Source organism: Lactuca sativa, chromosome 9 (assembly GCF_002870075.4).
Source record: "Lactuca sativa cultivar Salinas chromosome 9, Lsat_Salinas_v11, whole genome shotgun sequence".
NCBI classification, from domain to species: domain Eukaryota; kingdom Viridiplantae; phylum Streptophyta; class Magnoliopsida; order Asterales; family Asteraceae; genus Lactuca; species Lactuca sativa.
In genome coordinates this window covers 15385903-15457991 of record NC_056631.2, presented here as the reverse complement: position 1 = coordinate 15457991, position 72089 = coordinate 15385903, and the positions used below count along the sequence as shown (strand labels likewise).

Below are 72089 nucleotides of genomic sequence, written 5' to 3'. Positions count from 1 at the left end.
CTTGATCAGAAGATGATCGGACAACACTACGACTTGCAGAAGTAGTAATCCTCAGCAGATCTGGAAGATCTTCACAAAAATCGAACTTCTCGCGGGCAGAGCTTCGGCTCGGGAACCGCACTTCTCGGGATCTTCGGGATCTCGGGACTTGCTTCGAGGCTCGGGAATATTACCGGGGCTTCGGGGTACAATCGGCACGCAAAACGAGGCAAAGGACTAGAGAGAAGGAAGAAATTTTGAATGAGAAATGAGCTACCTTCGGATCCCCTTTTATAGTATTGGACCCTCGCACGTACGCGGGGCGTACGAGGCTACGCGGGGCGTACGCCTCGGGGGTCGTCAGCGCTTACGTCATCGGCCCTCATACGTCATTGAATACGACTTCGGAAATGCTCGAGTGCCCTTCGCATTACGCGGCGCGTACTTCGGATAGACCGCCTAACCCTTCTTCGGATAATATCGGAGGATAAATAAATAAAAATAAATATTAAATATTTATTAAACTTTAAAAATTCATATCTTCTTCATACGAACTCCGTTTTCGACGTTCTTTATATCCACGCGAAGGTGAGACTACGCTCTACAACTTTCGTTCAGACTCCGTCGGCTAATTTTGTCTTTATTTTTATTATTTATTTTTAATAGGCCGCGACAGAAAAACTTCGTTATAAATTCATAACTTCTTCATTTGACGTCCGTTCTCGCCTAACTTTTTATCGCTTCGATACCAACAATGAGATCTTCGATTCTCATTTAGATTGCTTCGGCTAAAAACCGCTCGATCTCAAATCGAGTATTTCAGGTTGCACACCGCTAGGTCGAAACTTCGATAAATCATAACTTCCTCATAAGAAGTCAGATTTGGACGTTCTATATATATTCGAAAACCTCGTTTCAACTACTACAACATTAACCAAAGATATTAAGTTTATTTTACACTTAAATTTTGACGCTTATTTTTATTCTTAATTAATCAGACCACATAATTAAGCAATTAAGCAGAAAACACATAATACTCAAATAATACATTCTTATTATTTCAAAACGGGTTACAAAGGTTAACCTAGACTATTACATTGCTAAAAATGGCAAGCCCGGAAACACAGGCATTACAATTCTCTCCACCTTAGAATGATTCCATCCCCGGAATCACACATCAACAAACAAATGCGGATAGCGACCCATCACGTCACTCTTCGTCTCCCATGTGAGATTCGGCCCATTCGTGTGTTTCCATCGGACAAGCACTAACCCAACCATTTTGCGTCGCAACTTCTTAGTCTTTCGGTCAACAATTGCCTCTGGTTCTTCAATCAACCTTTTGTTCTCATCAATTCTTAATTCAGAAATTGGAATTATATCGGGAACTTCCCCCGTGAACTTCCTCAAATAACACACATGAAAAGTGTTGTGAATTCCATTCAGTTCATCGGGTAATTCGAGCTTGTAAGATTGGTTCCCAATCCTCTGAAGAACTTTAAACGGTCCAATAAACCTTGGACTCAACTTTCCCCTTTTACCAAATCTTATAAGTCCCTTCCACGGCGAGACTTTAAGCAAAACCGAATCTCCAACCTCAAAAGTCATCGGTCTTCGCTTCTTGTCAGCATAGCTCTTTTGATGATCTTGAGCTGCTAACATTCTTTCCCTAATTATTTTCAACTTTTCAGTAGTTTGATGAACCATCTCCGGTCCCATAAACTGCTTTTCCCCAGCCTCAAGCCAACAAGACGGCGTACGACACTTCTGTCCATACAAAGCTTGATAAGGTGCCATCTTAATGCTCGAGTGAAAACTATTATTATAGGAAAATTCTACCAACGGTAATTGTTCATCCCAATTACCTAGGAATTCCAAGGTACATGCTCTCAGCATATCTTCAAGTGTTTGTATTGTTCTTTCACTCTGACCATCAGTCTGCGGATGGTAAGCTGTGCTTAAACATAACTTGGTACCCATTTCCTCTTGTAGACTTTTCCAAAACCTTGATGTGAAACGGCTATCACGATCCGATACAATCGTTAACGGAACACCGTGAAGCCTCACAATTTCCCTCACGTAAGAATTCGCAAGCTTTTCCATAGACCATTTCTCCCTGGCCGCTATGAAATGCGCACTCTTAGTGAATCGATCGACGACCACCCAAATCATGTCGTGACCATTCTTTATTCTGGACAGTTTAGTGACAAAATCCATAGCAATGTCTTCCCACTTACCCATAGGCACAGGCAATGGTTCTAAACTCCCGTAAGGTTTCTGATGTTGTGTCTTGACTCTCGCACAAGTCACACACTCGGCCACATACTTTGCAACATCAAGCTTCATCGTCGGCCACCAGTAGTAGGGTTTCAGGTCCTTATACATTTTAGTGCTACCTGGATGAATTGAGTACATGGTTTTGTGAGCTTCTTCCATCAGAAGATCCATAATTCCTCCTGACTTAGGTACCCAAATACGATCTTGGAATACCTTCAGTCCATGACCGTTAGTACCAAACACCAACGTTTTACCCAAACGTTCCTCCTTTCGGTCATTTTTCTCAGAAGCTTCCTCTTGAGCTTTCTTTATACTTTCCACAATAGTCGAGACAACTTCAATTCTCAACGCTCTTGGCCTCTTCCTTTCAAGATTGACTTTCCGACTGAGAGCATCAGCAACAACATTAGCTTTACCGGGGTGGTAAAGTATCTCGCAGTCGTAGTCTTTAAGTAATTCTAGCCAGCGTCGTTGCCTCATATTCAATTCTTTCTGATTAAAGAGATATTGGAGACTCATATGATCAGTAAAAAGTTTGCACTTCGTGCCATAGAGGTAATGCCTCCATATTTTCAGAGCGAAAACTATCGCTGCCAACTCCAAATCATGAGTCGGGTAATTCTTTTCATGCTCCTTCAGCTGTCGAGACGCATATGCTATCACCTTTTCTCTTTGGGTTAAAACACAACCCAATCCAACACCAGACGCATCGCTATAAACAGCGAAGTCTTCAACTCCATCGGGTAGAGAAAGTATCGGTGCCTCGCATAGCTTCTTCTTTAACTTCTCGAATGCTTCTTTATGCTTATCACTCCAAGCATAAGTAGCTCCTTTGTGGGTCAAAGTTGTTAATGGAGTAGCAATCGAATAAAAGCCTTGGATAAACCTGCGGTAATATCCGGCTAATCCCAAAAATCTTCGAATCTCCGTGGGACTTTTCGGTTGTTCCCACTTCATCACAGCTTCAATTTTCGCTGGATCAACCATTATCCCTTCTTGGTTGACCACGTGACTCAAGAATTGGACTTCACGAATCCAAAAATCACATTTGGAGAACTTTGCATAAAGCTTCTCCTTCTTCAAAACTTCTAACACTTCCCGCAAGTGTCTGCCATCCTCCTCCTGGCTTTTCGAGTAAATCAGAATGTCGTCTATGAACACTATCACGGATTTATCAAGGAAAGGATTACAAACCCTATTCATCAAATCCATGAACGTTGCTGGTGCATTGGTTAGTCCAAACGACATAACCAAGAACTCGTAGTATCCATATCTAGTCTGAATGCAGTCTTCTCGACATCTTGCTCTCTTACTTTTAGCTGATGATATCCTGACCTAAGATCGATCTTCGAGAAATAGCTCGAACCTTGCAATTGATCAAACAGGTCATCAATCCTCGGCAACGGATATCTATTCTTTATTGTTGCCTTGTTCAGCTCTCTGTAATCGATGCATATTCTCATACTTCCATCTATCTTCTTCACAAATAACACCGGAGCTCCCCAGGGCGATGAACTAGGTCTAATGAAACCTTTGTCCAATAACTCCTGAAGTTGCATCATCAGCTCCTTCATCTCCGTCAGTGCTAATCGATAAGGTGCTTTTGCTATTGGCATGGTTCCTGGTAACAAGTCTATTCTGAACTCCACTTGTCTATCAGGTGGTAATCTAGGAAGATCTTCGGGAAATACTTCCGGATAATCACACACCGCTGGAATGCTCTGCATCACCTTCTTTTCTTTCTTAGCATCAATCACAAACGCTAAATATGATGTACATCCCTTGGTCAAACACTTTCTGGCTTTCATTAGAGAAATGATCCCAGAATTCACTCGTCGTTTGTCCTCATACACCATAAACGAATCTTCTCCAGGCGGGTTTACTTTAACTATCTTTTTCTTGCATAAAATTTCGGCATCATTGGCACTAAGCCAATCCATTCCCAAGACGATGTCGAAACCATTAAGTTCGATAGGCAATAACGCCTCGTGAAACTTATTCCCATTAAGGTCGATTAAGATGTCTTTCATACGATGGCTAACAGGTACAAACTTGTCACTAGCTACTTCGACTAATAAGGCATTATCTAGTTTATCAACAGGCAAAGCTAGCTTTCTACCAAACTCATGCGAAATAAAGGAGTAGTTGGCTCCAGAATCAAACAATATATGAGCAGGTAATTCGTTTACGAGAAAGGTACCTGAAGCGACATCAGCTTCATCCTTCGCAGCCTCAAGTGTCATCTGGAAGGTCCTCGCCTTCGGCTTTGGTGGAATGTTAGGCTTTGCTGCCTCCTTCTTCTTCGGACAGTCCTTCAAAATGTGCCCCTCTTCATTACACCCAAAACACATCCTTTTGTTGTTTGGACATTCATTGGCAAAATTTCCAACCTTTCCACACTTGTAGCAGGTCACATCCTCGCTACATTTCCCAAAGTGCTTTTTCTTACACTTATCACACCACTTTGCTTCGCCTCCTTTTCCTCCAAACTTTTTCGAATCAAATTTCGAAAATTTTCCTTTCTTACCGGAACCAGATGTTCCCTCAAACTTTCTTTTCTCACCAACATCAACCTTGTCGGTGGTTCTCCCCTTGATCATGTTCTCCACAGACTTGGCAGCCCAGATAGTTGCCTCTAGAGTAAGTGCTTGACGTACTGGCACCTCGTACTCCCATGGAAGTCCCTTCGCATACCGATCCACCTTTGTCAGCTCGTCTGGAACGATACGCAAGGCAAACTCCATCTTATCGGTGAAGTTATTGGTGTATTCATCAACTGACATGCTGCCTTTAGTCAATGTCAGGAACTTGTTCTCCAACTCCAACAGATTTTGAGCCGAGCAGAACTTGCGCTTGAACTACACCAAGAACTCTGCCCATGACAATTGCAGTGGCTCGTTAGGGCTCAAAGTCTTCCCTAGAGTGTTCCACCAATGAACAGCTCCACCTCGAAACTGACGCACTGCATAGATAGTTTGCAACTTACCTCTGCAGCCACACGTCATGAAGGCTAGCTCCATTTCGGAGATCCAATCCATAACCCCAATCGGATCCTCCTTTCCATTGAAGGTCGATGGTTTACAAGTTAGAAAGTCCTTGTACTTGCATCCCATTCCATCATTCCTTCCATCACGGTTATCTTGCCTAACTATCGGTGGGTTGGCTGGACCAACAGAACCACTGAAGTTTCCACCTTCCGAGTGCCCTTCATTCAGTTCAGGCTCTTCCACACGAACTGACAGTTCTTCATGATTCTGTTGAAGCAACCATCTAGTTTCATCCATCTGACGATCCAACATTGTCTGAATCATCAATTGCACACTAGCCATGGTTATTGGCTCAGGTGCTGCTGCTACGACAGGTATTGGCTCAATCACTGGTGGTTGATTCCTGTTTTCGTCAGCATTTCCAACTCCACTTCTTGTTCTCACCATTTTGATCTACACACCAAATAAGGTGAAATTAGATCCTCAATCATGATAGATAACCAAATCATCCTTATCACTCCGAAACGTTTACATGCTAGTTCCAATATCGTAGACGTACGCTTAGAATCCTACACACATAAGGTTTCTAGATCCGGTCGGCAACAGACCATAGATCCGAACAAATAATATCATATATGGCAACATATAACATTTAACACATAAAGCATTTTAGGCAACTTTCCTAAAATAACCTAGTGCTCGTGTCTAAAACACAACAGACACACATCTCAAAATTCCACTTAGCATTCTAAGTTTAAGTCTAGAAATCCTACAAATTCCTAGTTCGCTTAAACTAATGCTCTGATACCAACTGTGACATCCCCAAAATCTCGGCCAGAAAAGACCGATTTTCATTTATGCTTTTAAATATTTTCAGAGTAAATCCTTTTGATTTGAAAGAGTTGCGGAATTTGTTCCCAAAAACAAAACATGATAAAACAATGTTTACCGAAGCATTTCATAAAAAGAAATGTATTTTCATTATAATCAAAACTCAGGGTGTCATGTTCCGATACAGACCAATAAGCATAAACGAATACATTACAAGTCATTTATCAAATATAAACATATGCAGACTTGTAAACAAAACAACTTGATGGTTCATCCATCTCATGCCCTTCCGCTACTTCCTGTAATACAATTTAAAACTGGGAGGGTCAGGCTTGGGAGCCTGGTGAGCATATAGGGTTTTCAACCCACAATAAATATCATATTTAATTTTCACCCACCAACAATAACCCAATTACCCATTCCCGTTATTCTCACTTTAATGTCCCTAAAACAACTAACATAAGGGACCTAGTCTAAGAATATTTCATCGGGGCGACAACACATGCTTCGGGGGTACCTCAGCAATACAAGTCAAATAAGGCAACCATGAGGGGGATGGAGTACAGCGAATGAACACCCAAGTTCATTAACACCTACAGGTGGCGAACCTGCTAATGTTTCCACAAGACTATCTAGAAAAGTATGTGGTCGTCATCTAAACTCCGCTAGATGACTAGATCAACCAACAACGAGGCCTCTCATCTGTTTATTACACACCAACTATCTACCCATGTTCTACCCAACATATTAGTATATAAAAATATACATTTGTATACATAGTTTAAAAAAACCTGTATAGCATTCTTTAATCAACACATATATCACATAACAAATGAGGCACACACACACAACACATATCTCATAGAGAATAAATCATATCTATGAGGTAGAAGAAAGTGAATACACATTCACACACATAACCACAAAATTATACACATAATACGTATTCCGTATAAAATACTTCATAATTATGCGATAGAAGAAAGTAACTACACACTCACTTGATCAGAAGATGATCGGACAATACTACGACTTGCAGAAGTAGTAATCCTTAGCAGATCTGGAAGATCTTCACAAAAATCAAACTTCTCGCGATCAGAGCTTCGGCTCGGGAACCGCACTTCTCGGGATCTTTGGGATCTCGGGACTTGCTTCGGGGCTCGGGAATATTACCGGGGCTTCGGGGTACAATCGGCACGCAAAACGAGACAAAGGACTAGAGAGAAGGAAGAAATTTTGAATGAGAAATGAGTTGCCTTCGGATCCCCTTTTGTAGTGTTGGACCCTCGCACGTACGCGGGGTGTACGAGGCTACGCAGGGCGTACGCCTCGAGGGTCGTCAACGCTTACGTCATCGGCCCTCATACGTCATTGCATACGACTTCGGAAATGCTCGAGTGCCCTTCGCTGTACGCGGCGCGTACTTCGGATAGACCGCCTAACCCTTCTTCAGATAATATCGGAGGATAAATAAATAAAAATAAATATTAAATATTTATTAAACTTTAAAAATTCATATCTTCTTCATACGAACTCCGTTTTCGACGTTCTTTATATCTACGCGAAGGTGAGACTACGCTCTACAACTTTCGTTTAGACTCTGTCGGCTAATTTTGATTTTATTTTTATTATTTATTTTTAATAGGCCGCGACAGAAAAACTTTGTTATAAATTCATAACTTCTTCGTTTGACGTCTGTTCTCGCCTAACTTTTTATCGCTTCGATACCAACAATGAGATCTTCGATTCTCATTTAGATTGCTTCGGCTAAAAACCGATCGATCTCAAATCGAGTATTTCAGGCTGTACACCGCTAGGTCGAAACTTCGATAAATCATAACTTCCTCATACGAAGTCAGATTTGAGCGTTCTATATATATTCGAAAACCTCGTTTCAACTACTACAACATTAACCAAAGATATTAAGTTTATTTTACACTTAAATTTTGACGCTTATTTTTATTCTTAATTAACCAGACCACATAATTAAGCAATTAAGCACAAAACACATAATACTCAAATAATACATTCTTATTATTTCAAAACAGGTTACAAAGGTTAACCTAGACTATTACATTGCTAAAAATGGCAAGCCCGGAAACACAGACGTTACATAGTTAAAGCGTTTCCTCACAATCATTTTCATGAAGGAGAGAAACCTCATGACACTTAGATTTTATGGTGTATGTGTTCCTATCCATGTGAATTGGCCATAACCATAATCGAAAGATAATGTTTGTGACAAATTCAAACTCTTATGGACAGAACTTGTTCATTCTTAATCTCTTGCCATCAAGGGTCCCACCATTGCTTTCAAGTTATTGAGCAGCTCACCCCTACCTATCAATGTACCTTCCATTGATCAAGGTACCTTGCCCCTATGCAACCCACTTGAGAACTCATAGAAATCATATGCATAGTTGACCAAACTGGAATGGCACAGAAACAAAATTATGTCAACACGATAGGTTATAAACCTCAAGTCGTGTGCTAGTGATTATCGATTAGTTTTGTTCTTGGTTTGTTCTTGAACCCTTTTCAAGATCATTTAGACTCCCACTGACCTCTTGACATATAAGATTCTCTTATCAAGAAACATTTCTTGACAAAACAAATACTCAAGAGTTGGTGTGTGTCTTTATCAAGACAAAACTACACGCAATTTGGTACTGGTTGGTCTTTGTCTTATCCAAGACATCATAACTTACCAAAATGTGTAAAAGAACATTTCCACTTAAGATTATGTCACTCAAGTCACAATCTTGGAGTATAACTCTAAGACTTGATTTTGGCATGAAGTACAATTCATCTTATTGACTTAACCACTACAACAATTCATGATTCCTCTACTTAGCCAAACTATTTTACTAAGGTGTCCTTAGAGGATGAATTGTAATATGGTTCTTAAGACAATCATGAAACACGATACAAAAGTACTCTCCATTCTTCTTAGATTGGAGAAACCTTTATCTTTCTGCCTTTATTTATTCTTCTTATTCGTTCTGCCATTTACTGAAACTTTTCAATGATTCAGGATCATACTTAATCTTGTAAGTATAACCATATTTTCCAGAATTTTAGTAAATTATCATGAATAGTGTTATTGTTATTTATGGTGGACTTGACCAGTGTACAACATTGTGAAATCGATCTCCTAGTCCTTCACTTGACTCTTTGTCAAGGAATTAGCCTTAAAATTTCTTAGTACCAAGATTTCCATACATCACATGATTCAAATCATATGATTCCAAGCTTCTTCCAATTGAAACTTGGGCAATGGGAATCTTTCCTTACTTAGAAAATTACAAGACTACCATAAATAACATAACTAAGAATCACATCCACTTAATTTTGTTTATAATGGAAACACAGAAGCATCAATTTTCACAATTGCATTGCAAGGAAATATAAATAAGATAAAATCAAAATTTATTTTATTGTGGAAAAATATATCCTTACAAAGCAAATGAAGAACTATGCCATTACATATTCCTAAGCAATCTATCATAACTCTAAGCAGCAACTCAAAAATCCGATCATCGAATCCATGCGATCGTAATCCATTTCTTCGCGATCAGATTCAGCTCGCTCCTTCCTTTAAGCTTCTTTTCTTTTCTTCGATCCCTCAAAACATCGAAATGTAATCTTATCACATCATGTATTAAGAATCTCCGAATAGAAACTTAGTGAAGTTAGATAGTGGATTGTACCTGAAATAGAGTCACACATCTTGACTCTCCCATCTCTTAGATCTCTCATGTAGTTAGGGCAGTTTTGCAACCAATGCCCCTTCTTTTGACAGTAGAAACATATGGACTCTTCTGGAATGGTACACGGGACTATCTCAAACTTAGCCTTTCTCTTGCGTAGAGAAAACTTTTCTGGACTTCCAATGTTGCCATTTCCCTTAGGATATTGATTTATCAGACAAATTTGCTCGACCAGTGCGTCAAATCATTTATGATTCAGTAGCAATAAGGGTCACGTCGTGGTCCATCATATAGTACTCTCTAACGAACTTACCATATGATTCGGGAAGTGACTGAAGAATCAAGTCCACAATCAACTTCCTTTGTAACCTCATATCCAAGACATGAGCACATACATACTTTCCATCTTTGTGTCTTATTGCCAATAAGGCTTGAGCAACCTTGAACTTTTCAAGTCTTCAAACACGTGGGCCAGAGAGAATTATTGAAGGAGGTGGATGAAGTGAAACATGATTTCCATTTCCACAATCCAATCGTGGAATATCATTTTCACGTGGAAAACCTTTTACAACGGATTTAGGAAGACCATAGTTGTCAGACTTTGACATCTACAAACAGGAGAAAGTTCAAGTTTAATTGATTGAGTCCTTAATAAAACACCCAAATGAGATATCAAGGCTCGGACGCAACACAATATCCTACAAATTTGAAGAGGGATGCTGTAATCCAACTTGCAGAACATTTGAAGGTAGGTAAATGACGATTTACCAATTTCTACAATGAAAAACGAAAAAGAAAGTTAAGTTTTAAATGTATTGAAAACTCCTAGATCTTTTGAGATTCATTGAACTTTTCAATGACATGTTTAAATCTCGATATGCCCCTTGATTTGTGACTGGGATGCCGAGGATCACAAAACAGGGTGTGAATAACCATGCAAATATACATGGTGCTCCCAATGTTACAGTCACCTATTTGATGTGCCAGTTAACCACACACTCTCCACCGAACTATGACAAACATCGAGTCACCCATTGCTACCTTTGCTTAGAACTCAATTAGTGTGTCAGTTAACCACACATGCTCCACTAATGTCTTAGCAAGGGTACAAAGTGAAATTTCATGGAATTGCATCAATTCACTTTTGCCTAAAGTAACTAAGATTGGGAATTTTGTAAAAAAGGTTTAGTTACTTTAAAATTCATTATACTTTTAATGGAAAGTGTTTGCCCTATCCTACCCGTTCAACTAACGACCCTCCACCAATCAAGGAAGCGGTGGGTGAGAGTGGACACCCATTAAACGACCATTTTATAGGCCATAACCTTATACCCCCCTTATAGATCGGCTTCCTGAATGAGGCCTACTAACGGTAAGACTAGCAGTTTAAGTTATACATATATAATATTAGACTTTTAATGTTATATATAGTATAAGGGTGTATTTTACACTTTTAAAATAATAGGTGGTTTAATTTAATAAATTACACTTTTAATTTGATTAAATATAAACCATATGATTATGGATTTATTAACTCTCTTTTAATTATACTTTTAATTAACTTAATAAAACCATAAGGGTGTAATTTGAACTTTTCAAAACTACGGTTTTTAGAATTTAGACTTTCAACATTAAACTTTTTAATCAAACAATTTAAATTCCAAAACTTGAGGCCAAGTTTTGAAACTTTTCAAAACAATTAGGTTCAATTATTCAAATTTCAAAAACACTAGGGTTTTTAATCATATTTAAAATTTTCGAAAATTAAAACCTTTTAATTTAAAATCTTAAATATTAAAACATTGATTTAATAATTATCAAAAATAAAACAATTAATTTGAATTATTAAATCTTGGAGGATTATCTATTAAATTAAACAATTAATTTAACCTAATCCCTTTATCCCTTAAAATTCAAAAAAATTGGGGTGGGATAATTCAAAAAAATCTTTAATTACCATATTTAAACAATTAAGAGATAATTACAAGATTTGACGTTATCCAAATCCCTAAAATTTGGGATCTTATCTTAGGGAAGGAGGCAATATCAAAATTCAAGGGTTGGATAACCCTAGAATTCGAAATCTTGGAGGCTAAGGAAAGGATTTGGGAAACCCTAACCAAATTTCGAAATTTAGGTTTTATGAACCCTAATTTCGAAAATCATGCCTTTAGGGTTTAGTGGCTATAAACCCTAATATGTCAAATTCATACTTTTGTATAAAGAACTAATTGAAAACAAAAACCAATGGCTCTGATACTACTGATAGGTTTTATACAAACAATCCTATGTGTGCATGCAACACTAGAGTTGGATCTATGTTTTCACTATTAGTTATACAACTCTGTGAACACCAAAAGAAACCTGGCATGCTCCTACTATTTTCGAAATCCACATAGGAGAATAGAATACATACCTTTTGTTGTTATATAGTAATAACAACTAGTTCCTTGAATCTCCTTAGTTTTTGAAAGCAAGTAACACAAGTGTAGTACCTCTAATGGCTCACAAACACGCTTGGGTCAAAGGATTGATATGAGCGAGAGGAGGAAGGGTACTAAGCTCCAAAATTCGGCTATGGAAGGGTTTTCCCAAGGGTTGGCCGAATTCCTAAGCCTAAGGGGCTATTTATACTTGAGGCTAGCTAGGGTTTCAAGACGGAAACCCTAATCCCTTAGCTTAATAACTAAGCAAGTCCATGGACTCCTTTCCTTAAGCCCTTGGACGAAAACTCCTAGATCGTTCTAGGATTTTTGTTTAAGCCTTAATAAAGGTGATCCAATGGCCCAAAGTCTTAACTATCAAATAATTACAAAACAACCCCTGTACTTTTAATTAATTCATTTAATCCCAAAATTAATTCCTAATTAATTTCTGATTAAATACTAATTAATAATATGATTCCTAATTAATATATTATTCTTATAATATATTAACAAATCATATTTATACCCCAATCTATCATTCTTAACAATAAATCAACCTCTCTCCTCAATGGTCATCCTGTACAGTCACCAGTGTAAAGACAACCCAAAAGGACTATGCTACAACCGGGCCAAGTACATAACAAATATAGTTATGGACTTAGACACTAATCCAACAGATACATCCAATGGGACCGCTGGAGGCAGTCAACACCCCAGTCATCTCACTCCCCGGAGAGCAACCGCCAATCATCGAAGCACCATCGTCATCCGGGGACCCATCGCCAAACCTTAACGGCTACGCCACGAGATTCATCCTTAACTCCTATCACTACCATTACACATACCACTTTACCCCAAAACCAGCAAATATTCACCACATTGCTTCCATTCTTCAACACCAAAACAACCGTCACACCACCCCCGAATAACCTATACGCACACAGCACTGTGTTTAACACGAGCGTTGCGTCACAACCACGAAACCACCAGTTCCTAACATCATGCACACAATGCCATCTCCTTTTTACCAGCAAATACCCACATCCCAACAGCCAATACCCATGGCCCAAAAACAAATACCTATAGCCCAACAATCAATACCAATGGTCCATCAGCAAACACCCATAACCAAACAATCAATACCTATAGCTCAATAACAGACGCCCTTAACCCAGCAACAAATTCCCATCACATATAATCTACCAACTCTGAACCATTCACTTAACTAGTGCGGCCTATCGATACCAGATCTAACTGCCTACAACAACATGGTCGTACAACCATTCCTGGCAATGTAACAGCCAGGATACCACTTCAACCAGCAAATCCCAACCCAAGACTTCTCGTCACGAAGCTTCATGTCACCGTTCGTCAAGGAACTCTTGGAATACGAAATCCCCAACACTACTAAACTACCCCACCTTAAGACATATGAGGACACTACTGACCCAAATAGTCATATCGACATGTACGAGTGGACCATGATGTATCTCAATCTAGATGAGAGATTCTGGTGTACGTACTTCCCGACCACCTTGGACGGTAACGCAGTAACATGGTTCAAAACGCTACGACCGGGCAACATCAGCAACTTCAGCCAGTTGAAATACCTGTTCCTAACGAACTTCATGCAACTCCGGAAATACAAGGGCGATTGTCATTCAATCATTGGGTGCAAACAAAATATCAAATTGTTGAACAAGAGTTTCAAAATTTGTTTCACTATTAATATCACTTTTATGACAAATAATATATATATATATATATATATATATATATATATATATATATATATATATATATATATATATATATATATATATAGGGAATGGTTATTTGGAAAACAAAAAAACCCTAAAAATGCATAAAAATGCATAAAAAAAATACCAAGACATCACAAAACTTTTTTTTGAATTTTTTTATCAAAAAATCGCTACATTTTTTACAATTTCGTTGAAAAAAATTAGAAAAATCAATTTTTTGTTAAAATAATTTTTTTTCAGCGATTTTGACCTAAAAGTTATGATTTTTTGATAAAAAAAAGTTTTGTGATCTCTAAGTATTTTTTTTTATGGATTTTAATGATTTTTAGGGTTTTTTTGTTTTCCATAGAACCTAAACATATATATATATATATATATATATATATATATATATATATATATATATATATATATATATATATATATGTATATATAGGGAAATGATCAAATGAGAACACCTAAAAAGTTGAGAACGCGAGAACAGGTATATTCAGGTGATTTCATGTATTCATTTGTGGAGAAATGATAATTTTTTACGCGCAATCAACATGAATATACTTTTTCTCTTCAATTGAAATTAAAGGCGTAAAAATTTATCATTTCTCTACAAATTAATATACTTTGTTCTCGCGTTCTCAATCTTTTTGGTGTTCTCATTTGATCCTACTCCTATATATATATATATATATATATATATATATATATATATATATATATATATATATATATATATGTTTATTTGAAAACATAAATATTTTGCGAATATGCGAGAACAAATTTTATCTTATAAAAATTAAACACGTGTACTTTAAAAATTAAATTTATTAACAATAAATTAAAGATAATAAGTTTATATGAGAGGGTGTTATGGTAATATAGATTTAAAAGTGGTTTTAACAACTATTTTTTTCACATCCTTAACCACTTTTAAATTCAACTTTTCATAATAAAAAAGTCTCAACACATGTTTTGCTAATATGAAATAATTTTTCATGTATCACAATGTAGTTCAAAGTTTGGATAGATTTTTGTCTAAAATTTAAGGTTGAGGTGACATAATCTCAAATGTTTTCGTGTTTTTACAAATTATTTGCATTTTCGTATAAGCCTTCCTATATATATATATATATATATATATATATATATATATATATATATATATATATATATATATATATATATATATAATGATACTTGTCACTTATTTAAAATAAATAGGGGATAGTATGAACAAAAATTAGAAAGATATTTAATTGAGATTTTTTAACATGTTCTTAAAGGCATACATAGAAACTATTAATTATAAGGCATATTATCATAATTAAATATGAAATTTATTAATTATTAATAATTAATGGCTTAGTTAATGCTTTTTATTAGAAAATCCTTATTATTTTTACAAGAATCTAATCGGGCGTAAGGGTCGAAATGTACTGAACAGTGAACACACTCTTTTTCTAACCGGGTAGATTTGTTTGGCAACCAAAATACCAATGACCCGAAACTCTATAAATAAAAACAGTGGTATCATCAGTTTCCAAATTGTGCCGAATACAAACGCAAAAAATCCAACCACCTTGTTCGGCTTCCTCCGCCGTTGATCCTCGTCTCTGTCATCATCCTCCTCCTCCTGCTGCTAGAAATTTAGAGGGAGGAGAAGGAGCTAGTTATCGTGGCCGTGACATCGACTCATTGATTATCTAATTCTAATCGATCATGGGTCGGAGAAGAGGTTCGGCTGTGAACAAGCTGTTCGCTTGGGTTCGTAGGCAGTCGATGAAGGTGAAGATCTTTTTAGCCGTTACATCTCTTATATCTTCCCTCGTCGCTCTTAGACTTCTAGTGAAAGACACCAATCAGTTTTTCCTTGCATCGGAATCTGTTCACGCCGCCGGTATCGTCGTTCTCATATACAAGTTAACCACTCAAAAAACTTGCTCTGGTATGTATATATCATCCATACCCTTCATGAGTGTGTTTCAAATTCTCAATTATTACACGCTATTGTATAATTCGATATATTTATATAATTGCTACTCCTAGATCGCATGCAGAGTAACCGTCCAATTCTATGTTGTTCCGATTAGGGGTTTCTTAGTTTTCTGGTGTTATAATTAGGGTTTATGATTTTAAGTTCTGAACGCACCTGGCGATTGATTTTACATTCATATTTCGCCAAAACGAAGTTCCCTCATTCTGTATTATTTAAAATTGCGATTGCTAGGAAAAATTAACACATTATGAAATCCATACAATTTAATTGGATGCATTCTTCCATTCGCAGGCCTTTCGTTGCAGACACAAGAGCTCACAGCTATGTTTCTAGCAGTAAGATTGTTTTGTAGCTTTATGATGGAACATGACATTCACACTGTTCTTGATTTTGCTACATTGGTGTCTACTCTTTGGGTCATTTACATGATCCGATTCAAGCTTAAAGCAACATACAATTCAGATCTAGACAGCATGCCTAAATATTATCTGGTAAACACTAAACACAAATACACAATTACACGACCCCTAATTTGCATCATAAAAATATGAGTCGTTTTTTCAATTATTTTATTTTATCTTTTTATTGATCGCAGATTGTGCCATGTGCTATTCTTGCTCTGTTTATTTACCCACACACTTTTCATTCTCATTTGAGCAAAGTTCTGTGGGCTTTCTGTGTCTACTTGGAAGCAATTGCAGTGCTTCCTCAGCTTATTATGATGCAAAAAACAAAGGTTTGGACTTTGGGTTTGTAAATAAATAATTAAATTATTAAAAATCTGTAATTTTTTTTTTTGCAACATTTAGATGATCGAACCATCAACTGCGCACTATGTGTTTGCACTCGGAGTTGCAAGATTCTTGGGATGTGCGCATTGGATCATCCAGGTCCAGTTTCCACCTTTGTCCAATCAACATCAGTGTCGATACATATCAAATACAGTATAACCTGTTCTGTTCTGTTTTGTCATGTCATGTCTGACACATTGTGTGTGTTAACGATCAGGTGTATGAATCTGCTGGAGCGTATCTGTTCTTGCTGGGAAGCGGCTACTTTTGGTTGCCGATGGTGTTGGTAGCGGAGGCGGTTCAAACACTGATTTTGGCAGACTTTTGTTATTATTATGTTAAGAGGTAATCTAATGTTTTTTTTTTTTTTTTAATTAAATTGTTAGATTAGATATAATATATAGTTTATTAATGTTATGGTTTTGTGTATTATATTGCAGTGTTGTGAACGGTCGACTTTTAGTCAGTTTGCCACCTGTCTAAGTTTGGTTGGTGAAACGTGTATATGATGTTTACAAGTTTTTGATGGATGGTGGTAAACTAAAGTTTCCGGGTCTTTTTTTATCTTCTCATTCTAGTGAGATGTAGCAATGAACTCACGGAAATGTATCATCTAAACTTGTTTTTTTTTTTTTTTTACTTTGAATGCTTTTTTTTTTTAAAAGAAAAATTAGGGTGGGTGACTTTTGGAAAGAATGAGAGTCGTATGCTAAATTTTGGATTTGCTGTCAACTTGAACTGAAAGTTTATTGGTTGATATCGGTTCACCAATATTTCTTTTGTTTAATTTTGCCATTTGTGGAATAGTTAATACATTAAATGTGATTAACAAATCATGATCTTTTTTGATAAAAATTATTTCGAAGACAAGCCCTCTGTCCACGAATATTTCAACGTGTTTTCCTTTATTTTTGTTCTTTTCTTGTAATTATGAAACAAATTCTTGCAAGTTGACCTTTTTGCCTATTACACTAATATGATGCAATTCGTTTCACTTTATTAAACCTTCAAATATACATATATATTTAACATTTACAATGCAAATATTTATAGGGATTAAAATTTGAGAGGTAACAATTGTGTTTGGTGATAAGCCAATTTATTTTTTGAATTTGAATTTTTTTAAGTTGCCATGCTTGGTAAGTTAAAAATAGTTCACGAGCTAACTTTCTAAAAAACTATTTAAACTAGTTTTTTTTTAGAGATTTAAAAAAATTCAAAAATACCTCAAAGAATTATAAAAAAACATATTTTTTTAAATGTCATTTATTTTATTTTATATTCACTTAGTTTATCGATTAATTTTACCGAATATTATTTTTTTATCAATTACCATTTTAGTATCACTTAGTTTTTCATATAACAACTAACTTCTTAGTTATCAGCCAATTTTTCTGCTAGTATGTTAAATATAATTTTAGATTAAAAAATGTTAAAAAAAAGTTAGCACTGTTTGTTTATTCATAAGGTTGAACGGTATCGTAGCATTTTTTACATCGACAAACCGATATGGCATGTTTTACAGCTGGTGAACATAGGCTAATTCTCTCTCTCTCTCACACACACACATACACACACCGTTTAAATTGTGCATCTCCTTTTTGTTTTGCCGGTGATAAACCTAAACACCACAACTCACCACTTTTTAAAAATGGTACAAATGGCAAACATGTCTCTATCATCTTATGTGGCAAATACTACGGATGGTTTGACACCTTTTACTCTAAGAAAAAATAAAGGAACTCATATAAGTATATTAACTAATATGTCCATGTCAACTAGCGATATACCTTTTTTGGTGACGGATATTCAAACAAACGTATTTTTCTTTGTTTATATTTTTTGACCGGATGCAAAAATAAGGCAAGTTAGATTCTTTTTTCACGTTAAATAGCAACATATTTTTTTGTGACCTCATGCAGAAAGGGAAACCTAGTTTCTATTCAAATTGTATGGCTTATGAATAGCTATTATATATAGTTCTTGATTTTTCCTTTTTGTTCTTGAATTGTTGAAATAGCCTGTTCAAACGGCTTGGCCAAATCATTGTCACTAAAATTCTATTCATAAAGGTACATCAAAGTTCAAACGACTTGGCCAAATCATTGTCACTAAAATTCTATTCATAAAGGTACATCAAAGACAAATTCTGAATATTACAAGAAAGAACACCCTTCAAAACCTCCAAATGTATTTCCCTTTCTTGTTGAACTTTACTGATAAATTTAATATATGAGATCATGTGTTTTCCTTTATTTATGTTGGCCTAAGAAAACCTTGCAATCTCGGAATCAAACTGTTGACAGTAAAATTTGGCTTTTTGCTATTGCAGGAGGGAATGATGAAAATGAAGCCATAGAAAACCAAATTTCTTAAATTCGAAAGATATGAAATTTGGTAGTGGGATGCAAATCATGGATAAATGTATGCATATTTATAATAGAAACCAAATTTTTTAAAGATGTTACAAATATCGCCCTGTTAAATATGACTCGAGCATTTGGATCATGTTCATGGAGCCTTTGGAGCACTTGGAACTAAATGCAGCACTTGGGGTTCATGGAGCATGTGACAAAGGAACGGATCATTTGAGAAATGAATGGATCGTCTGACAAAGGAACAGATCGTACAGAAGGGGGTTTGGAGCAACTGGAAGAGGTTTGGAGCACTTGGAAGTGATATGGAGCAACAAGAGAACCTTGTTGTGCCATATGTTGAAGGGATGGGCCAAGAAGGATGCTGTTGTGCCAAGGGCATTCCTTCTTGCGCCATTATTTTCCCTCTTGTTCCATGATGGGTTCCTCTTGCGCTATGAGGATCCCTCTTGCGCCATGAGGTATTCTTGTCGAGCCATGGAGTATGCTCTTGTGTCATGCATGGCCTTGTTGTGCCATGTATATTCCTGTTGCGCCAAGGTGGTGTTGTTGCTCCAGTCTTGATGTTCACGTGCCACACTTGAAGCCTGTTGTGCCATCCATACACTTGTTGTGCCATCATGGTGCAAGTTGGATCATCTTGGTCTTTGATAAGCCAAGTAGGCTATGAAGTACTTTATGATGCTCAAGAATGTTCCAAAAGATGTTGCATGTCAGAATATGATTGGTTGCCTCCATTCATAGGCCTATGGACCAATGAGCTTGGCACATTAGGGTTTTAGGTATGATCCCTTAAGTATAAATAGGGTGCATGCAAGGTCATTTCGTATCTTGAATTCTAGAGTGATAGGAGAATCTCTATGTAATTTTACTTGTAACCTCTGTTTGAGAGTTCTGAAATAAAGAATACTCCCCTCATGCCTGTAGACGTAGGTCACCTTGATTGAACCACGTAAATATTGTGTCTTGTGTGCTTATGGTTTTGCTAGTTATCCGCTTTACTTTCTAACAAGTGGTATCAGAGTTGCAGTTTGTATTCCTGTGATTGAAGATGTCTACTCACAAGTTTGATTTGGAGAAGTTCAATGGCTAAAATGACTTCACTTTGTGGAAGGTGAAGATGAGGGCTCTTCTGGTTCAACAAGGATGTGCGGCAGCACTGGAAGGAGAGGCAAAACTACCAAAGGACATGGCAGCTTAGAAAAAGGTGGACATTATGACGAAGGCACATAGTGTCATTCTATTAACGTTGAAAGATGAAGTACTAAGGGAGGTCGTGGATCAAACAACTGCTTCTAGGCTCTGGGATAAACTTTTTGACAAGTACAATAACAACTCTCTGACGAACAGGTTGTATCAGAAGTAAAGGTTGTACACTCTCAGAATGTCTGAAAGTACCCAAGTGAAAGATCATTTGGATAACTTCAGTCGCATCATCTTGGATCTACAAGGTGTTGACGTGAAGATTGAAGATGAAGATCGGGCATTCATTCTCTTATGTTCTCTTCATAACTTATATGAAAATTGCATTGATAACATGCTTTATGGTAGGAAAACGATCACTATGAATGATGTGAAGGACTCTCTAATGTCCAAGGAACTGAAAAGAAAAATTTCAGTTGGAGAGGAGGTGTCTAGTTCCGGTTTGTTTGTAGGGAGAGGAAGGACATAAGAGATGAAAGGGGGAAACAGAGGGAGATCACATTCTAAATCGTAGTCTAAAGGCTCATCGAATGCCAATTGTTATAACTATAAGGAGAGAGGGTACTTCAAGCGAAATTGTCCACAACTGAAGAATGGGAAATCCAAGAGTGAATCACGTAGCAATAACATTGTTTTGTGGTTAAGGAAAGTTCTGATGAAGGGGACGATGGTGATGTACTGACTATATGTACATAAAGTTTTGTTGGTGCTTGGGTCTTGGATTATGAAGTATCCTATCACATTACATATAATCATGACTGGTTCGACTCCTTCAAAGAGTTGTATGACACAGTCAAGATGGGTGATGATTGGGTGAGCAGTATCAAAGGTAGTGACACAGTGCAGATCCAGATGCACGATGGCATGGTCAGGAAGTTAGATTGCTTGTATGTTCCAGAACTTCGTAAGAATCTAATTTCTCTTGGCACATTGGCTAAGAATGGGATGAGGTATGCTAGTGAAGGTGACTGGGTCAAAGTGACCAAAGTCTCTCTGGTTATAATGAAAGGGAATATGAATTGTGGAGGGATCTATATCCTAGAAGGCAGTACGGTTATGGGAATGGTGACAATATCCCAATCCTTGAATGAAGGTGATGACAAGACAGAGTTGTGGCATTGTAGGTTGGGGCACATGAGTGAGAAGGGCATGTCTGTTTTAGGTAAACAAGGACTGCTTGGTGGAGAGGATATTGGAAGGATAAAGTTTTGTGAAACTTGCGTTAAGGGAAAGCATCGCAAAGTGAATTTCGGTAACAGTCAACACACAAGCAAAGAAATCCTGGAGTATGTTCACTCAAATTTGTGGGGTCCTGCACTAGTGAAGTCTCTATGAGGATGTTCATACTTTGTGACGTTCATTGATGACTATTCAAGGAAGGTTTGGTTGTACTTTCTGAAGACCAAAGATGAGGTGTTTAGGAAGTCCAAGGAGTGGAAGACCATGGTTGAGAAAAGGACTGGAAAAAGTCAAGACTCTGAGGACTGACAATGGGTTAGAGTTTTGTAATGATCCATTTGATAATTTCTGCAAGGCAGAAGGTATAGTGAGGCACCGCACTATACGACACACACCACAACAAAATAGAGTGGCAAAACGGATGAACCAAACACTCATGCAGCATGCAAGGTGCATGCGGATATTTGCTAACATATCCAAGCACTTCTATGCGGATGCAATTGACACTGATTTCTATATGATGAACAGATCACCATCAACTGCTATTTACTTGAAGACTCCTCAAGAGGTATGGTCAAGGGAACCCTCTAACTATTATGGTGTATGTATATTTGGATACCCTATAAATGTTCATGTGAATGATGGTAAACTTAAGGCAAGGGCAATGAAGTGCATATTTCTAGGATATGCGATAGGAGTAAAAGGTTATCGACTATGGTGTATAGAAGAAGGAAGAACTCCTAAATTTATCATGAGCAGAGATGCGACCTTTGATAAATCTGCCACGGGTAACTAGGGAGGAGGTGATACAAGTCAAAAAGGAAACAAAGATCAGGGTGCTAGCCAGAAGGTGGAGTTTGCAACTCAAACTCCAGGCAGAGTTATGGTAAGTGACAAAGAGTAAGGCAACAGTTAACAACCTGGACAAGATGCAACCCAAGAGCAACCAATGGGATCTTCGTCGAGTGGTGCTGATGTCGGGAAGGATGATAGGTCTGAATCTATAGCAAAGAGAAGATTGAAGAAGGTCATCCGACAACCTAATAGATATGTGGGATGTGTGAATTCAGGTGAACTTGACTCCATTTCTTTTGCTTTAGCAACTGGAGAAGATATTGACACTGAGGAGCCTCACTCATATAAACAGGTTGTGGCGAGTAAAGAAGCAAATGATTAGTTAATGGCCATGAATGAAGAAATGAAATCTTTAGAGAAGAATGAAACATGGGATATTGTTCCATTACCAAAAGGAGCAAAGACAGTGGTGTTGGATTAGTGTCTAAGTCCATAACTATTTTGGTATGTACTTGACCCGATGGTGCATGGTCCTTTTGGGTTGCCTTCACCAAAGCAACTTGATAGGATGAATTATGGAGAGAAAGGATTAAATATGATTTATTAATATATTATGGGAATAATATATTAAAGGAGAAATCATATTGTTTAATTAATATTAGTCAAGAATTAATTAGTAATTAGTTTTGCGACTAAAAGAGATTAATTAAACTTAAGGGACTGGAATTGTAATTATAAGATAATGGCAATTTGGGCCATGGATTTCCTTTTATTATAAGGTGGACGAATTCTATGGGGGAAGCCCATATGAAGTCGTCCAAGGCTTTAAGAAAGGGCTCCATGGGTTGCTTAGGGCTTAAGCAACCAAATTAGGGTTTCCTTGTTAGATAACCCTAATAGCCTTACTATATATAAGACCCTTATGACTCAAAAACGTGGGGAACCTCTTTTCTAGGGTTAGAACACGTTTTGGGCAGCCTCCATCCTCTCTCCTCTTCATCCTCTTGCTTATGGTGTTTGTGAACCATTAGAGGAGTGACACTTGTGACTCTAAGCCTTCCAAAGTCAATTCAAGGAGGAATTGGGATTGTTATTGCTACATAACAATCAAGGTAACATCTTAAACCTAATTATATGTTAATATTGATTTCCATATGCTAGAATTAGGGTTTATAGTCTTGGATTTAAAGCATGTACAATAGAGAAACCTAGATCCAAGCATTAGGGTTTGTATGAGCACATAGGATGTCTTTTGACCAAAACCCATCAGTGGTATCAGAGCCTAGATTGGTTTCTATTGTATTGATGCTTGATATAACTGGAAAATTCGATTTTTTGGATTCTGGAGGCTGGACTCGCCGAGTCCATGGCTGAACTCGCCGAGTCCATGTAGACTCGACGAGTCCAAGGCTGACTCGACGAGTCAACTCGTCAGATAGGCGGATTTTCGGGATTTTTACCTATTATGACTTAGGATAATTGCCATAATTGTTTAAACTTAATAAAATTCGAATTTTGTTAATCCCTTATGATTATCCTTGTCAAAATAAAAGATTTTGGTCATCTAATTAGATAATTGTTACCTTATTTGATATATGTTAACTTATGGAAATTATTTGATCATTATCTTGCAAGAATTTGAACTAGATCTAATTAGATAACCACAAATTATAGTTAATTGCCTTATTTGAATTATGTGATCTAGAATATTCTTGACAAAGTTTGGAATAGTTTCAAATTAATCCCTTTAGGTTTTATATTTTAAATTTGAACCCAAGAGTTTTGTTGTTTTGAAATTTAAATAGTTAAAACCCTAATGTTTTGAAAAAGGTTTCAAAATTTGCCCTCAAGTTTTGGAATTTAAATTTTGATTAATTGTTTAATTTTGATGTATATTTAAATTCTAAACCCTAATGTGTTGAAATGTTTCATAACTTGCCCTCAAGTTTTGGAATTTAAAAGTTGATTAAAAGTTTAATTAGGAATGTTAAATTCTAAAACTAGTATAGTTTTGAAAAAGTTCAAATCACACCCTTATGGTTTTATTAATTAATTAAGATGTATAATTAAAAGAGGTTTAATAAATCCATAAAAGTTTAGGTATACAATTTAATTGAATTAAAAGTATAATTGTTAAATTAGACCACCTAATATTTTAAAAGTATATAATACACCCTATACTATATATATGACATTAAAAGTCTAACATTATATATATATATATATATATATATATATATATATATATGTATGTATGAGTAAAAGTCAGTCTTACCGTTAGTAGGCCTCATTCACGAAGCTAGTCTATAAGGGGTGTTTAAGGAAATTGCTTATAAAATGGCGATTGAATGGGTATCCACTCTTACCCACCGCACTCTTGACTAGTGGAGGGTCGTTAGCCGAACGGGTAGGATAGGACGAAACCTTCCATTATAAGTATAATGAATTACTAAAGTAACTAAATGTTTTTCGAAATTCCCAATCTTAGTTTCTTAGGCAAAAGTGAATTGATGCAATTCCATGAAATTACACTTTGTGCCCTTGCGAAGACGTTAGTAGAGCGTGTGTGGTTAACCGGCACACTAAATGGGTCTAAGCAAAGGTAGCAAAGGGTGACTCAATGTTTGTCATAGTTCGGTGGAGCGCGTGTGGTTTACCGGCACATCGAATAGGTGACTGTAACATGTGAGGACACCATGTAGTTTGCATGGTTATTCACACCCGCTTTGTGATCCTCGGCATCCCAGTCACAAACAAGAGGGGCATATCGAGATATAAACATGCCATTGAAAGTTCAATGTATCTCAAAGGATCTAGGAGTTTTCATAGATTTAAAACTTAAATTTCTTTTTCGTTTTTCATGGTGGAAATTAGTGATTCGTCATTCACTTACCTTCAAATATTCTGCACTAGATTATGGCATCCCTTTTCTAGGTTGTAGCGTATTGTGTTGGGTCTTAGCCTTGGAATTTCATTTGGGTGATCTACCAAGGACTCAATCTATCAACTAACTTGAATTCATTTTTCTCCCGTTTTGTAGATGTCAAAGTTCGACAACTATGGTCTTCTCAAATCCCGTGGAACAAGCATTCCACATGAAGATGATATTCCACGATTCGATCGAGGAACAAGAGATCATGCTTCACTTCCTCCTCCTCCTCCAATTATTCTCCCTAACCCACAAGTTCAAAGGCTTGAAAAGTTCAAGATCACTCAAGCCCTTTTGGCAAGTAAACATAAAGAAGGAAAGTCCGTGTGTGCACACGTCCTAGGGATGAAGTCACACATTGATAAGTTAAGAATGTTGGGATCCGTTGTCTGTGAGGAAATGGCTGTTGATTGGGTTCTTCAGTCACTTCCCAACTCATATAGTGAGTTCGTAAGAGAGTACTATATGATGAACTACGACGTGACCCTTATAGATCTCACCTATATGCTTATTGCTGCTGAATCTGCAATGATTTGGCGCAATAGAAAAGCAAAGTTGATTGGTGAATTTGCCTTCGAGACCTCTATGGATATAGACAATGGCAACGAAAGACATGCTATGATCGAAAATTTTGATCATACGAGAAAGGCGATGTCTGAAGTAGTTGCATGTCCTGTTCCAAAAGAGTCGATTTGCTTTTATTGCCAAGAGAAGGGGCATTGGAGACGAAGCTGCCCCATTTACCTAAGAGATCTAAGAGATGGGAGAGTCGAAACGTATGGCTCTAATATAGGTAAAATCCATTTACTAACTCTTTTAAGCTTCTATTCGAGATTCTTAATACATAATGTAATAAGATTACAATTGATGTTTTGTAGGATCGAAGAAAAGAAAGGGAGCTTAAGGGAAGAAGTGAGCAAAATCTAACCGTAAAGGAATGGATTTCGATCGCATTTCTCGAAGATTAGATTTTTGAGCTACTACTTAAAGTTAGAATTAGATTGCTAAGAAAGATGTATTAGCATAAGTTTTCAAATGAGTTGCATTGTAAGGACAAAATTTTTCCGCAATAAAATAAATTTTGATTTTAAATTTTATTTATCCTTACAATGGCGTGTATGAAAAATTGATGTTAAAATGGTTCTATTATTAGCAATAATGGATTTGGTTCTTATTATGTTATTTATGGAAAGTCGAGAATTTACCAAATAGGGAGAGTTTCTCATTGCCCAAGTTTCAATTGGACAGAAACTTGGAATCATGCAACGTGGATGCACGATGAATGAGAAATTTCGTATTTGGAAATTAGACTAATTCATTGACAAAGTGTCAAGTGAAGGACTAGGAGATCGAGTACACAAAGTTGTGTGATTAAAGTCCACCATAAGAGTAACGAGATATTCGTCATGATTTACTAAAGGTTTAGTAAATATGATTATACTTATAAGATTAAGTGTAATTCTGAATTGATTGAAAAGGTTTAAATCAATAGTAGAACGAATAACAAGAATTAAGTAGGCAGAAAGATAAAAGTTTCTCCATTCTAAGAAGAAGGGAGAGTACCTTTTATGCTTTATGATAGGTCTTAATTGTGACATCCCCAAAATCACGGCCAGAAAAGACCGGTTTGTTTATGCTTTGTTTAAAAATCAGAGTTACATTTTAAATGAAAGTGTTGCGGAATTTGTCCCAAAACAAAATATGATAAAGATTTATCAAAAGCATTTCCGAAGCGAGATCTGAGACTTCATCGGACGGCCCACAACGTGCCACGTCACCAGTTTCGCATCAGATTTCGCAAATTGCATGCTCATCTTTAAAAATTCATAACTTTCGCGTACGACCTCCGTTTTCGACGTTCTTTATATCCACGCGAAGGTGGGAACGTACTCTACAACTTTCGTTTAGACTTCGTCGGCTAATTTTGGCTCGATTTTAAATTTTATATTATTAACGAGCCGGGACATGATTGGTCCGTTAAATCCTCATAACTTCTTCATCCGACATCCGTTTTCGCCCATCTTTTTCTCGTTACGCTACCCTTAACGAGATCTTCGATTCTCGTTCAGGTCGTGTCGGCCAAAAACCGCTCGATCTAATATTCGAATTTCGGGCTGTACACTGCTATTCCGAAACTTCGAAAAATCATAACTTCTTCATACGAAGTCAGATTTGGGCGTTCTTTTTATCGATGTTCTTAGTTTAACATATTCTACGACTTTCGTTTAGATCGCTAAGGCTAAATCTCGCTCTATCGTAAATTCACTATTTACGCTTCCCGGTGCCGTGCCGGTTTTGCCGAAAAACTTCGACGGGTCATAACTTCTTCGTTATAACTCGGATTGCGGCGCTCTTTATATGTACGGCAACCTTGAGACATATTCTACAACTTTATGTAGAGATATCGGGTTTATCTCACACTTAAATTTTGACGCTTATTTTTATTATTTATTAATTATACATTTATAATTAAATTATAAGCACATAAATACACATAATTTACATAATACTCAAATATTTCATCTTTATTACTTCAAAAAGAGTTACAAGAGTTGACCTAGACTATTACATTGACAAAAATGCTTAGCCCTGAAACCCGGGCGTTACAATTCTCTCCCTCTTAGGATGATTCCGTCCCGGAATCATGCATCAACAAACAGATGTGGATAGCGACTCATCATGTCATCCTCTGTTTCCCAAGTGAGATTCGGCCCATTCGAATGTTTCCATCGGACTAGCACTAAGTCGACCATCTTGCGTCGTAATTTCTTAGTCTTACGGTCAACAATTGCCTCAGGCTCTTCGATCAGCCTTTTATTGTCATCCATCCTTAACTCTGAGATTGGAATTATGTCGGGAACATCTCCCGTGAATTTCCTCAAATAACACACATGGAAAGTGTTATGAATACCATTGAGTTCTTCGGGCAATTCCAACTTGTAAGCTTGGTTCCCAATCTTCTGAAGAACTTTGAACGGTCCAATAAACCTTGGACTCAACTTTCCTCGTTTCCCAAATCGTATAAGTCCCTTCCATGGTGAGACTTTAAGCAGAACGGAATCCCCAACCTCGAAGGTTATCGGTTGTCTTTTCTTGTCAGCATAGCTCTTCTGACGATCCTGAGCTGCTAACATTCTTTCCCTAATCACCTTCAACTTCTCAGCAGTGTCATGGACTATCTCGGGGCCCATAAACTGCTTCTCTCCGGCTTCAAGCCAACAAGACGGCGTACGACACTTTTGTCCATACAAGGCTTGGTAAGGTGCCATCTTGATGCTCGAGTGAAAACTATTGTTGTAGGAAAATTCTACCAGAGGTAAGTGCTCGTCCCAATTCCCTTGGAATTCCAGGGTACATGCTCTCAGCATATCTTCCAGCATCTGAATCGTTCTTTCGCTCTGACCATCAGTTTGCGGATGATAAGCAGTACTCAAACACAACTTTGTACCTAACTCCTCTTGTAGACTCCTCCAAAACCTTGACGTGAAACGACTATCACGATCTGATACAATCGTAAGAGGGACACCGTGAAGTCTTAAAATTTCCTTCACGTAAGCATTTGCGAGCTTATCCATAGACCACTTCTCGTTGGTTGCTATGAAGTGTGCACTCTTGGTGAAACGATCCACGACTACCCAAATCATGTCGTGACCGTTCTTCGTCCTGGGCAGTTTAGTCACAAAATCCATGGTGATGTCTTCCCATTTACCCATGGGTACAGGTAAAGGTTCTAAACTCCCATACGGTTTCTGATGTTGTGCCTTAACCCTCGCACATGTTACGCACTCGGCCACATACTTCGCAACATCGAGCTTCATCGTCGGCCACCAGTAGTAGGGTTTTAGGTCCCTATACATTTTAGTGCTACCGGGATGAATCGAGTACATGGTCTTGTGTGCTTCTTCCATCAGAAGATCTCTTATTCCTCCCGTCTTAGGTACCCAAATTCGATCTTGGAATACCTTCAGTCCTCGACTGTTTGTACCGAACACTAACGTTTTTCCCAAACGTTCTTCCTTTCGGTCATTTTTCTCTAATGCTTCTTCTTGAGCTTTCCTGATACTTTCGACAATCGTTGAAACGACTTCAATTCTTAACGCCCTTGGCCTTTTCCTTTCCAGATTGACTTTCCGACTGAGAGCATCAGCAACAATATTTGCTTTACCTGGGTGGTAAAGTATCTCACAGTCGTAGTCCTTGAGAAGTTCTAGCCAGCGTCGTTGCCTCATGTTCAACTCCTTCTGATTAAAGAGGTACTGGAGACTCTTATGATCAGTGAAGAGCTTGCACTTCGTGCCGTAGAGGTAATGCCTCCATATCTTTAAGGCAAAAACTACCGCTGCCAACTCCAGATCATGAGTGGGGTAGTTCTTTTCGTGTTCTTTCAATTGTCGAGATGCGTATGCTATCACCTTTTCTCTTTGGGTCAGAACACAACCCAACCCGACTCCAGAAGCGTCACTATAAACCGCGAAATCTTCGACTCCATCGGGTAGAGAAAGTATCGGTGCTTCACATAACTTCTTCTTTAGTTTCTCGAATGCCTCATCGTGTTTCTCACTCCACGTATATGTAGCTCCTTTATGAGTCAAAGCTGTTAATGGAGCAGCTATCGAAGAAAAGCCTTGGATAAATCGTCGATAATATCCGGCTAATCCTAGAAAGCTTCGAATCTCCGTGGGACTCTTTGGACGTTCCCACTTCATTACAGCCTCGATCTTTGCGGGGTCAACCATTATTCCCTCCTGGTTAACAACATGACCCAAGAATTGGACTTCCCGTATCCAAAAGTCGCATTTGGAGAACTTTGCAAAAAGCTTCTCCTTCTTCAATACTTCTAATACTTCCCGTAGATGCTTGCCATGCTCCTCTTGGCTTTTCGAGTAGATGAGAATGTCGTCGATGAACACTATCACGGATTCATCGAGGAATGGTTTACAAACCCTATTCATCAAATCCATGAATGCTGCAGGAGCATTGGTTAGTCCAAATGACATAACCAAGAACTCGTAGTGTCCATATCTTGTTCTGAATGCAGTCTTTTCAATATCCTGCTCTCTCACCTTCAGCTGATGATATCCTGACCTAAGATCGATCTTTGAGAAGTAGCTCGAACCTTGCAGCTGATCAAATAGGTCGTCAATCCTCGGCAATGGATACTTGTTTTTCACCGTTGCCTTATTCAGCTCTCGATAGTCTATACACATCCTCATACTTCCGTCCTTCTTCTTTACGAATAACACCGGAGCTCCCCAGGGTGATGAACTAGGTCGAATAAAACCGTTGTCCAACAGCTCCTGAAGTTGCGTCATGAGCTCCTTCATCTCCGTCGGTGCTAATCGGTAAGGTGCCTTTGCTATCGGTGTTGTTCCTGGTAACAAGTCTATACGAAACTCCACTTGTCTATCAGGTGGTAATCCGGGAAGATCTTCGGGAAAGACTTCCGGATAATCGCACACAACCGGTATATTCTGCACCTCTTTCTTCTCCTTCTTGGCATCGATTACGAATGCCAAGTATGACGCACATCCCTTTGACAAACATTTCCTGGCTTTCATCAGGGAGATGATTCCTGAATTCACTCTGCGTTTGTCCCCGTACACCATAAATGATTCTTTTCCGGGTGGGTTTACCTTTACTATCTTCTTTCGGCATTGAATCTCAGCATCGTTGGCGCTAAGCCAATCCATACCCAAAACGATGTCGAAACCGTTTAACTCTATGGGTAATAGCTCTTCGTGGAATTCGTTTCCGTTTAGGTCAATGACGATGTTCCTAATACGATTACTAACAGGTACGAATTTGCCACTGGCAACTTCTACAATCAGGGCATTATCTAGTTTTTCTACAGGCAATGCTAATTTCCCACCAAATTTATGCGACACAAAGGAGTAGTTGGCTCCGGAATCAAATAGTATATTTGCAGGCAAACCATTTACAAGAAAGGTACCTGAAGCGACGTCTGCTGCCTCCTTTGCAGCCTCGAGCGTCATCTGGAAGGCTCTTGCCTTCGGCTTCGGTGGTATGTTGGGTCTTCCTGTCTCCTTCTTCTTCAGGCAGTCCTTCAAAATGTGCCCTTCTTCATTGCACCCATAACAGGCTTTCTGGTTGAGGGTGCATTCATTGGCGTAGTGCCCAGGCTTTCCGCACTTGTAACAAGTGATCCCTCCGTCACACTTCCCAAAGTGCTTCTTCTTGCACTTGTCACACCATTTTGCTTCTGATCCTCCTCCCCTCGAACCAGACTTCGAGAATCTACTCTTCTTGTTGGACTTCGAGGATCCATTGAACTTCCGTTTCTCACCAACCTCAGCCCTCTCCAGACATCTTTCCTTTTGTTGGGTCTCCACATTCTTAGCTGCTCGAACAGCTGATTTCAGAGTGGTTGCCATCTTGACTGTTGGGCCAAAGTCAGCCGGCAGTCCGTTTGCGAATTTCTCAATTTTGGAAAGTTCGGTTGGCACTAGGTATGGAAACAACTTCATCTTTTCCGTAAATGCAGCAGCATAGTCATCGATGCTCATTCTCCCTTTCTTCAAATTTTGGAACTCATTGTTCAGATCAATCAGGTCTATCTCTGAACAGTATTGCGCCTTCAGTTGTTCCAAGAACTCATCCCATGACATTTTCAGAGCTTCTCCCCGTGGCATTGTATCTGCCAATAGCTTCCACCAGCTCAAGACTCCAGTTTTCAATTGTCTCACAGCGAAGACAGTCTTCTGCTTCTCGCTGCAGTCGCAGCTCTCAAACACCATCTCCATCTCGGAGATCCAGTCCATAATCTCAACAGGCTTTGGGCTTCCTGAGAGACTTGGTGGTTTCGCACCCAAGAAATTTTTGTACATCCGCCCATCCTTGTTGTTCCTCCCTTCTGGGCCATCCTTTTGCTCACCTTGAGTCCCTACTTGACTCACTTGGCGGCTATAGTTCCCTTCCTCAGATGGCTCGGGAACTGGCTCCGTCGGTTCAACATGTATGGTAGGTTCGTCCCTATTTTCGTGGAGCATTCGTCTCATTTCTTCCCTTTGTTCAGCTAGCATAGCCTGAATCAAGGCTTGAACTCCATCCATGGTGACTGGCTCAGGTGCAACTTCTTCTACAACAGGTATTTGTTGAACCACTGGGGGTTGGTTCCTATCTCCATTCGCGTTCACGTTTCCACTACGGGTCCTTGCCATCTTGATCTATACACCGAATAAGGTGAATTTAGATCTTTATTTAGGATAGACGTCTAAATCGTCCTTATCACTCCGAAACGTTTACATGCTAGTTCTAATATCGTAGTCGTACGTTTAGAATCCTAAACACATAAGGTTTCCAGATCCGGTCGGCAATAGACCATAGATCCGAAGAAATAACAGCATATCATGCACAAAGCATTTAGCACATAAAAGCATTTTAGGCACAATTCCTAAAATAAGCTAGTGCTCACACCTCACAATCATCGCTTAGCATTCTAAGTTTAAGTCTAGAAATCCTACAAATTCCTAGTTCGCTTAAACTAATGCTCTGATATCAACTGTGACATCCCCAAAATCACGGCCAGAAAAGACCGGTTTGTTTATGCTTTGTTTAAAAATCAGAGTTACATTTTAAATGAAAGTGTTGCGGAATTTGTCCCAAAACAAAATATGATAAAGATTTATCAAAAGCATTTCCGTAGAAATGTATTTCATTAAAAGACTTGGGATGTCATGTTCGTACAGATCAAAAGCATAAACAGTACAATATAAGCCTTACTACATTATTTCATTATCTACAGGCCTATATCCGTAATCCCTCGTCCAAAACATCACATCTATGCTCATGCGCCACTACCTGTAATACATAAAACTGAGTGGGTCAGGCTTGGGAGCCTGGTGAGCACATAGGGTTTTCAACCCACAATAAATAAGTTTATTAATTTCATCAATCAACAATAACCCGATTACCCGTTCCCGTTATCCTCACTTTACGTCCCTAAACACCTATCATAAGGGACCTAGCCTAAGGATCATCATCGGGACAGACACTACTGCTAAGGGGATTCCTTAGCAATAAATGTCCTAAAGGCAACCATGTGGGGGATGGAGTACACCGGTGAACACATCGTTCACAAACACCTACAGGTTGCGAGCCTGCTAGTGTTCCACTGGACTGTCTAGAAGAGTCCGTGGTCGTCATCCATACTCCGCTAGATGACAGAAACAACAACATCAACATCGAGGCCTCTCATCATTTTATCACACATCAGCTATTCCATCTACCCATGTTTTACCCCAACATTTTCGTAGATATAAAATACATATACAGTTTAAATCATTGAAAACATGTATAACAATGTTCATCTAGCATAGATAGCAAGTATTCAGATAATATGCACATATAGCACGTAATTTATATAAAATACTTCATATCTATGTGTAAGCTGAAAGTAACTATGCACTCACCTGATTAGGTGGCGACTCAGCACTCGGACAGCGCTTCGATACTCTCAAAACGATATTCCTTCGATAAAACCTAGTATCGATACCACTAGGGTTTAGTTTAACGATAACCGCGACAAATTAATTAGTCCGAGTATTATTAAGCGTTAATAATACTCGATATAACTCATAATAATAGCCCAAATAATTATTTTAAGGACCTAATAACATTCCTATAATTATTTGAAAGCTATATTAAAAATTGCGTAAGCGTAGCATACTTACAGCGAATTTTATCGAAAACCGGGACTTAATTGGAGCAGCGTTTCGAAACCGAAAAACTCCTTTTTCTCGGGACTCCGGGAGCCTCGGGGCTTCCCTAGGGTGCTAAGGGTTTAACTAGGGCTTAGGGGACTCCAAAAGGGTTAGAGAGAGAAAGTAGTTTAGAGAGAGAAGTGAAAATGTGTGAAAAATCCGGAAGAATTCGCATGGTATTTATAGGGACCGAAGCTCGGAATTACGCTGGGCGTACCGAGGGTACGCTGGGCGTACTCCTCGGATAAGATCACCAGCTCGGACCCAGCTGTCTCGCATTCGTCGGATGGATCAGACCGAGGTTACGCGGGGCGTTCCGGATCTCGTACGCGGGGCGTAGGGCGAGGCTTCGTGGCATGATCCGAAGCGAGATCTGAGACTTCATCGGACGGCCCACAACGTGCCACGTCACCAGTTTCGCATCAGATTTCGCAAATTGCATGCTCATCTTTAAAAATTCATAACTTTCGCGTACGACCTCCGTTTTCGACGTTCTTTATATCCACGCGAAGGTGGGAACGTACTCTACAACTTTCGTTTAGACTTCGTCGGCTAATTTTGGCTCGATTTTAAATTTTATATTATTAACGAGCCGGGACATGATTGGTCCGTTAAATCCTCATAACTTCTTCATCCGACATCCGTTTTCGCCCATCTTTTTCTCGTTACGCTACCCTTAACGAGATCTTCGATTCTCGTTCAGGTCGTGTCGGCCAAAAACCGCTCGATCTAATATTCGAATTTCGGGCTGTACACTGCTATTCCGAAACTTCGAAAAATCATAACTTCTTCATACGAAGTCAGATTTGGGCGTTCTTTTTATCGATGTTCTTAGTTTAACATATTCTACGACTTTCGTTTAGATCGCTAAGGCTAAATCTCGCTCTATCGTAAATTCACTATTTACGCTTCCCGGTGCCGTGCCGGTTTTGCCGAAAAACTTCGACGGGTCATAACTTCTTCGTTATAACTCGGATTTCGGCGCTCTTTATATGTACGGCAACCTTGAGACATATTCTACAACTTTATGTAGAGATATCGGGTTTATCTCACACTTAAATTTTGACGCTTATTTTTATTATTTATTAATTATACATTTATAATTAAATTATAAGCACATAAATACACATAATTTACATAATACTCAAATATTTCATCTTTATTACTTCAAAAAGAGTTACAAGAGTTGACCTAGACTATTACATTGACAAAAATGCTTAGCCCTGAAACCCGGGCGTTACATTAATGATTAAGAACCATATCTCAATTGATCCTCTAAGTGAGTCTTGGTATAATTGTATGTCCAAGAAGAGGAATAAAAGATTGAAGAAATGGTCAAATCAAAAGTCAATCATACTTCGTTCCAAAACAAGTCTTAGAGTTAAGATTGTGACAATGAGTGAAAAGTATTAAGAAGGTTTAAAACATTCATTAAATGTGGTAAGTTGTGATGTCTTAGATAAGACAAAGATCAACTAGGACCAATTTATGAGGAGTTTTGATAAAAACTACACTAACGCTTGAATATTTGTTTGTCAAGAAATGGTTATTGACAAGAGAACCTTATATGTCAAGGAGTCAGTGGGAGTCTTAATGCTCTTGAAAGGTCTCAAGAACAAATCAAATAAACCTTATCGATCATCACTAGCACACGAGTTAAGGTTTACAACCTATCGTGATGACATTATTTTGATTTTGTGTCAATCCAATCGAGTTAATTATGCATGAGATATGAGTTCTCATTTTGAACGCATAAAAGGCAAAGCACCTTAATCAATGAAAGGTACATTGATAAGAAAAGGTGAGCTGCTTAACTACTTGGAAGACATGGTGGGCAGCTGTGCTACCATAAGGCAAGAAATCAAGATTAAGAAAGTTCGGTCCATATGAGTTTGAATTTGTCGTAAACTTTAGTTTTAACAAATTCACATGGATAGGAACACATACACCGCTCAAATCTAAGTGTCATAAGATTTCCTCCTTCATGAAAATGATTGTGAAGAAATACTTTCACTAAGAGAGGTTTAAGAAGATAGTGATTGTAAAATTGCATTCTCAAATTCAATCATGGTTACGACATCCCTTTCCATAATTTGAATTGTGAGGTTTGACAATTAGTCTTAATTGTTTAGACACACATATGAACTATTGAAGGCAAAGGTGTATAAGTTCAAGAAGCATTGATAAAGGATTATCAAAGCACTAAGTATTAGAAACATGAACTTAAGAAATTCAATAAGTATTGTCTTTCTGGAAGTTGAGATGTTTATGAATACATGTCGAAGCTAGTGGGAGCATAAGTGTTATGTTTTATAATAATCATCATGATAGTGGGAGCATAAAAGTTATGATTGTATGATTATTAAGAAAAGTATTGCAAGGTTAGCAATATTAATTATAGAAAACAAGAGTCATACTTTGCAAAGTTGTAAGAGTTGAAAGGTTGTTTTGCTATAATTAAGGGAGAGAATATTATGCTTCATTCCAAATCTAAAGGATTAGGTTGAGAAATGTTAATAAATTTAGTCAAAGGTACATAGTGTGTTCTTAAAATTTCAATTATGATTACGGCACCCCTCTTCACAATTCGAATTTTGAGAATATAGCAAATAAAACATTATGCGTCGTGTCCCATACGCTTCGGGTATAGGATCGATTGCAAATGCTTTAATGTTTGACCATTCTAAAATTTCCCAAATGTCGAGCGCATTTAGAGGGAAAAGGGACTAGAATTGGTTTTGACTAAAACAATTAAACAACTATCAAAGGACAACCCAAAGTTCGACGAGGATTAGTCGCTTGTGAGTAGTTGGAAGTATAGTATTGGAAAATATAGAAATGTTTCCATATTGGATGGACCGTATCGACATCATTACGAATAGATAAGATTCTATTAAGAATGAGTTGTCATATGGAACATATGGAAGTGTGTCCATATTGGGAATTGAATATTGAGAAATCTATGACTAGATTAGAAACTTCTATGCAAAAGGATGTTCAAAGAATGTACTTTGAGTGAGAGACATCACGTCTATGGAATTGTCTTGTAACAATCTCCGATAGAGGACTTTGTAATATCATTGGCAATAGTCTTTGTGACTTTGGTGCAGTGACATTACGAAAGGATAGTTGCATAGAATGTTAGAATCTAGCATATTCTATAAGTAGCAAGAATTTGATATTCTTTGACTTATGAAAAACGGATTTGGAGTTGTGAAATGAGAAGGATTGGAAATGTGTTCAATGTGATCTATTTCACAAAGTAAGAACCATAGGTAAACATTGTGTGCATGCTAGGAGCATGGGACAAGTGTTGGAATTCAAGTAAGAAGTTGATTAACCGAAACGACAAATAATGAGTAATCGATATGATGATAAATAAAAGGTGTTTTATTTATACTCAAAGGTTTGAGGCCATATGGGATTAGTATTATTCTTGTGTTTCACTTTGCATGTTTTGACTTCCAGAATAATTGAGTTTATTAAGAATAATCGAATTATTCGAACGGGCCGCAGTCGTTCATATGTTGGAAGTAGATATGAATGAAGACTGTCGTGAATTGGTGTGTGGATTGTCTAAAGAGCATTAGACATAAGCAAATGTTTGCTGCAACGTTCATGAGTGCTTATGAATATGATTTGAGCATTGGATTAAACCCACGCTCACTTGGATCACTCCATGAAATTGTATCACGAGTGATTGGTGAGACGATAACATCTTATATTCTTGAAACCGAGATGTGTGAGTTGTATCTTGCGAATCGGTTGCACATTGATAATATGTAAACGCACTAGTAACTTGGTGTTATAAAACATATTATTGTGTGTGATTCGGTGCGTGAGTGCAAGCGAGCATTGTATCAAAGTTTATCCATTCCTTTTATTCAAAGTAGGATAAAAGCGATATCTTTTGGGCCCCTCGATGGTTTAGTGATGACAAACGTAAATGCTCGGCCGGGCTAGGGCTAATTTGATTTGTTCAATTAGTCTGTCATCATAAATCAGAAATCGAGAAGTAGTACAAAGAGAATGATTTGAAATCATATCTCATATGATATCTAGAATGGAGGAATATATGATCCCTTATCTAAGGACACGCGTATCTGATAGGATCAGAGTTGACAGCGGCTTTGGAAAGCTACGATTGCAGATCGGGATCCGAAGTCATACGCAGAATAGTTGTTAGACTTATCCAAGTGGGAGACTGTTGGATTAGTGTCTAAGTCCATAACTATTTTGGTATGTACTTGACCCGATGGTGCATGATCCTTTTGGGTTGCCTTCACCAAAGCAACTTGATAGGATGAATTATGGAGAGAAAGGATTAAATATGATTTATTAATATATTATGGGAATAATATATTAAAGGAGAAATCATATTGTTTAATTAATATTAGTCAAGAATTAATTAGTAATTAGTTTTGTGACTAAAAGAGATTAATTAAACTTAAGGGACAGGAATTGTAATTATAAGATAATTGCAATTTGGGCCATGGATTGCCTTTTATTATAAGGTGGACGAATTCTATGGGGGAAGCCCATATGAAGTCGTCCAAGGCTTTAAGAAAAGGCTCCATGGGTTGCTTAGGGCTTAAGCAACCAAATTAGGGTTTCCTTGTTAGATAACCCTAATAGCCTTACTATATATAAGACCCTTATGACTCAAAAACGTGGGGAACCTCTTTTCTAGGGTTAGAACACGTTTTGGACAGCCTCCATCCTCTCTCCTCTTCATCCTCTTGCTTATGGTGTTTGTGAACCATTAGAGGAGTGACACTTGTGACTCTAAGCCTTCCAAAGTCAATTCAAGGAGGAATTGGGATTGTTATTGCTACATAACAATCAAGGTAACATCTTAAACCTAATTATATGTTAATATTGATTTCCATATGCTAGAATTAGGGTTTATAGTCTTGGATTCAAAGCATGTACAATAGAGAAACCTAGATCCAAGCATTAGGGTTTGTATGATTACATAGGATGTCTTTTGACCAAAACCCATCAAGTGGGATGAAAATGGATCTTTAAGAAGAAGGAAGGAATACCAGGAGTTGAACCAGCTAGGTTCAATACAAGGTTGGCGGCGAAAGGCTTTTCTCAGAAAGAAGGAATTGAGTATCACGAGGTGTTCTCACCGATCGTGAAGCACAAGACAATTCGGGTTCCTTTGGCCATTGTGAGTGCATTTGATCTGGAGCTTGAACAAATTGATATGAAAACCACAATTCTTCATGTGAACTTAGAAGAGAAGATTTATATGTCCTAGCTAGAAGGGTTCCTTGATTCTAAAAAGGATAATGTATGTTTACTGAAGAAATCCCTGTATGGTTTGAAGCAGTCTCCAAGACAATGGTACAAGAGATTTGATTCATTCATGATCTCGAATGGCTATGCTTAGAACCCATTTGATAATTGTTTCTACTTAAAGGAATTGTCACAAGATTCCTACATATATCTGTTGCTATATGTTGATGATATGCTTATCACAGCCAAATACATGGCTAGAATAAATGAATTGAAGGCGACCCTGAAGAATGAGTTCGAAATGAAGGATTTGGGAGCAGCAAAGAAGATACTTGGAATGGAGATACTAAGGGACAGAAAAGCAGGGTGGTTGTGTATTTCTCAACAGAATTACATTGAGAAAGTTCTGCAATCCTGCAATTGTGATCAGTCCAAGCCAGTTGGAACTCCTTTGGCGGCTCAGTTTAAACTTGGTCCAAATATTATACCCACTACTAATGAAGAAAGGAAGTACATCAGCAGGGTTCCATAATCAAGTGTCGTTGGAAGTCTCATGTATGCTTTGGTTTTGTACCATACTTGATTTGGCTCATGCAGTTAGTGTGGTTAGTAGGTTTATGAGTAATCCAGGGAAGACTCACTGGGAATCTATAAACTGGATCTTGCGATACTTGAAGGGAACGACAGATGTTTTCTTGGTGTATGGAGCAAATACGAAGAGTGACTTGGAGGGATATGCTAACTCTGATTATGGTGGTAACTTGTTGAAGCGCAGGTCACGAACACGCTACATATTCACTTTATTCGTATGTGCAATCAGTTGGAAGTTAACGTTACAAGATACCGTTGCTTTGTCCATACTTAATCCGAGTACTTGTCCATGGCAGAAGGAACAAAGGATGAGATATGGTTGCAAGGGATTATTCAGAGTCTTGGTCTGAAGGTGGTGAAGCATGTCTTGTATTGTGATAGTCAAAGTACTTTGAGTCTTGAAAGGAGAACTAAACACTTCTTATAAGGGGTGTGGATACCTTCCTTTTCACAACGCGTTTTAAAGCCGTGAGGGCAGCAGATCCCATAAGAACTCTGCAGTTAAGCGTGCTCGGGCGGGAGTAGTATCGGGTTGGGTGACCCCCTGGGAAGTCCTCGTGTCGAGTGGCCCAAAGCGGACAATATTGTGATACGTGCCAGAGGGGGATGTTACAAATGGTATCAGAGCTAGGGCACGGGTCGATGTGTTCGACGGGGACGTCGAACCCTATAATGGGGGGTGAAAGTGGGTTAGATATGATCCCACATCGGCTTGGAAGGAGAACTAAACACTTTTTATAAGGGGTGTGGATACCTTCCTTGTCACAACGCGTTTTAAAGCCGTGAGGGCAGCAGATCCCATAAGAACTCTGCAGTTAAGCGTGCTCGGGCGGGAGTAGTACCGGGATGGGTGACCCCCTGGGAAGTCCTCGTGCCGAGTGGCCCAAAGCAGACAATATTGTGATACGTGCCAGAAGGGGATGTTACACTCAAATTGCAAACCCCCTGGGAAGTCCTCGTGCCGAGTGGCTCAAAACGGACAATATTGTGATACGTGCCAGAGGGGGATGTTACACTCAAATTGCAAAGAAATATAACCGGTAATCTATCGGGTCGAAAATGTAATCAAATTTCTATCCATTATCTAGACGATGGCTGACGGTGAGAAGGCAGAGGCAGAGACGATAAAAGTGTAGTTCCGGTCTGCAGACATCAAGGAAGAATCCCTAAGAGAACCCAATGCCGAAAGTGTGGTTGAATAAAAATACAGTTATTAGGTAAATAATTTTAAAATCACAAGTAGCTGGTAAATATTTTTTTAATGTTAATACATTTAAGTTTTCTTACAACTTATTCTCAGATGCATATTAAATGGTGATGATAAATGAATTAAAATATTATTAATTTCATTAAACGTGACACATGTCAAAATTTTGACACAGATAAATAGGAAAAATATACAGAATGATATTTAATTTCCGATAAGTTAAAAACTCATAATTTTCCATACCTGAAATGTTTTTATGTTCTTGATTCCTAAGTAATTGAGGCGTAAATTCAACTAACATTTACTTCCAATTTTCCAGATGTATCATCACATAGAAGTTTTTGTCAACAAAAATCATCTCGAGTCAACATATGTTAACGGGTCAAAAAACGACCTATTTGACCTTTACTTGGTTTTACACGAGAAGTTGTAAATTTTCAAAGAATTTAATTATTACATCCTTGATTCGTTTATGATATTTGTGCTTAAGGATATCATACAATAATCTCAAATAAACTCCTAAACTTTAATTGTTCTTAATTTACCATGTCTCGAGACTATTACATTACACGTACTTACCTTAAAGTAGAGGTGACAAAAATTGACACGACACGAAATAAACGGGTTGACACGACACGATACGAAAATTAAATGGGTAATGTTAGGATTGAGAATTTCAACTTGAATATGACTCGAAAAATACCCGTTTATTTATATGCATGTTTTTTGAATTATTTAAGTAAACTAGAAAGATATAAACCAAAACCATAAGTAAAAGAAAACCTTCGAATTGAATTGTTTTGTAATGTTGAAATGACTTAGCCGTCTAGATCAAGACTTAATTTCAGATTTTCTAATCTCTCCCAAACTACCCGATCTCTTTCACCACTCTCACATCCTCATGACCTTATCATCCGCCTCCCCAACTCCTACTCTTTTAATTTTGTCATATGAAATTGCTATGACTTTATCTATTCTGCCTACAAACTATTAGTTATTCATTTCCACCTATCGAACTCCTATTCTTTCAACATGCTTCATATTTTAATCTCACATGACATGACATATTTCAAGGTAGAGCCCTAACCCGAAACCCGACACGAAAATAAATAGGTTAACACGACACGACACGTTAATTAAATGGGTCGGGTTATGGTCAAGCACTTTCAACCCGTTTAATGTTTCGATACGACACGAACCCGACACGACACATCACGATTGCCACCTCTACCTTAAAGTGGCAAATCTAAAACTAATTATTGAAAATAATGCAGCTTTTTATTTTTTTCAATACTAAAAGATAGGTCTAAAAAAATTCTGTATAATTTCTAAAAAATATTAAAATTTAGATTCCCCCTCCTTACCTCAAGTTTACTTAATTTTACAATAACATGCAGTTGATCCCTTTAAAATTTGCTAAGCACATAAACAATTATTTATTAAATACAATCAATTTTAAAGTTAATATCAAAAGTTGATTTATTTGTACCATATATGTGCCAATTTAAATGTTCCAACGTGAGCTATTCAAACAATGAATTTTATTAAGGAAATATTTGGGTTTTAATGAATATTTAATAAATGAATTAACTAATTAAACAACGGTTAGTATAAACTTCGAGAGAAGCCATGAGATGCAATAATCAATGATAATAATAATCACAAATAAAATTGAGATTCAGAGATTTGTTCAAATGTAAATGATAGAAATTATTATTTATGATTTATTTATTTTAATTAACTATATTATGTATTTATCTTATAATATTAAATTATTTTTTAAAACCATTTTATGTCCTCAAATAGCTAGTTTATCATTTAATTTTATCAAACACCTTTTTAATATATTAACGACTATCTTTTCAACTTAGGAGTAATTTTTCAATTAGTATTTGAAACATGACATAAAAATTAACTCAATCATGTAAGAAGTATTTTAAGCTTGTTACATGTTAGGCTTAATAAAGATGTACAAATTTAGTTGTTGATAATTTTGTTACCTAAAATGAAAAGAAAAATCAAATATAAATAACTTCATGTAATTTGTTGGGTGAATATTAAATTTCTAATAAAACATTTTCTGAACACCGTATTGCAAGCACACCATGCATGGCAACCACGTGCGTGGTTACTTTACCAGAAAGCAACATCGAGACGTCTAGTCATCCACCTGTAATCCAGCATGTACACTTTTTTCAGACTATATGACACGTGTCACAGTCACAATACAGGATTGCTAAGGTAGGTTTCGCGTGTCATCAGCATTCAGGACCCGCAACAACCAACGGCCAAGATTACATCGAAAAAGCATCATAAAGATATCCACCATCCTGAAACGAATCGCCACGTTTCGACCATGCAGTCATCCAGAAATCTCATTTCCCTCGTTACTCGCCACGTGTCGACATGTACTATCATCGGACGCCATACTCCGCCATTAACGCGTCGCAGAATTTAACAAATCTTACGTGTCGTTTTCCTTTCCCTCCATGTTTTTCCAATCGCTTTAAACAGATTTCCCTCCTCTTCAAATCCCCCTTTTTCAAATGAGAAAAAACCCTAGTTTAATCTGAATTTTCGATAAAAAAAAAAACTGAAGTGTTATAATGGCGAATGATTCCAGAATGTTGGAGACGAAAAGCGTCGGAATTGTTGATGAAGACAGAGAGGAAAACGAGCTAATGTTGGAGCTGTCGATTGGGGGGATTTTTGCGAAATCAAAGAAAACGATTCGGAATGCGAGTGAATCGAGGGAAAAGGATAAACAAGAGGAGGGGGATTTGAATGTTCATTCCAAGCGTGAGATTCAAGCTATCCGGCGACGGGAACTACGGAGGAAGAGAGAAGAAAAACCGAAGAAATCGGTCGGTTTTGGTTCATGTGGTTCAGTTAGTGGTCCGCTTCTGGAGAACAAGGAGTGGTTAGAGAAGCAAATCGTAGGACAAAATGACGAAAATTTTGAGAATGAACCTACTCGTAAAAAAGAGAGGATCAGAAATTCACCGGAAAACGTCACTTCGATTCCTGCAGCACCGATCACAAACGGATTTTTACATCCTAACGTGATGCCCATCTGCGGTGGTGGTGAAGTTGTTCCACGAATTGAAGACGATTTAAATACAAAGAATTCTGTTTTCCGGGCGACGGCATGCCGGAGTTTCAAGCCATATCAAGGGAATACAAATCTAAAACCTATTGAAGACGAGACAGACGGCGGCGGACGACGGTATTCTAATGTGAATTCAAACGGCTCCGCTGGATACGCTTCCTCCGCCGTGTCAGATAGTCAATGCTCCTCTCGCCAGGGTAAAAAAAACTTTTAACATTTTAATTCAAATACACAATAATAGCTTTGGATTCATGTTAACGATATAGAATGAGTTTTTTTTTTTTTTTTTTTTTTGATGTTCTTGACTTGTTTCTGATTGTAGGCGGTGGTACGGATGAAAGCAGAAGCAACTCAAGCAACTCACAAGTAGACCACCAACCGGAAAGTACTTCAGCCGCAAGTGAACCATTTGACCCATCCGGGTCCGATCAACCCATCGGTTCATCTAAGCCAACCGGCCCTGCAGTGAACCCAAATGACCGGTTCAGGCCACCGGAGTCGGGTGTCCCAAACCCAATTAACCCAACTCCGAAGCTTGAGACGAGTAGTAGCCAAAACCAACAACAGGCTTCTATTCTAGCCCGAATGCCGTGTGTTTCCACAACTGGAAACGGGCCAAATGGGAAGACAGTTAGCGGGTTTCTTTACAGATATACAAAGAACGAGGTAAGCATCGTGTGTGTATGTCATGGTCAATCATTCTCTCCGGCTGGTTTTGTGGAGCATGCAGGCGGCGTTGGTATCACTCATCCCTTGAAACACATCACCATACTTCCGACTGCTTTTGCATCTTGAATAATTCCGGTAGTGAGTTTACATTTTTTCGCTTGTGGTTTTTTGAATTGGTTTTCAACTCGTTAGTAATATCCTCCTGATGGATCCGATTAATTTTGCATGTTGATCATGGGTAATATGTTTGAACATGCAAAAGTGTGGGCCTTTCGGTTTTGGTCAAGTGTAAATATGAAATTTTGATGATCGATTGGAAAACATTACTGTGGTTTTGCGTGGTGCTAATTTGCTATAGGCAACGTTTTCTTCGTGAGAGCCATGAAATTCCAGATGTCTTGTCGGTGCATGTAGACATATGTCCATCCGAAAAAGAATGTTTGTAACTTGGCACGTGTGATGAGTTCATGATGATATAAAAATTCAATGACATGACATAATACCTTAATTTGCTTAATTTTAGATGTTAATGGTTATATATGGCAACTATCATGCCCTAAGCCTAGTAGCCACACTGCGGTTGGTGATTTGGCGCCATATCCTAAGGCGAACACAACACCCAACCCCACCATTGGAGCGCGGTGAGGATGCCGTAGGAAGTAAATACACTGCACCTTATACTTCACATTTCTTACCGTTGAGCCTTCAATGACTATTTCCCATTTCGTTTAATTTTTTTAAAACTATAAATATAACCATTCGCTTTTCATTTTACAACACAGAAAAACACCAAAACACTATATACAACCTTCTTTTTTGTTTAAAAACGTATTCATCTTTGTCATCCGCTTCATCGGATACATTGTTGTTGCGGGTAGCGGATTTTATTGGAGACGTTATGCAAACAACCTTGACATATCTACAAGAAAAATGAAGTCGAACGTTCGCAACCAAAACTTAGTAATCCTTCTTTACGGAGAAATCATGAAGCCGGTCACAACCAACTTGTTAATGACTATTTTTTCGACGATGCAGTATATGCTATAAAATTCAGACATCAGTTTCGGATGAACAAGGAATTATTTTTACGCATTGTTGACGACATCAAAAATTGATTTCCAAATTTTCAGCAGTTGGTTAATGGAAAAGGTCGATTAGTTTTTTTTCAATTCAAAAATGTATCATTGCAGTCGTCAACTAGCATTCATGAGACCGGACTCATTGGATGGGTATTTGAGGATGTTAGAGCGAACAACGAGAGAATGTATTTACAAGTTTGCTAGAGTTGTGATTATTCTTTATCGTGAACGCTATTTATGCAAGCCTAAAATAAGTAACATCCACCAACTATATACAACACATGAAAACAAGTACGGGTTTTCTAGAATGTTTGGTAGTATTGATTGTATGCATTGAGGATGGTCAATGTGCTCTAATGTGTGGTGCAGTCAATTTACGCGAGGTGATCAAAAAATGCCAACAATAATTTTAGAAGCAGTGGATATGACATGCATTTTTTGGTACATCGGGTTCCTACAACGACATCAACATTTTGGACCAATCACCGATTTTCAACGACATCTACCTTGGGAAATCATATGATGTGCCATTTCATATGGGATATCGTACAAGCGTGAATATTACCTTACTGATGGGATATATCTCGGGTTAAACTACGTTTGTGAAATAATTCTCATGTCCAAATGATGAAAAGCGAATAAAGTTTAAGTCGCCCCAAGAATCTGCTAGGCAGGATATCGAATGAACATTTGGTGTCTTAAAGAGACATTGGCAGATACTAGCAGCACCGACACGATCTATGGAGTGAAAACGAATAAGTAGTCTTATGTATGCATGTATTATATTGCATAATATGATTCTAGAAGATAAGGGGAAAACGATTTGCCACTACAATGAAAATGAGGATTTACCAAATGTAGAAAGAGTTGGTATTGGTACGCATGCGTATAGGGCGAACAGAGCGGAGGTATACGACCGAGTCGGACACCACAACCCTCGTACGGATTTGGTGGAACACGCCTTCAATGCTCAAGTGAATCCCAATGTAGACGATTTTGATGAAGACGAGTTGTTCGACTCTATTGATGACGAGTCGTAAATGTTTCAATGAGATTCGGGCGAGGATTATGATGACATGACTAGTGACGATGATGAGATCATGTTTTTTTTCAATGTTTTTTTATTTATGTTTTTAATATAGTGTGTAATTTTTTTAATTAATTAGGTATTTCATTTTTATTAATTTTGTATAATTATAAATTATTAAACATATTTTATTCACCTAAAAAATGTGGTAAGGCACCCACTAGTTTTGTGGGATGAGTGGAAAAGTGATGTGGCGATGATGTGGCAATGCAGTATTGTGGTGAGTGTCGTATGGCACCCTTAGGCCTAAGGTTAAGGGGAGTGGTGTCGGTATAACGAAGCTCCACTAGACTAGTTTTTGCCACTAGAAGGGAGTGATTGTTGAGTGTAAGAGAAAAGAGGGAGGAAAGACATGGGCAATGTGCGGAAAAGAGAAGGTGGATAGAGACTCAACATCTCCTGCCGAGTTCAGATGCCGACCTTGGCATACCGAGAAGACGACCCGGTGTTTGCCGAGCAATGAAGGCATTGCCGAAGAGGATGTCTAACCCACCCCGGCGAGACTAACCATCTCGCCAACCTATCATTTGATGCACCATATATTATCGATCCAAGAACTTAATCATTAGGGATGGATCCGTTTTTCCTATAGATTCCTTCTTCATCTCTACTCCACATCTTTTGGCTATAGGGAGTACGTGCACCAAGCCTATTTGCTAAGCTTGTTAGCACACGCCAACACCATGTAACATCTCTATTTTTACGGTCATTTTAAAATTTTTATTTATGCGTATTTAAAAAAGGGTTTATTTATAAATGCGGAATTTGTCCCATAAAAGTATTTTCGAGGAAATGTTTTTCATTAATTATTAAAAACGTTGGGATGTTATAATTGATACAAGAAACATAAGCATAAACATGCCTTACAGTATCTTAGACTAACAGTCTACATCTCCTTGAATCTTTCATCATTCATGTACTTTTGTACCATTACCTATGATACAGAGAAGCTGAGTGAGTCAGGATGGAAAACCTAGTGAGTACATAGGGTTTTCAACCCATAATAATATAGTTAATAACTTAATATGTTTAATTATCAAACAATTAACCTAATTATCCATCTCCATTTTCTTCTATATTTACTTTTGTGGAACTATTCTAAAAATCCTTGCCAACATCGCATTTTATTATATATTCATCGCTAAGGACTTCTCATAGGGTTCATCGCCTAACATCGCATTTTATATTTTCGTCGCTAAGGATTTCTCCTAATGTTCATCGCTAACATCGCATTGATAGCTCGGTTTGTGCTTAAGGTTTTCAGTTTATGTTTCAAGTACTTCGATTTTCAAATGGAAAAGTTTGGGATGATTGCAGAGCACACACCACATGTTTTCGCATTCAGCGATTTACTCTGGTAACAATGATGTATTAATAAAGCTTTGATTACCTTGGTTATGAAAAATGAGATGATGTACTATTTTAGTAATTTAAAAATGAAAAGTTTTTGACTCTTATTTTTAGGATGTTTCACACAGGTTATAAACTAGTTGTATACTATGTTTCTATATAACTTAATTTTCGTAGTACCTTAGCTTATTTAATTATGTTTATGTGGATTTTTGATTAAAGTTTATTGATCCAATGGATATGTGTCCGCATGAACTAAAATTAATTTTGCATTCGTATCAAGTGAACTTGTAACTAAAGACTAGTAGCACATGGCCATGTCTCCATATCGTTTATATTCATCTTTCCATACATAGAGTCATAGATGCATCATTTCTAGGAAAACGTGAAAGAAATCTATGATTTAATGATTCTTGATTGATTCCTAAATCAACTATGATGAACACCAAATTCTAATCAAATATGATAAATAGCATTGTAAATAAATAAAGTGATTATGTTTCTAATTATCTATTAATAATAGTGCTATAGTGGTTCAGAAAAGTGGTATATATATATATATATATATATATATATATATATATATATATATATATATATATTGCAATTTATGATTCTTAGCTGATAACTGTTGAACATGAATGGTTTATATTTTTAATATTGCTTATGTTAGTAGTGGTTTATTGATGTTGTTTTATTTTGAGATTGTTTATTAATGCCTTTTAGTTGTATTTCAGTGATTGTTTAGATGTGCCAACGAGCTTAATCGGTAACTGTGTGTTAATGTTAACTGATCATGTTTTAATGATGCTTAGATAAACTCGATATTCAACTATATACATGCATTCACACAAGTTTTGATGTTTGCACACAACTTCTTTAATTTGCTAATTTGCTTTCTGCAATTAATGAACCTTGTTTCATTGAGGCGTGTGTAGCCATAATACATTTGGTATTGCAATGTGCAACTAGACCTGGGATTCACTTTATTACTCTTTTTGTGTATTATTATCAGTTTAAATTCGGTTTAATATGTTTTTGTACTTGAGTTCCTTTTTACTTTAAGCACTTCAAATGTAGCAATACTTAGGTTATTTTTTTCTCATTTGTAGAATGTACAAAATGAGCTATTGATTATATATAGCACTCGAGTGCTTGAGAAAGAGTATTCTCAATGCGGCTCCTTGCTTATAGATGATAAATTGTTTGATTTCACACCAAGGATCGTGACATGATTTTTAGGATGTGTTAGTAAGTTATCCATATCAATTGATACCAGTTGGATGATCTCATGTGGATGTTTAGACTTTTCATAAGAGTTGTCTAAGGATTGGGTCCTGTTTTAGGATTATTGCTTGATGCTACCCTAGCATGTTTTTCACAAGAGTGCAAATGAAAATCATGCAAGGGTGAATCTGATCCTCTCAAATTTGAAGCAACAAATTGGTGATTCCTCTACCAAAGTTTTGTTTTCTTGAGGCTTTCCAGCATATTGATTTATGCTCAATTTGATCTATTATGTTAATTTCTACTTCCAGTAACAGATTTGGCATTGCTATTGGCAAAGGAAAATCAGTCCCTTCATCAACATGAATATACAATTATCTAAAAATAATCTGTTTGTCAAATGCCAATCATGGAATGTACTTAACTTTCACTGTTCTTACTACTGGTATCTGGCCTACCTACAGAAATGGTATGTCTTCTTTTTAAAAGCTTATTTTTAGAGGTTGAAGTTCCTACCCATTTACCAAAATGGGTCCATATTGGGTCATATTTTATCTTCAACAGGTCATATGGGTCGAAAGTTGATGAAAGTGTATTTAATTGCTTAGAATTTAGAACCTTCCAAATTTTTTCATCAGAAAACCAAATTGTTATTTTAGTAGTATAACTTTTATAGTTATATCTAGGGTTGAGGTCATTTTTGGTCACTTGACTTTTGGTTTTGTGCTCATTTGGTCACTTAAATTTTAGATTTGTGTTCATTTAGTCACGTAACTTTTAAAGTTGTGCTCATTTAGTCACTAAACTTTTAAATTTTTTTAAGAGTTTAGTGAATAAATGAGCACAATTTTAAAACTTAGGTGACTAAATGTGACCAAACCAAAAGTTAAGTGACTAAATGAGCATAAAGCCAAAAGTTTGATGACCATTTAAAACTTAAAAAGAGTTAAGTGAGAAAATTAGCACAAAACCAAAAGTTAAGTAACCAAAAATAACCTTAACCCTTATATCTAATACGTTTCTTATACATAAATTACAAAAAATAGCCAAAGAAAATGTTAGTGGGCCAACCCAATGTGAATAGCTGAAGTGTAAAATTTTTATTACTAAGTGGTAAAATAGGTTGGTTGGGTAACTGTCAAAAAGGATATCTTTTTTATTCAGAACATGCTGGTTCATAAATAACTTAAGTGTTATAATTTTTTTACAGAAATCTGTTAAACTAGTAATCTACATTTTTTAGCATGGCATGGCTTTGTCAAGTTTGCGGAATGATTTTTCATCAGTTGAGTTAGCTCAAGATTTTTGCTTTCATAATCTGATAGAACCCAAGGGAAGACGGGATATTGGATAAGATCACTGTACCCATAACCCGACCCGACCCGTGAGTGTGTTGAGATGCATCAAGTACACTGGAAATTACTAATTTCTCCATTTTGCAGAAAATTTTTCCAATAATCTTGAAAGCACTTTCTTGTTTTGCTACTCCTGATATCGTTATGTCCATCAACAAGTAAACAAATGTTATCAATGATTGTAAAAAAGATGATAAAAAAACAAGAGAGATCTTACATGCTTCATTGCTGACTAATTTTTATAAAATTCTTCACTTTCCTTTTTATGAAAAACCAGAAGATCATTACATCCATCCATGCAAAATATCTCAACAGCAACAGGACGAATCTGGTAGATTTCATCAACACTATTAAGCTTCCACATTCCCGTCGTTTGTCGCTTTCTCCTTTCCCCATGCTCCACCATTGTAGGCCCATGCCCTGCCCACAGTATTCAGCGGATCCTGAACCAAAACCAACAGGGGGCCAAAATATATAAAGGAAAAATATAATAAAAATTAATAAAAGAATATGATCTTTTTTAGTTTTTTTTTAAGTAAGAATGGGTGCCAAAGAAAACTTAACTGGGGCTAATTGTTCAATTACATACCAAATACTTTTTTTTTGCTAAAATTTCCATGGGATCAATTTTTAAGTAGGGCCATACACCCCAGCACTAAATTCGCCACTCGCTGCTTTAACAACCCAATACAAAGAGAAATACTTTGTTACACACGCACCTAAAGTCTAATCAATAACCAAAAGCTCATCTTCACATTCTTTCTCACAGATGCAACCTGTAGAAATTCTCTATCACATACAAACAAAGTTCCCCAATAATAAAGATCCATCATGTTTATCAAGACCCGCAACCCTTTCACAATTGTATCATGTTATTTTTTCTGTGTGTCCAGATAGATACTCCCCGTTGTTACTGGATTATTTATCTTCCGTTCCTTTAACCACATCAATTTTCATTGAAGCAAAGTTTTTAGGAGAAGTCACAACCGATTTTTCTTGAATACTCTCTGATAACGCTACGGTTGCTGGGCTGGACTTCATGCTAAATTCAGCAGTAGAATGTAGAATGAAGACTTCCATCATTATTGCTACAATCCTGATCGTTATTCCATCCAGTTACCCTAATCGGATTCTCATCTTTTCCACCCTCTGATTCCTTAAAATCCGAATCTTCATACATTTCGTCACTACAAGATTCCTGTTTTCCATCATTAAATAAAAGATTAGAGAAAGGACTGGAATCGGAATCGGAATCGCCAATGTCGTTTCCGGTTATCTGTTTAGACGGCTCTTCAAATTCAAACTTCCTGTTTAAAATGCTTTGCACAGTATCATATTTCAGCTTGCAACGATCCAATATCTTTGGCGTTCTATACTGCCATTCGGGTTCATTGTTTGAAAAGGATTTGGGCATTGAGAATATATCCCTTGTTGGTGCATAATTTTTTGAAGATGTGTTTGCCACTCACTTTTAGCATGGAGCACCCATCCATACTTATCTTGTCCAACAGTAGACAAAGAAGATAGACAACTAGTTTTTCAAGTACATGAACCTCAACATCGCCTCTTTGGAGAGCTACAAGCAGATGTTGAACAAGGTTTATTCTACGCAAAATGGTGAGATTATGGTTCCTGTGCCAATGCATAGAAGCAAGATTTTCAAGAAATCTGTGTTGGAACTGATGGGTTTTAGCCATAAGAACATCTTATGTGCTCATACAAACCCTAATGCTTGGATCTAGGTTTCTCTATTGTACATGCAATTCATCCAAGACTTTAAACCCTAGATCTAGCATACAATTAATCAAATTAACTTATGAATGGGGTTTAGATCTTACCTTGATTGTTATGTAGCAATAACAATCCCAAATCCTCCTTGTAATGACTTTAGAAAGCTTAGAGTCACAAATGTCACTCCTCTAATGGTTCACAAACACCAAGAGCAAGAGGATGAAGAATAAGGAGAGTGGAGGCTGCCAAAAACGTGTGGAAACCCTAAGGATTCAGTTTCCCACGTTTTTGGTGCCCAAGGGTTCCTTAAATAGTGAGGCTATTAGGGTTATCTAACAAGGAAACCCTAATTTGGATGCTTAAGCCCTAAGCAACCCATGGACTCCCTCCTTAGAGGCCTAGGACGATTTCTAATGGGTTTCCCCATATAATTCGTCCACCCCTCTAATATGGAGTCCATTAGCCCAATATTCAACTATCACACAATTGACAGTTCTAGTCTCTTAAGTTTAATTAATGTCTTTTAGCCACAAATTTAATTCTTATTAATTCTTGACTAATATTAATTAAACAATATGATTTCTCCTTTAATATATTATTCTCATAATATATTAATAAACCATAATTAATCCTTTCTCTCCATAATTCATCCTATCAAGTTGCTTTGGTGAAGTCAACCCAAAAGGACCATGCACCATCGAGTCAAGTACATACCAAAATAGTTATGGACTTAGACACTAATCCAACAGTCTCCCACTTGGATAAGTCTAATAACTATTCTGCGTATGACTTCAGATCCTGATATGCATTCATAGTTTTCAAAAGCCGCTGTCAACTCTGATCTTATCAGATACGCGTGTCCTTTGGATAAGGGATCATATATTCCTCCATTCTTGATATTGTATAGATATGAGACATGAACTTAATCATTCTCTCTATACTATTTCCCGACTTCCGATTTATGACGACTCACAACAGACTATAATTGATCACATCAAATTAGTCCCGGCTTGGCCAAGCGCTTAGGTGCCATCACTAAATCATCGAGGGGCCCAAAGATATCGCTATTATCTTACTTTGGATAAAAGGAACGGATAAACTTTGACTCAATGCTTGCTTGCACTCACTTACCGAATCACACATAACAATATGTTTTATAACACCAAGTTACTAGTGCGTTTACATATTATCAATGTGCAACCGATTCACAAGATACAACTCACACATCTCGGTTTCAAGAATATAAGATGTTATCGTCTCACCAATCACTCATGATAAAATCCATGAAGTGATCCAAGTGAGCGTGAGTTTAATCCAATGCTCAAATCATATTCATAAGCACTCATGAACGTTGCAGCAAACATTTGTTTATGTCTAATACACTTTAGACAATCCACACACCAATTCACGACAATCTTTATTCATACCTACTTCCAACATATGAACGACTGTGGCCCGTTCGAATAATTTGACTGTTCTGAACCAATTAAATTATTCAGGAAGTCAAAACATGCAAAGTGAAACACAAGAATAATACTAACCCCATATGGCGTCAAACCTTTGAGTATAAATAAAACACCTTTTATGTATCACCATATCGATTACTAATTATTTGTTGTTTCAGGTAACCAACTTCTTACTTGAATTATTACTACACTTGTCCCATGCTCTTAGCATGCACACAATGCTTACCTACGGTTCTTACTTTGTGAAACAGATCAAATGAACACATTTCCAATCATACTCATTTCACAACTCCCAATTCTTTTCACAAGTGAAAGAATATCAAATTCTTACCACTTATAGAATATGCTAGATTCTAACATTTTATGCAATGATCCTTTCGTAATGCCATAGCACAAAAGTCACAATGACTATTGCCAATGAAAATACAAAGTCCTCTATTTGAAATTGTTACAATACAATTCCATAGACATGATGTCTCTCAATCAAAGTACATTCCTTTGAACATCCTTTTGCATAAAATTTCTAATCTAGACATAGATTTTCAATATCCAACTCCCAATATGGAAACATTTCCATATTTTCCATATGACAATTCATTCTTAATAGAATCTTATCTATTCATAATAATGTCGATATGGTCCATCCAATATCATACTTTCAACTACTCACAAGAGACCAATCCTCAACGAGCTTTGGATTGTCCTTTGATAGTTGTTTATTTATCTTAGTCAAAACCGATTCTTGTCCTTTTTCCCTCTAAATGCGCTAGACATTTGGAAAATTTTAGAATGATCAAATATTATAGCATTTGCAATCGATCCTTTACCCGAAGCGTATGGGACACGATGCATAATGTTCTTACATAAAGATACAATACTTTATCAATCTTTTTCCATAATATTTTATGTGTCACGTTCTCATAATTCGAACTATGAAGAGGGATGCCATAATCATAATTGAAAATTGAGAACGCACTATGTATCCTTGACTAAATTTATTAACATTCCACAACCTAAGCCTTTAGATTTGAAATGAAGCATAATATTCTCTCCCTTAATTATAGCAAAACAACTATTCAATCCTTACAACTTTGCAAAGTATAACTCTTGTTTTCTATAATTAATATTGCTAACTTGCAATACTTACCATAATAATCATACAAGCACATCATTTATGCTCCCACTATGATGATTATTATCACATAAGCATAACTCGTATGCTCCCACTAGCTTTGACATGTATTTAGAAACAGCTTAACTTCCAGAAAACAATTCCTATTGAATTTCTTAAGTTCATATTTCTAATGCTTTTATAATCCTTTATCTAAGCTTCTCAAAATTATACACCTTTGCCTTAAATAGTTCATATGTGTGTCTAAACAATTAAGACTAATTGCCAAATATCACAATTCTAATTATGGAAAGGGATACCGTAACCATCATCAAATTCGAGAATACAATTTTCACAATTACTATCTTCTTAATCTCTTTTAGTGAAAGCATTTCCTCACAGTCATCTTCATGAAGGAGGGAATCTTATGACACTTATATTTTAATGGTGTATTTGTTCCTATCCATGCAAATTTGTCCAAAACCAAAGTTTGCGACAAATCCAAACTCATATGGACCGAACTTTCTCAATCTTGATCTCTTGCCTTATGGTAACACGGCTGCCACCATGTCTTCCAAGTAGTTAAGCAGCTCACCCTTTCCTATCAATGTACTTTTCATTGATCAAGGTCCTTGCCTTTTATGCATTCAAATGAGAACTCATAGGACTCACATACATAATTAACTCAATTTGAACCGCACATAAACAAGATAGTGTCAACACGATAGGTTGTAAACCTCAACTCATGTGCTAGTGATGATCGATAAGGTTTATTCTTGATTTGTTCTTGAAACCTTTCAAGACCATTGAGACTCCCACTGACTCCTCTACATATAAGATTCTTTTGTCAATAACATTTCTTGACAAACAAATATTCAAGAGTTAGTGTAGCTTTTATCAAAACAAAACACTTCATAAAATTTGTTCTAGTTGGTATTTGTCTTATCCAAGACATCACAACTTTCCACATTTGATGAATGTTATAAACCTTCTTAATACTTGTCACTCAATGTCACAATCTTAACTCTAAGACTTGTTTTGGAACGAACAATGATCGCCCTTTTGATTTAACCATTTCTTCAATTCTTGATTCCTCTTCTCAGACATACAATTGTACTAAGACTCACTTAGAGGATCAATTGAGATATGGTTCTTAATCATTAAGATCTATCTCCCTTCTTCTTAGAATAGAGAAACTTTTATCTTTCTGCCTACTTGATTCTTCTTATTCGTTCTGCTATTGATTTAAACTCTTTTAATCAATTCAAAATTATACTTAATCTTATAAGTATAATCATATCCACTAAACCTTTAGTAAATCATGACGAATATATTTGTCACTTTTGTTGTGGACTTGATCAACACACAACCTTTGTGTACTTGATCTCCTAGTCCTTCACTTGACACTTTGTCAACAAATTAGTCTAATTTCCAAATATGAAACTTCTCATTCATCATGCAATACTTGTTGTATGATTCCAAGTTTCTATCCAATTGAATCTTGGGCGATGATAAACTTTCCTTATTTGGTAAACTCTTGACCTTTCCACAAATAACATAATTAAGAATCAAATCCATTATTGCTAAAATAGAAACTTACAAACATCAATTTTTCGTACACGCCATTGCAAGGATAAATAAATAATATAAAATCAAATTTTATTTTATTGCGGAAAAATTTGTCCTTACAATGCAATTCAATCGAAAAACTATGTTAATATATATTTCTTAGCAATCTATTCTAACTCTAAGTAGTAGCTCAAGATTCTAATCTTTAAGTAATGTGATCGAAATCCCTTTCTTCACGATTAGATTCCGCTCACTTCTTCCCTTAAGTTTCCTCTCTTTTCTTTGATCCTACAAAACATCGAAATGTAATCTTATCACATCATGTATTAAGAATCTAGAATAGGAACTTAAAAGAGTTAGTTAATGGAGTTTACCTAAAGTAGAGCCATACATTTTGACTCTCCCATCTCTTAGATCTCTTAGGTAAATATGACAGCTTCGTCTCCAATGCCCCTTCTCTTGGCAATAAAAGTAGATTGACTTCTTTGGAACAGCACACGGAACTACTTCTGACTTTTCCTCTCTCTTATGATCAAACTTTTCGATCATGGCATGCCTTTCGTTGCCATTGCCTATATCCATAGAGGTCTGGAAGGCCGATCCACCAATCAACTTTGTTTTTCCAGTGCGCCAAATCATCGCTGATTCAGCAGCAATAAGCATGTAGGTGAGATCTATAAGGTTCACGTCGTGGTTCGTCACATAGTACTCTCTTACGAACTCACTATATGAGTTCGGAAGTGACTGAAGAACCCAGTCAATAGCCAGCTCTTCACAGACAACGGATCCCAACATTCTTAACCTATCAATGTGTGACTTCATCTCTAGGACGTGTGCACACACCAACTTTCCTTCTTCATGTTGACTTGCCAAAAGGGCTTGAGTGAGGTTGAACCTTTCAAGCCTTCGAACTTTTGGGTTAGGGAGAATAATTGGAGGAGGTGGAGGAAGTGAAGCATGATCTCTTGTTCCTCGATCGAATCGTGGAATATCGTCTTCATGTGGAAAGCTTGTTCCACGGGATTTGGGAATACCATAGTTGTCATACTTTGACATCTACAAAATGGGAGAAAACAAATTCAAGTTAGTTGATTGACTGAGTCCTTAATAAATCACCCATATGAGATACTAAGGATAGGACCCAACACAATATTCCACAACTTGGGAGAGGGATACCGTAACCCAAATTGCAGAACATTTGAAGGTAAGTGAATGACGGTTCACTAATTTTCCACCATGAAAAACGAAAAACAAATTAAGTTTTAAATGCATTGAAAACTCCTAGTTCCTTTGAGATTCATTGAACTTTTCAATGGCATGTTTAAATCTCGATATGCCCCTCGATTTGTGACTGGGATGCCGAGGATCACAAAACAAGGTGTGAATAACCATGCAAACTTACATGGTGCCCCCACATGTTACAGTCACCTATTCGATGTGTCAGTTAACCACACACGCTCCACCGAACTATGACAAACATTGAGTCACCCTTTGCTACCTTTGCTTAGACCCATTTAGTGTGTCGGTTAACCACACACGCTCCACTAATGTCTTCGCAAGTGTAGAAAGTGTAATTTCATGGAATTGCATCAATTCACTTTTGCCTAGAGTAACTAAGATTGGGAATTTGTAAAAAATGTAGTTACTTTTGTACTTCATTATACTTATAATGGAAGGTTTATGTCCTATCCTACCCGTTCGGCTAACGACCCTCCACTAGTCAAGAGTGCGGTGGATAAGAGTGGATACCCATTCAATTGCCATTTTATAGGCAATTTCCTTAAACACCCCTTATAGACTAGCTTCGTGAATGAGGCCTACTAACGGTAAGACTTGACACTTTACTCATACATATATAATATTAGACTTTTAATGATATATATAGTATAGGGTGTATTTTACACTTTTAAAATACTAGGTGGTCTAATTTAATAATTATACACTTTATTTAATTAATAAACCATAAGGGTGTGATATGAACTTTTCAAAACAATACTAGGGTTTTAGAATTTAACATTTCCAAATTAAACTTTTAATCAACTTTTAAATTCCAAAACTTGAGGGCAAGTTTTGAAACATTTCAAAACATTAGGGTTTCAACTATTTAAATTTCAAAACAAAACCTTTAAGTTCAAATTTAAACCATAAAACATACATGGTCACAATTGAAACTTTTTCACAACACAAGGATCAAATAACAAATAATAGAAATTAAACAATTAATTTAGTCATTATCTATATTTGATCTAATTTCAATTTCTTGCAAGATAAGTTACCCAATTAATACAAATAATCAATCTTTAATCATATAAGGAAGTTATTATCTAATCAATTGGTAAATATCTTTTGTTTAATTAAGGATATACTCAAATTTAGGATAAAATTTGAATATTAAAGACCCAAAACAATTAAGGCAAGTATCCTTAAGCAAAACAGCAAGAAATTCCGAAACTGCCTCCTTCTGACGCTCAAACTCGCCAAGTTGGAGCAACTCGCCGAGTCGACATTTGAACTCGCCGAGTTCATCAGGCAGGGAACCAAAAAACGATTTTTGCAACAAGAATGAATATGCTAGGCATCAATACAATAGAAACCAATTAAGGCTCTGATACCACTGATGAGTTTTAGCCATAAGAACATCCTATATGCTCATACAAACCCTAATGCTTGGATCTAGGTTTCTCTATTGTACATGCAATTCATCCAAGACTTTAAACCCTAGATCTAGCATACAATTAATCAAATTAACTTATGAATGGGGTTTAGATCTTACCTTGATTGTTATGTAGCAATAACAATCCCAAATACTCCATGTAATGACTTTAGAAAGCTTAGAGTCACAAATGTTACTCCTCTAATGGTTCACAAACACCAAGAGCAAGAGGATGAAGAATAAGGAGAGTGGAGGCTGCCCAAAACGTGTGGAAACCCTAAGGATTCAATTGCCCACGTTTTTGGTGCCCAAGGGTTCCTTAAATAGTGAGGTTATTAGGGTTATCTAACAAGGAAACCCTAATTTGGATGCTTAAGCCCTAAGCAACCCATGGACTCCCTCCTTAGAGGCCTAGGACGATTTCTAATGGGTTTCCCCATAGAATTCGTCCACCCCTCTAATATGGAGTCCACTAGCCCAATATTCAACTATCACACAATTGACAGTTCTAGTCCCTTAAGTTTAATTAATGTCTTTTAGCCACAAACTTAATTCTTATTAATTCTTGACTACTATTAATTAAACAATATGATTTCTCCTTTAATATATTATTCTCATAATATATTAATAAATCATAATTAATCCTTTCTCTCCATAATTCATCCTATCAAGTTGCTTTGGTGAAGGCAACCCAAAAGGACCATGCACCATCGGGTTAAGTACATACCAAAATAGTTATGGACTTAGACACTAATCCAACAGGAACTTCAGCTGAACTATCTTTTTGTAAAGAAAAATCATCCAGATCCTCATGAGAACTAGCTGAAGAAACTTGGATGATGATAGATTAAGGTCATCGAATTCATTCAGGGTTGCTGAAGGTGACAGATTATTCTGAGTTTCTTCCAACCTTTTGGGTTCAGGAAAAGAAGCCTCACAAGCAGCAATTTGGAAAAAGAGACATCCTGGAATGTAAAAAGAGAGCTACCAAATGATACCCTCTACATGTCTCTAACATTTTGTGGATTTTGATCAAGTGCACAAGCAAGGAGAGTCAATGCCGTTTGCAGGTTTCTACTACTTCAACAAGGGCTAACATAACAGATATTCCACCAATAGGATGCACGGTTTCAACGACATAAACATCGCCATGAAGACGTCCAAACCAAACTGTGGTATTCCTGCATGGAAAATAAAAAAGATTCTAGTTCAGAGAACATAGGGAGTTGTTTCAACTTTTTCCCCATTAAGTTTGAATGAGTAACAATGTATGTATGGATAAAGTCATGGGTACATAAGATCTATTTCTTTTATTTTCTAGACTGAATAAAACCGTTAAATAAGACTAAATGATCATATTACCTCACATTTCAATAAACAATTTCTACAATATTCATCAGTTTTAACATGAGAGGTTGGGTGGAAAAGGTAAGAGCATATATGTTGTAAAGGGTTGGTGTCTTAATACATCAAGTCAAGTTTTTGGCTTAACCCATAAAGCTCATTAAGTAAAAAAGAAATAGCCCCTTATCGAGCATAAAAGGTGTATAATATCATGCATGTTAACGCAGCTGCTGAGAGCATATTAACTAAATTGAGCATTGACAAAGTTCCGGAAGGTGGAAAGGCTTCAGTTGATTTTCCATCAAATTCAAATATGAGTTTCTTTCCAGAGAGATTCCCTAATCTTTCAAAATCCCAAAACATTCCACTATGATCTGTCTTAGAACTTCCTTGCTTATTAGCACTCTTAGGCCTCTGATTGTTGGAAACCAATGCCAAATCGGTTTCTAAAGAGTCTAAAATGGCCATACTACCCCCCACGACAGGGACTAACTGGAGAAGATCTGTGTCTTGAAACAAATGACATAAGTTTCATTCTTGTGAAAAACATAAACGACATAATGAAAGGTGTAGAAGAAACGACATAAATGTGTACAAGAAACAAACAATATAAGTTTCATTCTTGGGGAGTTGCAATTGGTAAAGGAAAACATCAAACACAACGAGAGTGATGGGTTATGTTTCTAAAACAACTTTCTATGCACTAACATTAAAGAAATCTAAAAACTGTTGGGTATAAACTTAAATAAAATTGTGAATCATCTATCTCCAACGTCCTGCAAACAATGTGCACTTTCAGAAGCTGCAGAACCTGCGCCTTTCCAACTTTCTTTCTTTCTATTTACCATCATTACTTTGAGAGAAAGTGAGAAAATGATATCAACTCTTTTTTCCATGTCTTGTGGTCAGTGTCCCAAGCAGGTACACCTTACCATCTTTGAAGTTATGGCTTAACTGAATTTCTTCATCATACAGTTTTTGTAAGGCCGCTTCTGGTTTGCTTCTAGTATTCAGGGTTATCTCATGTTTTCTGCCACTAGCATTGATTTCGACAATAACATTCTTCTCCTTAGTTTGCTTTTCAATACTAATAAGTGAAGCCTGCATACATTAATTAGTAGAAAAAAATTCCAGTCTTTCACTGTTAATTAAGAGGAAAATGAACATATGGATGCATATATACCATACATGTCTGAAATGTAAAATATTTTCTGGATCAAGCTTCATAGAGATTGTTTCACCACTTTTAATCTCGACTCCTGAATAACGAGTTTGCAAAAAACAATGAATGTATGTAAAACTTAAACACCAGATTGTGGCAAAGTGTACCACTCCTGAATGCATGCAATCTTATAAATAAATCCAAGCCATTTCAAACAAGGCAGGCTTTAGTAATGTGAAGATACATCAATACACAAACAAACAGATAAAATCCGATTGATATACATGTATTAACACATAAGTAGTCTACCTAAAAACAAAGTTCTAGGCCTATAGAAAAGATATATTCTAATAACAAACAGCTCAGCTGTGCATTCCAATTAACTTCCACCAGCAGCACAAACAATCAAATTGAAAATAACATACCAAGCATCTAATATCCACATGAAACATAAACAAACATAAATGAAGAGAGACATTTGTTACCCCAAAACTTCATTGACTTAACGTTGCTGCATACACGTGCACATTCAGAAGCCAACGCTGCTTCTTTCTGTCAATAAATATTCACACATTATATATCAAAACAACACAATTCAATGATTCATAATTGTATCTATTTGAAATTATGAATTAAAATTGCCAAAGTAACCTTTGCAAAATTAGGTTCGTGAAAAGGTGGATATTCATGCACGCGTGGTTTTCTTTGGAACCCACATAGGTATAATGTTCCATTTTTTGCATCATGACTTAAAATGATGTCTTCATTGAACTTTAGGTCCATTACTTGGTGTGGCAGCCTCTCAGGGTGAAGCCTTGCAAGTTGCATTGTTTTGTCACATGTATCGACTTCCAAACACACAGACTCCTTTTCTTCATGATTTCCGGTACACACAAGAGAAGCCTGCATGCATGAATTAAACAAATAACAAGTTCATTTAATGTTAATGCAAAAAAAAACCAAAATGGCATGCACATACCAGTTTAAGATTCAAATAATTCCCTTGATCAAGCTTAACATGAAGCCTTTGACCACGTTTCACTTCAGCACCTAAATTACAATTTTACAAAAACATCAAATTAGATTATTAGAATAAGAAAACACATATGATATGCTCAAATAGAAATGATCAAATGAGAGAGAGAGAGAGAGAGAGAGAGAGAGATTATTCCTTACCCCAAAAACTCATGACTGAATACTTTTTGCATATATGTGGATAAACAGATGGAGAACTTGCTTCTTCCACTGTTGGTTTATCTTTCTTTTTATCCTCAGGCTCCTTTTATATGTAACTCCAAAAAAATAGAGACTATTATATCTCAGCGTATGGGTTAATGAGAACTTTTTATCAATCGGCAAATACAACTTTTGTTCAGAGTGCCTCCGGGGATTAAAGTTTCCAGCAACTAACTTTTTTCCATCAACAGTTATATACACAGAAACAGAATCCTCATGAATATCCTCCCTCGGTACTCCAAGATAAGCCTAAGAAGAATTTCATTTTTTTAGTTAGTTGAATGTTAATGAACGGCAAAATAAAGATATCCCATGTTCCAGTCATACCTTTAAAATAACCAAAATTGTTCCCTCAGCAATGTCTGCTAGAAATCGTTCACCAGCTCTCACCTCACAACCTAAATCAAACAATATGAGCTCCCAAACCCCCAACCATCACAGATAATAAAAATTGAAAATAACAAATCTAAGAACCATCCAACGTCCATATGAAAACAGAAACCCTAACTGCATGAAGGAAAATAAAGATACTGAAATAGAAATAAATTCCTTACCCCCAAGAAGCCATTGTTGTAGAAGAGAAGTATGTAGAGTTTTGGTGAGACAAACGTTGCGTAGGCACAAAACAAAAAGCTAATGGAGAATACGTATTTTGATTACATACATGTGCTATTAGCCTAAGCCTCAAAAGTTGTATTTTAAGTTTTTAGAAAAAAAAAACGGAACTCTAATTTAATCCATAAAAACCCTTTAATTTTTATAAAATGTTCCTTTTCATCCCTTTGTTGAGAAATGAATTTCATTACAAAAATTATTGAGAAATGATAAGGCTATGAGAAATTAGACCTTTTTATTAAAATTTATACCATTTCATGCTTTTGTTCTTAGTGTTTAAAGGTTTGTTTGATGAAGTACCGACAAGTAGAATATTTCATGCTTTTCATTCTTTTGTTTTTTTTTTTTTGGAAAGATGCTTTTCATTCTTTTGTTGAGAAATAAATTTAAGTAGACCAAACTATGTTGCAAAGATGAGTAAAGTGGGGAAAATGACTCTTGAGGGTAATTAACTTTTGCGTTTGTACTTATTTGGTCCCTTTTCTTTTTTTTTTGTATTCAATATACCATCGAACTTGTTGTTGGTGTTTATCATAGCCCTTTTGACCGGCTTTTGACTTGTGATAGCCGGTCAAAGGGTTATGGTGAACACAAACAACAAGTTCGATGGTATATTGAGTACAAAAAAAAGGAAAGGGACCAAATGAGAACAAACGTAACAGTTGGTTACCCTCCTGATTCATTTTCCCTTTACTCATTTACAACAAATCTCACATCATCTCCTACTGATATTAATGACTTTATGAGATTCATTCTTGCTTATCTTCAAAACATCACCTACGAAAGGACATTATTCATACATGTACAACTTTGTAATGCACTTGAATATTTATTAGGGGAATCTTGACTAAGAAGACGCATTTAATGACTACATTTACATTTCCAATCAAATGATTTATCGTATCATGGATTCTAGACAAGTCTACAAACGAGTGGATTCACAAGTGCTATGATTTTTGAGTTTACTTAGCTTTAAGATCGAACTCATGGGATAAGATACAACATCAATATGTACAATGTTATGGTCATGTGTCTACAAAAGCAGCATGATATTGTACATATTGATGTTGTATCTTATCACATGAGTTCGATCTTAAAGCTAAGTAAACTCAAAAATCACAGCACTTGTGATTTCACTCGTTTGTAGACTTGTCTAGAATCCATGATACGATAAAGCATTTGATTGCAAATGTAAATGTAGTCATGAAATGCGTCTACTTAGTCAAGATTCCCCTAATAAATATTCAAGTGCATTACAATGTTGTACATGCATGAATAATGTCCTTTCGTGAGTTATGTTTTGAAGAGAAGCAATAATGAAGCTCATAGTCATTAATTTCAGTAGGAGATAACATGGGATTTGCTGTAAATGAGTAAAAAGAAAATGAATCAGGAGGGTAACCAACTGTTGTGTTTGTTCTCATTTGGTCCCTTTCCTTTTTTTTTTGTACTCAATATACCATCGAACTTGTTGTTTGTGTTCACCATAACCCTTTGACCGACTATCACAGGTCAAAAGGGATATGGTAAACACCATCAACAAGTTCGATGGTATATTGAATACAAAAAAAAAAAGGACCAAATGAGTACAAACGCAAAAGTTAATTACCTTCAAGAGTCATTTTCCCTACAAGGATATGTAAGCTTGAAATACGGAGACCATGTTCTAAAAATGGGCAATATAGGAGTGTTTTTCTATATACATGTGTGTATAGAAGTCTAAAAAAATTTTACTTTTTGATTCCTTCAATAACCTATTGCTTTTAGATTAGATGGGATTGGTTAAGAAAACAAAGTTGTCCAAATAATCACATGTAGATGTTGAGAAATGAAATATTTACTAGTCTAAAATGTGAAGAAGATAAAAAGAATATTTTGGATCCAAAAAAATTGGGTCAATTGTTATTATATCTGAATAAGATTTGTAATAACAAGTTTTCACTTGTATATACACACACATTAATAGTCATAAATAATCGAACAAGTAGTACATTTAACAATGTATATTACCAAGCATTGAATTTTAACTACCAACAATGACCAAATAATTAATAATAATAATAATAATACTAGTTTTAGAAAAGAAAACAATTGAATAGGGACATCTACGATTTTTCCGTTATATTTTATTATAAAGTATATCAAATATTAATTACATAAAAGACTAAACTGCACAAATGTTCCTATGATTTGTTTAAAACTGTCACTTTGGTACAAAAAAGTTTGCACTAGCACCATAGGTTCAAAATTTTCATTTTATTGCAGGTTTGGTCCAATTTGCTTTGAACTTTTTCATAATGACGATTTTGCCCTTACTTTTTTCTTTTTTAGTTTTTATTTATTTAAACAGTTTTCTGTTTAAAAGAAAGATAAAAAAAGTTACTTTTTCTATTTTATTTTTATAATTTTTTATAAAGAAAAAAATAAATAAAATATGCAATCTCTCTCTCTCTCTCTCTCTCTCTCTCTCTCTCCACCACTAACTGAACATCATACCCCTGTTTTTACCGGATCTTCATCGGAGATGATCGTGATGACGGCCACCGCCCACAACAATTTTGTTAACATAATTTCCTTATTCAAGTTTCACTTTGTGAAATGGAAAATTCCATAGTTCTTTCCGCCAACAAGAGTCGAAGAATAAGCAATTTCTCTAGATGTCTGGAATTCAAGTTTTGGTTGGTTATAAATTGCTCTTGCCCCCACACAAGAAGCCATGACAAGTCTCTTGTTTCTTTTTGTTGAACTGTAGAGAACATGACATGGAATAAGAGGTCATCGTTTAATCAACCCCATAAAACGACGGTGATTCAGTTAGGTTTCAACATCATATTGGGGTCTTCTTTACCATTATTCTTCACAACCTTGTGAATGTACAATGAGATGACATCGGTGGTGGTTTTTAAGGGTGGTTGCCCTTTCTCCCTTCTGTTGAAATCGAAGTCTAATTTTGAATTTTTCAGTCAAACATTGCTCTTTAATGTTGATGATTTCATATCTTAGCATGTTTCAGTCAAAAATTGTTCTAGATTTGTTCATCTGACGAAGACGATGGCGATGTCCTCCCTCTCAAACGACGAAGACGACGTCGCTTTCCCCCAACGAAGACCTCCTTACGTAGCCGCCACCTATTTATCCAGGGTTTCTTATATGCGATGGCATTGACGAATTGGCAACACTGGTGAATCTTCCGCCATCACCTGTCTCCTATTTACGAACCCTTCTTTGTCTTTCCATAGCGAGAAGGTGATATGGCGAAAATGGCAGCTCCGACGAAAATGGAGGCTCCGGCAAATGGTCTTGGTCCGACAAGTAACTATGAGAGGAGTCGATCAATTTGTTAAGTAGTGAGGAGATGGGTGCACTAGTAGGAAGGATAAATATATATTTTGTTTTTATTTAATTAGAAAAACTATTAAGCAAATAAAGGAAATGAAAAAAAATATATATTAAGGGCATGACCGTCATTTAAAATTTTTTAAGAAAATTTGGCCAAAAACACAACAAAATATAAACTTTGGACCTCTGGTGTTAGTTTTTGGACCAAAGTGTCAATTTTGAGCAAACCACAGGGACCATTTGTGTAGTTTACATAAAATTATGGTGTATTTGTAATTATTATAATAATCACTCAAATCATACGCATCATTGGATTCATAAATAACAAATCTGTATTTCATTACATTTTTAGGATCCTATCCATTCTTCCTTGTCTTGGCTTATCATCATTGCACCATGTAGCCAAATCTCTATACTAATAAAAGAGTAGTCCTTTTGTCAAGTGTCATAATATTAGAACTCCTAATTAATATGATGTCACTTGTCATTCTATTAATTCTCTATTTTAAACTAGGCGAATGCCCGTGCGTTGCGCAGAAACAACTACATAGTTGAAGTCTTTACAAATATATGTTTTTTTAAATATAACAATAATGATGTTGTTAAATTTGATATAATAATTTGTATATATACTAAATTGATATAATATATTGATTATTTTGAATTATATAATAGTATATACATCTATTATAACTTCATAATCTCAATCGTTTGAATGACTTCTACCCGCGAGTTACACATGAATAAAATTAAATATAATATATGATTTGATGTTATTTATAGTTGTTTTTATTCTTAATTAATTTTTTTAAATTTATTTGCTTAATGTTTTAATATATATCATTATAGTTATTTAAAACATCAAACATTGTTTTTTTATTTTAAAGCTAAAAATAAAATCATTTATATAGAGTTATTTTTAACTATTGTTATTGTAAGTTATTTAAATCTACTTATTTGGAAACTTTTAACAATTATAAACATATATTTAGCAAATATTTTAGTTAAATTGAGATTACAATTTAGTTTTTGCATTTATCACTACAATTTATCACTTTTAACTATTTGCAAAATATTCTTTAGTTTTTTAAATGGAACCGAAATATACATATTTGAGTTGACATTGTAATGCGCAGTAAAACATATATAGTTGAAGTCTTTACAAATATATGTTTTTTTTAAATATAACACTAACGTTGTTGTTAAATTTGATATAATAATTTGTATATTAATTTGATATAATTTATTGATTATTTTGAATTATATGATAATATATACATCTATTGTAACGTCATAACCTCAATCGTTTGAATGACTTCTACTCGCGAGTTACACATCAATAAAGTTAAATATTATATATGGTTTAATATTATTTATAGATTTTGTTATTGTTAACTAATTTTTTAAAATTTATTTGCTTAATGTTTTAATTTCTATCATTATAATTATATAAAACATCAAACATTATTTTTTGATTTTAAACATAAAATATAATCACTTATATAGAGTTATTTTTAACTATTGTTATTGTAAGTTATTTTAAGCTACTTATTTGAAAATTTTTAACGATTATAAAAATATCTTTAGGAAATATTTTAGTTAACTTGATATTATAATTTATTTTTTGCATTTATCACTATAATTTATCACTTTTAATTATTTATAAAATATTCTTTGGTTTTTTTAGTGGAACTAAAATTTATATTTAAGTTGACACTGTAATGTTATATTTAAATTAACAATTTAAGTATTTTGTCCAAACTGTTCAAAAGTTGTAGCTTTAAATTGATAATGATTTACATATAATAACATATTAAATCTAATAAATTAAGTATAATATGTTAAAATTTAAAGACATAACTTTATAAATAGAAATAAATATATTATTTTAAAATTGAAATTTAGTCTATTTATGATTACATTTAGGTTTGATATTTATTGAACCTTATTAACCAACTTATAATCATTATTAGAATGACACTACAATTTATCACTTTTAACTATTTATAAAATATTATTTGGGTTATTTAAGTTAAATAAAATTTATATTTAAGTTGAGTCTGTAATGTTATATTTTAATCAATAATTTAATTATTTTATACAAAATGTTCAAAAATTATACCTTTAAAATGATAATGGTTTACATCCAATAATATATTAAAACTAATAAATTAAGTATAATATGTTAAAAGTTAAAAAAACATAATTTTATCAGTAGAAGTAAATATATTATTTTAATATTGAAATTTAGTTTATATATGATTAGACTTTAGGTTTGATATTTATTTAACCTAATTACCAAATTATAATTATTATTATTATCAATAAATTGAAAAGTCATGGGAGTTTCAAATGAATGTGGTGAAAGGAAAAAGAATGGGGGTTTCAAATGCATGAGATTCAAAAAAAAAATGTTAGCTTTATAAGTATGTATGATTCATTAAACCTCCTAATTAATATGATGTTATTTGTCAATCTATTTATTCTTTATTTTAAATTTTAAATTTTATATTATTGTTTTCATTAGTTCACAAATAAAAAGAGTCTAATATATATGATAAATTAATTCCACATATTTATTTGAATCAATAATTATAATTTTACATAACTAATAAAAAAATCTCTTAATTAATAATGTATTTAAAATTTTATATAAAATAATTGATTAATAATTTTGAATTTTTTACTATGAATATTTAATTAATTTTGTAATTGTGGTTTCCACGAGTTATAAACTAGTTGTGTAATATGATTCTATATAATTTAATTTTCATAGTACCTTTAACTTTCCTAGTTATGTTTATATGGATTTGTGTTTAAAGTTTATTGATCCAATGGATATGTGTCGACATGAACTGAAATTAATTTTACATTCGTATCAAGTGAACTCGTAACTAAAGACTAGTAGCTCATGGCTAAATCACCATGACGTTTAGGTTGAGGAAGCGGTAACACTCCTAACTCATTGTCGCATCATTTTTTTACTGTGATGTCATTTTATTGTCTGTCACCTTGCTAACACATTTTTCTTACCATTATGAGTGGTAGCACCCTCGCACCTCAATATTTTTTTTATTTTTCTTTTTCAAATTTATATAAATTAAATTTTTTTTAAATACACAAACATTTCATATTATATAAGTTATATTTTTCTAAAACACAAAGACTTAATATTAAATAAGTTATAGTTTTTTAAACACAAGCATTTCATATTAAATTAAAAAGGTACAATACATTAAAAAACGAAAGGTTTTGTTTTAAAAATAAAATGGTCAATTGTGATTTAAATTCAAGTCAACGGTCAAAAACCCAATAGCCAATCAAAACCCACTAGCTCTTTCTCTCTCCTCTCGCTGAGCTCATAACGAGTTGATGGTGGCGAGCTCCATGGCATGCGATAGGGACGGTGTACAACACAACTAGCAAGGGCTAGCGACCCTCTCCCAGTGAGTGACTTCGTTCATCCTTATGTTCATCTTTCCATACATAGTCATAGATGCATCATTTCTAGGAAAGGGTTAAAAGGAAATCCATGATTTAATGATTCTTGATTGATTCGTAAATCAACTATGATGAAATACCAAATTCTAATCAAATATAATAAATGCAATTGTAGATAATTAAAATTATTTCATTTGTAATTATCTATTAATAGCAATGTTATAGTGGTTCAGAAAAAGCAATCCAAAATAGTGGGTGGGGCCGACGTTATGTATGGTAAGTGGTATTTTGAGAAACTCACAAAGTTTTGTGTTTATGGTTTGTGATTTAATATTTTCAGGTACTTCAAGTTCCAAATGGAAATGACTTTTTCGTACTAATTATATTTGTTTTACCCTGATGTTTGGAAAATACAATTCACTCTTATTGGTTTTAGAACAAATTATGGCATGGAATTAATGGTTTAAAAATAAAATAAAAATATCGGTATTTTTGGGACGTTACATGACATCCTTAAGGTTTTATTATTTTGAAACAATCCTTTGTACTCAAAATATTTTAATATATTGGGATTTTTCGCAAACAAAGATAAAATGGTTTTTGAAAGCGTAATGAAAAAGTTTTTTTGTTTGGTTCTGGAAAACAAGGGATGTCACATGTATAAATAGCTTGTATAGGAGAGGTTGTGCATCGGCCTACCTTAACTTCAAATGTCACCCCTTATGGTTGAAATCAATAAATTAACATCAATAATATGGTGGAAAATGTAAGATTCAATAAATGTCAATGTAAATGAAAGCATTTAAACTTCATCTTGCACCATGCAAATTTGACTTGGGACGTCTTACCTAACAAGAATTTGTGGCCTATTATTAAAACTTAAGATTGTTTGTGTAAATAAATTAATTTAGGGCATGTTTCTTTCTTCCTAATTCCTTTTGTTGTATTGTTCGGTCATTTTTTTTCTAAGTATGACATTGTACTTTGAAAAATCTTTCAAATTGCAGTTTTGTACTTCAATTTTTTCTTATTTGTAATTATTTTTTGACTAACCTAACTCTTCATCATGTTTTTTACAACCTTGGTCTCTAATTTAGGAGATTTAATGCAAAACATCATTTTAAATAAATCAAGCAAATCTCTTATGGTTCATAAAGTAGGGTGCTTTAAACGTGGGAGGTGTCTTTTGTGAGGTAAATGAGTATTCCCTTGAGATGACATATTAATATTCAATTTAGGTTGTAAAAGGTTTAATATTTTTATAGTTAAAATAAAAAGTAGGAAATGTAACGCCCTGTTCTAAATCGTAGATGTTTTGGGTGTTCGGGTTGGTTTTGGAGCTAAGGGGTATTTTGGTAAAATGGCAGCAGGATTTTATGGAAATTGGACTTCCGTTCGGGGATCTGTATGGCAAGTTTGAGTTCATAAAAGTGTAGCGCTTCTCGATACCTTTTCATGGATATAAGGATGGTCAGAATCGGAGTTGTATCAAAGAAGTTCTGGCCTTTGCAATAAGTTAGGATTTGAGGGAAGACCTTAGTACGCG

The 72089-nt window shown here is 35.9% G+C and overlaps 3 protein-coding genes across 5 annotated transcripts; 2 read left to right on the top strand and 1 right to left on the bottom strand.

Annotated features, from left to right (window-relative positions):
- Window positions 1-15503: 15503 nt before the first annotated feature.
- LOC111885576 (uncharacterized) lies at window positions 15504-17612 on the top strand. 2 transcript variants are annotated; one of them, XM_023881821.3, is made up of 6 exons: window positions 15505-15915; window positions 16258-16457; window positions 16562-16702; window positions 16776-16856; window positions 16975-17102; window positions 17198-17612. In XM_023881821.3, the coding sequence occupies exons 1-6, from the start codon at window positions 15690-15692 to the stop codon at window positions 17238-17240; spliced, it is 819 nt and encodes a 272-aa protein (XP_023737589.1). In that variant the 5' UTR covers window positions 15505-15689; the 3' UTR covers window positions 17241-17612. The 2 variants fall into 2 exon arrangements, with proteins under 2 accessions (XP_052623443.1, XP_023737589.1); XM_052767483.1 differs by lacking the exon at window positions 16562-16702 and having other exon boundaries at window positions 15504-15915.
- A 25795-nt stretch (window positions 17613-43407) lies between these two features.
- On the top strand, window positions 43408-45295 carry LOC111885509 (ninja-family protein AFP1). The gene is made up of 2 exons (XM_023881752.3): window positions 43408-44306; window positions 44432-45295. The coding sequence occupies exons 1-2, from the start codon at window positions 43607-43609 to the stop codon at window positions 44902-44904; spliced, it is 1173 nt and encodes a 390-aa protein (XP_023737520.1). The 5' UTR covers window positions 43408-43606; the 3' UTR covers window positions 44905-45295.
- Window positions 45296-61342: 16047 nt separating this feature from the next.
- On the bottom strand, window positions 61343-63967 carry LOC111885599 (uncharacterized). Of its 2 annotated transcripts, none has more exons than XM_023881846.3 (8): window positions 63703-63967; window positions 63476-63546; window positions 63089-63397; window positions 62892-62962; window positions 62564-62815; window positions 62398-62464; window positions 61939-62009; window positions 61343-61851 (listed from the first exon to the last, which is right to left on the bottom strand). In XM_023881846.3, exons 3-8 carry the CDS (start codon window positions 63099-63101, stop codon window positions 61630-61632), a joined length of 696 nt encoding a protein of 231 aa, XP_023737614.1. In that variant the 5' UTR covers window positions 63102-63397; window positions 63476-63546; window positions 63703-63967; the 3' UTR covers window positions 61343-61629. The 2 variants fall into 2 exon arrangements, with proteins under 2 accessions (XP_023737614.1, XP_052623310.1); XM_052767350.1 differs by having other exon boundaries at window positions 61624-61851; window positions 61934-62009; window positions 63703-63959.
- Between the last annotated feature and the right edge of the window lie 8122 nt (window positions 63968-72089).

Bases quoted from the DNA above. Each gene is read 5' to 3' on its own strand.
- LOC111885576 (XM_023881821.3), top strand. From the start codon at position 15,690: ATGGGTCGGAGAAGAGGTTCGGCTGTGAACAAGCTGTTCGCTTGGGTT. The intron at 16,857-16,974 runs GTCCAGTTTCCA...GTTAACGATCAG, and splicing joins GTGCGCATTGGATCATCCAG to GTGTATGAATCTGCTGGAGC. The intron at 17,103-17,197 runs GTAATCTAATGT...ATTATATTGCAG, and splicing joins TGTTATTATTATGTTAAGAG to TGTTGTGAACGGTCGACTTT.
- LOC111885509 (XM_023881752.3), top strand. From the start codon at position 43,607: ATGGCGAATGATTCCAGAATGTTGGAGACGAAAAGCGTCGGAATTGTT. The intron at 44,307-44,431 runs GTAAAAAAAACT...TTCTGATTGTAG, and splicing joins TCAATGCTCCTCTCGCCAGG to GCGGTGGTACGGATGAAAGC.
- LOC111885599 (XM_023881846.3), bottom strand. The intron at 62,816-62,891 runs GTATGTGCATGC...TCATGCATGCAG, and splicing joins ATTATTTGAATCTTAAACTG to GCTTCTCTTGTGTGTACCGG. The intron at 62,465-62,563 runs GTTACTTTGGCA...ATTTATTGACAG, and splicing joins ACGAACCTAATTTTGCAAAG to AAAGAAGCAGCGTTGGCTTC.